This window comes from Cyclopterus lumpus, chromosome 16 (genome assembly GCF_009769545.1).
Source record: "Cyclopterus lumpus isolate fCycLum1 chromosome 16, fCycLum1.pri, whole genome shotgun sequence".
NCBI classification, from domain to species: domain Eukaryota; kingdom Metazoa; phylum Chordata; class Actinopteri; order Perciformes; family Cyclopteridae; genus Cyclopterus; species Cyclopterus lumpus.
The window spans coordinates 14,676,570-14,748,301 of record NC_046981.1 but is presented as its reverse complement, the minus strand read 5'-3'; the positions used below and the strand labels follow the sequence as shown (position 1 = coordinate 14,748,301).

The 71,732-nt window shown below is 41.6% G+C and overlaps 3 protein-coding genes across 6 annotated transcripts; 2 read left to right on the top strand and 1 right to left on the bottom strand.

Annotated features, from left to right (window-relative positions):
* The first annotated feature begins 21,230 nt into the window (after positions 1–21,230).
* On the top strand, positions 21,231–36,020 carry thrap3a (thyroid hormone receptor associated protein 3a). 3 transcript variants are annotated; one of them, XM_034553533.1, is made up of 11 exons: positions 21,231–21,546; positions 26,638–26,800; positions 29,253–30,206; positions 30,585–31,259; positions 31,533–31,705; positions 31,975–32,086; positions 32,416–32,500; positions 33,621–33,802; positions 33,926–34,106; positions 34,237–34,383; positions 34,495–36,020. In XM_034553533.1, exons 2-11 carry the CDS (start codon positions 26,661–26,663, stop codon positions 34,729–34,731), a joined length of 2,886 nt encoding a protein of 961 aa, XP_034409424.1. In that variant the 5' UTR covers positions 21,231–21,546; positions 26,638–26,660; the 3' UTR covers positions 34,732–36,020. The 3 variants fall into 3 exon arrangements, with proteins under 3 accessions (XP_034409424.1, XP_034409423.1, XP_034409425.1); XM_034553532.1 differs by lacking the exon at positions 21,231–21,546 and adding an exon at positions 26,330–26,541 and having other exon boundaries at positions 34,495–36,018; XM_034553534.1 differs by lacking the exons at positions 21,231–21,546; positions 26,638–26,800 and adding an exon at positions 28,170–28,292 and having other exon boundaries at positions 34,495–36,018.
* Positions 36,021–37,554: 1,534 nt separating this feature from the next.
* On the top strand, positions 37,555–48,144 carry sh3d21 (SH3 domain containing 21). Of its 2 annotated transcripts, none has more exons than XM_034553539.1 (17): positions 37,555–37,982; positions 38,508–38,665; positions 38,764–38,821; positions 39,383–39,492; positions 39,975–40,065; positions 40,144–40,205; positions 40,285–40,324; positions 40,625–40,719; positions 41,105–41,206; positions 41,551–41,602; positions 44,041–44,091; positions 44,168–44,285; positions 45,136–45,301; positions 45,962–46,042; positions 46,203–46,387; positions 47,067–47,130; positions 47,262–48,144. In XM_034553539.1, the coding sequence occupies exons 1-17, from the start codon at positions 37,979–37,981 to the stop codon at positions 47,289–47,291; spliced, it is 1,467 nt and encodes a 488-aa protein (XP_034409430.1). In that variant the 5' UTR covers positions 37,555–37,978; the 3' UTR covers positions 47,292–48,144. The 2 variants fall into 2 exon arrangements, with proteins under 2 accessions (XP_034409430.1, XP_034409429.1); XM_034553538.1 differs by having other exon boundaries at positions 37,556–37,982; positions 45,133–45,301.
* A 3,466-nt stretch (positions 48,145–51,610) lies between these two features.
* On the bottom strand, positions 51,611–65,577 carry eva1ba (eva-1 homolog Ba (C. elegans)). The gene is made up of 4 exons (XM_034554458.1): positions 65,284–65,577; positions 54,799–54,962; positions 52,991–53,085; positions 51,611–52,727 (listed from the first exon to the last, which is right to left on the bottom strand). The coding sequence occupies exons 3-4, from the start codon at positions 53,055–53,057 to the stop codon at positions 52,303–52,305; spliced, it is 492 nt and encodes a 163-aa protein (XP_034410349.1). The 5' UTR covers positions 53,058–53,085; positions 54,799–54,962; positions 65,284–65,577; the 3' UTR covers positions 51,611–52,302.
* Positions 65,578–71,732: the final 6,155 nt, after the last annotated feature.

The following is a 71,732-nucleotide window of genomic DNA, read 5'->3' as shown; positions in this document are numbered from 1 at the left end:
AACAAGAAATTTTAAATATAGTTTTGAAAAGAATGACTCAATTTAGTTAATGATGCTAAGGCACTTCTTGTTGTTGTTTATTATTTTATCTTGCCACAGGAAAAAGAAGCCGCATGGGCGCTCTTTGAATTTTTTTTATTGCAGTCATTTAGTCTCAAGGCGTTAAGGTGTCGTTTGCAAGTGTCTGGGTGTCTATCTGTGTGGTTGTGTGTGTGAGCGACAAACACACAGAGACAGAATGTCTGTGAATTTGTGTTTGCATTCCCACTGCTGTTCGCATGTGAGTTTACTGACTGTTTTTTTAAGTGTGTGTGTGTGTGTGCGTGCGTGTGTGTGTGTGTGTGCGTGCGTGCGAGCGAGAGAGGCAGAAGCAGCGAGTGTGTTTGCATGACACATGAGAGCAGCCGTCCGGGACCCTGGAGAGTAGAAGGAGCAGAGAGAGGGGGGCTGAAACTACCGTTCGCCCGGCGACAGTGGCCCTGAGTTGTCAACTCTGTCAGAGAGAAAGCATTTGGGTAGTGGAAGGAAAGTAAAAAAAAAAAAAAAAACAGTGACACATTTCTGTTTCTCACCACACTGGGTCAAAGAGCACGCCTCGCTTCAACAAAGTGAGAGGAGCGCTAGTGAAAAAGGAGAATGAGAATTAAAAGACATTTACATAAACTGCCATAAAACACCAGGTGAGGAAAAAGTAACACCCGCGTTTGACTTGAATGCTGTTGAACAAAGCTGTTTAACGAGCCTCTATGGCCAAATTCTTTCCATGCATTTTTCTTCGTCTGGTGTTAACATAGTGTGACATAGTTTGCTTTTCATCAGGCAATTTTCGTAGTTTGTTGTCACAAGGATAAAAATATAGATAATAAATACTGATGGCCTCCTGTAGGAAGTGTGAATATACATCTGAGTGGACTTGCACAGTCCTGCTGTATTCATTAGGAGTACTACTACTTAATCAAAAAATATGCATGTACCTATTAAAAAAAAAGTAGCTTTCAAGAAAACATTTATAAAAACACTTTTTTTCTCTGTTTTCCAGTGGAGAAACACAGCTGCTTCTCACTTTGTAGAGAGGAAAGTCCCCTTTTGCAAATCATTGTGACATCCATTTTTTTTCTCAGTTTTCTGCATTTTCAGTCTCACATATGAGAGGAAGCTAGCTGGCTGACGGTGCGTAACACTGTTGACATATACAGCACACCACTGTCACCTTTGCCTTGTAATTGTGTCTTTAAGTGCTCTTGTTGTACTTCTATACAATTCAGTTTTGTACATCTCTTTGAATACATTGTTTCTAAACGTTATCTGTAATTTCCCCTCTGGGGTTCAATAAGGCTTATCTTATCATACGGTTATATATTTCAGATATTATCCCATGTAATCAAGTAGGACTGTGGTTGAAATGTAATTTCAAACAGATGATATGGAGTCCCCTTACTCTTTGCAGCATGTTTTAGGGTTTAGAAATGGAAATAAAAGGAGGATATCCGGAAGAAATGCACTGTTTGAAGCCTGAACTAAGAAGCAACAGTAATATTAAAAAAAACCGGGCTGTGTGAACATACAGCACAGATGGACACAATAAACTAAGTTATCATAACCACATGATGCTAAACAGAGTGACATACCTAACCTGAAGTGTAGAAATGTAAAACAATAGTCCACTGTAAGGGCAGCAGCCCTGTGTGACATGCGAGTTAAGCCTGTTAGCTGATATTTGCTAATCAGCAATAACAAAAAGTACAGCTGATGCTGATGGAACTGCTGAATGTGCATCAAACCAAAATATTGGACAAACATCTGATGATGGACTCTGCATGAAACTCAGGGGGGTCACCATAAGTTATTTGAATTTATCCTTCTGGGGACATTTTCAACACATTTCATGGAAATCCACCCAATTGTGATTGAGACTTTTCACTATTATAATTGTGATATTGGGCTATATTGAATAAACTTGTCTTGACAATAACACCTCAAATATGAACCGCTTGATGGCCTAAGAGAAAAAGTCACGATATCACTAAATTCATCATCAACATGAATGTCTGTACAACATTTCATGGCAATCGATCTGAAAGTTGTAGAGATATTCAGTCTGGATGAAAGTGGTGGCCCGTTACCGTCCCTCGAGCCATGCCGATAGCAGGGCTAAAACACGAAGCAATGTTTTTCACCCATCCTCTCAGACCAGAACTAATTACAAATAAACCGCAGCTGTCTGCAAGAGTCTCGGGTCTTGCAAGTTCACTTTCTACCATCATGAAAGAAACAAAAAGCCTGCGTCCTAATTTTATATTTGAAAGTCAGCTAATAGAGAGCCGGAGATCCCCCCACAGGGTCCTGACCTGGAGTCATCTATTTGCTCGCGGCCTCTGTCAGCGCCCTGCCCCTCTGCCCTGTGTTCTCAGATTCTCATGTTGGTGTTTGTTCAGCAATATGCAGCCTACAGAAGGCCACTTCTGCTGCTCCACATTTTTGTCTCCGTTTTTGCATGGTATAGAAGTGTCAGATTGCATATGCCTAATCAGCTCCAGACTGCTTTTTTTAATTTCTTTTTTTAAAGAGTCCTGCAGAGGTTTTTGTCCCACCCCCACCCCTCCCGCTGTAATTTCCCAAACAAGTAAATAATTGCCGATGGTTGGCATCAATAAAGCCACCGGGTTGGCATGGAGAAGAGTAAGCTGGTTACTTCAAAAATGCTTTGGAGTTTATTTAATTTATAAACTTGCATAACTCCGACAATAAGTGCAGCCAAGACGGGCTGCAGTGTGCCAGAGAACTGTGCTTATATATATATATATATACATTCATTAATTAAAACAGAGGTATATGCTGCAAGGGAAGCTTGTGTTTTGCTTTTGTAAAAACTGAGGGGAGCAACATGCTGTGCAAAATGGTTGTCAACATTGTGTACGTGGATAATGCACATTGTGGTGGAACACAAGGAGGACAGTGTGTTCCCATGTGTATCTGATTGCCCCGTTGTGTTTCTTAGGGTGCACTCCAATGACTGTATTGATGGTTATTAATCACTCTTCAAAATGGAGATAAAGCAATTGCCTAGATTTTTTTGCACAGACATCTTTTTTTTCCATTACAAGAAAAACCATTGCAGGAAGAACATGAAAACCAAAAGTCTTCTACATGTGTTCTTCATCTGGTGTGGAAAAAGGCACTAAATCAAAATTCAGTAAAACAGACAATCTCAGTAGGCTGTGGGAGGTTGAAACATACTTAAACATAAACATACAGTTTAGTGGGTCCAGTGCCAGGGTACGTCCTTATTATGCAGAATAAGCCAAGCATCTTTGCACACAATGATCATAAACCATTTCCCAAAGACTGGCCATGCATAATGCTTGTATGGGTTCAGAGAGGAAGTCCAACTTGTGCAACATCTTGGGTTTCATTGGGACCGTGGGAAACAAGAACTGTGAGAAGACCAGAGTCATATTGATCTGCACATTTTACAAAACCAGATCTCTCAAGATACTTTCACATAGATATTATTAGTATTGCTACTAAAAGGTTGCACAGGACAGAGGACCATTGCATGACTTGGACCCTCTTGGACAAATGTGAATTCACACCGTAACATAAAATAATCAAATTCAGAGATGTCATGACTTTTGGTGTAGAACTATTGCACACGTGCTTTACTTAAAGTGGACTTAACAGTGGACTGTTCTTATGTGTTGCTTCGAGGTCCGAGAAAAAAGAAATAGTATTTAATCGGTGCAGGGGTGAGACCATTTAAGAAAGTCTGCGCCCTTCCCATGAACCTGATATAGTTTTATCATTTAGGTTGTTTATGAGCGGAACACTTTCGGAGTGCTTTCTGAGTTTGCAAAGGTGTAATCTAACGCCATTGCTGTTCCTGAATGCCAAAAGCTTCCTGATCCCTACAGCCTTGGATGTAATGCCGACACACAGCTTGCCCTCTCCTTCTGCCCCGAAACCGTCAGCAAGGAAACTGTGAATGCTTCTGTTGTGTAAAATGTGTCTGTGAGCTCAAAGATGTTGCGTGTCTCAACAACACGAGTGAGAGAGTGACGGAGCATGTGGGACAAACATGGCCGCTCTTTGCATTATGTGTAAAAGTGAGTGCACGTACAGACTGTGCATGTTTCTGCACCACAGATCGGACGGAGAAGGGGAAAAGGAGGAAATGCAGCTTAACTGAATCTTGGAGCAGAGCCAAAAGCCACAAAAGTCGGTCTGGACCCTGCATCCCTGTAGAGACGTCTAGCAGGACAGAACAGAGCAGAACAGAGGGTCTATTCAAACCAAACCATTTTCCCCTGGCACCAGTTGGAAGGGGTTTAAAATGAGATCACTCTTTTTTTTTTGCCGTCACATGAAAATTGTGAAAACACAAGTAATGAAAAACTAAAGAAGAGCATTTGTCCACCTTCCAAAAGAGCAGGTGATCCTTATGCATCTTGTAGTTGAAGGTGATCAGGTTTCGTCGTATTGCTATATTGAGGACGCAAGACGAGAAACTAAAATGTGTCTGAGTTGAAGCTTATATGGCCTCATTTTTTCCTGGTGGAGTTGTTTCTTTTCGGAAGTGGAGGGGACTGGAAATGTTTCCCTCGCCAGTGTAAGAGCGGAAGAATACATTCACAGTGTGATTCCACTTTGACACTCTTAAATCCACCTTGCTTCTGTAGCACCCGTCTCTGACTCTGACCCTTTTGTAGCTTGAACTCATACACACACTTCAGTGACAAAAAACCGCAAAGATGCCCAACAACCACAATTTCCTGTTTAAACTGACCCCATGAGAGAAAACTCATCACAAGCTCTACGTGCTCACTGGTCTCAGTCACAAACTGGATCGCCTTCCAGCAAATCTCAATGTGTTTAACATTGAGCTTAACACAATTAAATAAATACAACTAAATACCATCAGCATAACGAGAAATAGTAGTATATTGTTCCCTCTGTAGGAAGGGTTTGCCAATAGTCCCAATCCACAAGGACATGAGCAACTTTTAATCATAACCCTTTGACTGCGGTTACGACCCTTTCAATCATAACCGCAGCCAAACAGGATCGGCAAAACGGAAGCAGTAAAGCTGACGGAATGAACCCTTGCATTTGTTTAAAACTAAAATGCCTTTGTTCTTGTTGTTTTTTGACTTTATGTGTTCTATTTTTACATTGTTATGTTTTTGAGACTTGCAAGGCTGGGAGAAGCTTTTGATCTTTAGCCAACTAAAACCAAAACAATATGCAACAATGGCTCATGTGATCAAAACTGGTGGAATATCGAAACACCAATACCAAAATTAAATCAGATGTTCAAACATGCTCATAGAAGTTATTCATAGAAACGTTAATAAATTCACTTGTAGACCAGTGATGGCCAATGTTAGCAAGAGAAAAGCACATGGCATTGTTGAGTGAAAGCTATAGTCACAAATCAAAGTAATATTTGCTGCCTAATATCAAGTCAAATAGTTTGTCGGTGTGATCTTTTGCAATTCCTTTATACATGGTTTTACTATTCACTATGAACTTTGATGGATACAAAATTATATTTCATCTAAAACGTGTTCTCAACTACTTTGTTTATTTTTTAAGCCAAGTTCCAAGTTAAATTCTAATCTTTAGCAGTGTGTCTCTCTCTCTCTTAACTAACTTCTCCTCTACATCCTTCCTTCATACCTTTTCCATGAAGGTCAAATGTGACTAGTCAAAATAATGGTTGAATGAAGTCTGTTTGAGTGCTCCATAACTAAATAAAAACACCTTGAATTAGCATGATCTCAGTTAGCCAACTCGCGTGGAACACACTGACCTTTGTATCCACACAAACCTATTCAGGCCATTTCCCACAAGGTCTCTGTCAAAACTGACATGTGAAAAGAGAAATGGAAAAAAACAACTGCTGAATCTCTCCTTTCAGTTTGCAAAAAAACCCAAAAAACTGCATATACATTAGATGTTTTTTCCAATGTAGTTATTTTCCATGGCCTGAAAGTTGATACATTTTTGAACCCAAACAAACCACGAGGTGAGTTACATTCAAACATCCACATTTGCTTGAGATTCAGAAGGAAAGTGTGTTGCTTTAATGTTCTGTAATTACACTCCATCTGATGCAAACTAGGGCTTATTGTGCGTTTTATATTTACTTTCAGTGGAGGCTTTAGTTCTCTGGGAAACAATTATTTTCACTAAGTAACACCGCGTGAGAGGGAATCAAACCCAGATGGCATTCTGGCAAATCACAGTGGGAGCACCTCCAGGTTCTACTGTTCATCTCTCAGAATCTCTGCCTCCTCTCATTTAACAAGAGCTTCACCTATTGAGGTTATGAAGTTAAATGATCATAAGAAGTGTGAACATGTAAAGACTGGAACAAAAACGGAGTATATCTGTTCATCTACTCGGCTTCTAAATGTTTCCTTCTACTAATATTAAGCAGTCAGACATGTTTGTGATGTTTGGTTTTCCCATCTTGGCCAGAGAGACAACGTTAAAGGACACCGTAATCTTTTAAGAACACATTACTGAAAACATGCCATTTGATCCACTAGGATTTGTTAATATAATTAGATATGTCTGCATATTCAATTATCAAGGGAGCAATATAACTTTTAATTGTATGTGTTTCCTCGAGAAATTATGTGCTATCAGACCAGCCCAACAAAAGCATGGATCACTGTCGTACTTTATTACCAAGCCACAAAAACATTAATGTCCTGTATGTCTAGGGTCTAGGTGAAGGACTTTAGGTCCCGAAAGCTTAATAATAATAATAGGGACATGCCAGAAGAAGTGTCTGTGTGTGTGTGTGTATGTGTATGTGTGTGTGTGTGTGCGTGTGTCTGTGTATGTCTGTGTGTGTGTGTGTGTGTGTGTGTCTGTGTATGTCTCTGTGTGTGTGTCACGTTTGCAGATATGATGATTTCCCCACAGACCTCTCTCATTATGTTAGTCCTGAGCTCTGTAGTGCTTCTCCCCTGGGGTTAAACACACTGAAAAACAATTACAAGTCTGTTCATCCTATTTTGGTAACACGTTCAATACTTAGAAACTCCCCTCAGCTGATGTTTGTCAACAAGTCAACGTTTTCATCTCCACCAAAACTGTTTTGTCACATCACTGAAGCTCTCCATCCCATGAATATGAGCATGTGGGTCTGGGCTCCTCAGAATCTTAAATCATAGAACATCTCATACAGGATCAGTCGACAAATGCAGTCAGCTGGAACAAAGGGTTCCGTGGTTGCAGTTTTAGGTTGTGCTCTAGCATATCCTTGCAAATCACTCAGTAGCACATTAGGACCTCCGAGTTGTGGGCTGGTGACCAGCTGGTCACTGGTTTTAATCTTCAAAAACTGGCTCCAAACAAATGTTAATAAGTAAATTTTTTTATTGTGGTTGTGTATTAGCTGCTAAGTTCTACACTGCTGAAACAAACCTTACTTACATCTTCAGGTCACAGTCGTGCCTACATGCAACATTCACGTAGCCAAAGTACATGGAACAGCTACACCAACAAACTATTAATGGGAGTGGAAGAAGTCTAAATGACTTTGAACTCAAATGCACGAGGCAGTAAGAGAGACTTTCTAGAGAGCCTCTGAATTGTGATGTTAAAGTTAAATTAAAGGGTTGGTTCACCCACATTACAACAAAAAATGCATATTTTCAGTTACCACTAGTGGTTTCTAGCTATGCAGATATGTATCTGACCAGATTGTCAGATATCTGCTGCCCCGCCAATACAGTGGAGGTGAATGGACCATTTCAAATAAATATTTTTTTCATTCCTATTCATTCTGGATAATCCAAATAACATATTGTGTGACAAATGTCTCCATCAAAACTGCTTGAAAACAGTGTTTATATACATATTTATAGTTTAATTTAGTATGTATAAAAGCCGTTAATAAATGTGAAAAGAAATTTCTGTTGAAATTGTTGCAATTGCAATTTATTTTAATTATGTTTTGCACCACAAAAAGACAAAATGACTGCAAGAAAGATTGAACATGCATCTCGGGGATGTGAGTCCCACATTTAAAAGAGAGACTCTGATACCACTGATACAGATATCAGGAAGTAATTTGCCCTGTGGAGTTTTCTTATAAACAAACAATTTTACTCAGTGTTACTCACCAAAATGCAAATGACAAACACGCTGAATGCATTTCCTCATGAGTAACACATTTGCGAAGCCTTTTTAAAACTTGTTAGATGTTTGTTAACTTCCAAAATGGGCGCCCATTTGTTTTTGCTCAATTCGCTACTCTGGGTCAAAGACTCCAGGGTACTTTTACCTTGTACCATGAGAGCCAGCGTCAGAAGGCTACTTAGAACCAACAACAAAAGTCTTTTGAAATCATCAACGATTAATCGTGTTAGTAGTTTGTACGTGTGCATCTTCATGGCCTTCTAAGCATTGCAACGTGTCATCGTTATACGTTTTTAAATGACATGTGGATTATTTATCCTAAGCATTGTGCTCCAAAGCGGCTGCAACAAGGACGCTGACGCTAGCAGAAGTGTTACATTTCAAATACAAACACAATTCCAATCATTTCCATCGCATTGATGTGGCAGCAGAGGTCACGCTTTAGCACATAAATACCCTCTGTCTGCTATTTGCATGGCAACTGAAGATGACTCGATATATGTTGAGGCTTTCAGTCTGACCTTCTTTTTGCCATTTCATGTTGAGAGGGAAAGACTGGGCTCCTGTCAGCAACTGGAGGCTGAAAAGTTCACCACTCTCCAAGCCCCGGGGCCAGTGAGAGGCATCTTGAGTCCAGACAGTAGAGGCGAGACACACCATGACTTGTCAGGCAAAGCTTTCAAAAAGGCATTGTGTTGGCCACAAGTGTTATAACCATTTCTGCCACCAGCTAAATGGATCCACGCGGTTGGACGATAGAAGCTCAGGGCTACAGCGAGTGTGTGAGAGTCTCGATGGTGTCATCATGCCAAATATTCAGTGCTATCCAGCTGCACATGGTAAAATGTTTATTGTATGAAAAACATTTTGTTCAGCTTTTACCAGAGAGAGAGATATGGCATACCTTTCAGACAGTTTTCTGTCTCAACATAAGTGGTATGGCAGGGTGCTTTTCGTTTGACCAAAAGTGACTCACTGTGGTCTTCCAGAAGCATTCCTCTATTGCTCCATTTCCTGAATGCCTTTTTTGGAGTTAGCTAAATGCAGCAGATGTTTGTATGTTTTTGTATGTATCCAATTATGTAAAATTAATTGTTTTTATTCATAAGACTTTTAACATTCGCTGTGTTGTTTATGCTTGTGTTCCTTCCACTGGTTGTAGTGCAAGTTGATAGGAAACCCCGCAGTAAGCATCTGCCTTCACTTAATGAAGCAAACTCTCAATTTCACTCACCCCAAGAGAGAGTGTTATTCTTAGACAGAACAGAGGGGTACGGTCTTCAGCTTTTAATCACATTATCAGCTTAAGTATATGTAAGTGCAGAGGCACTAACAGGCATAGTATAGGTGTTACTTCATAAATTGAACAAAATCGCAAGGTACCAGAGACTGTAATAACTCTTGCTCCTATAAAGATGCCACTTTTACCCATAAATGCCATTAACGATCTGATCAAATGAAACGGTCTTTGATAATATAATAATTTTCATAAATAATTTTGTACAAGATTTGCAATCTCTTCAAGTAAGTACAGTATGTCTGTGGACATATAGAGGGCAGTAGTCTACGTAAGCTGTTATTCACATCTGTGAATTTGAACTGTGGTGTCCAACTCACTAGGTTACGCAGTTGCATAAGTGACCTGAAGGGTCTGGCACTACGCCCCGAGCCTCTACCTCTCGGACATGACATATGCCATCCGTTCATTGCTATGATTAAGTTACAGCTAAGGAGATGACCTTTGGAAAAAATGTAGCCCCAAAAATAACAGCAGGAAAAGATGAACAAATAAATATAATTTATATAATGTCAACTACGCCGTTTATATTTCACAGTTGTAAAAATAATATTCGGAGCGCTAAAAAAGGCAAGAAAGTCCAATTCGGAGTAAATATAGTTAGCCTAACATATGCAAGGCATTTTAACCTCATATTGCACAAGTTCCTCCTTATAAGTTAAAGGGAACAGGCTATGAAGTCTCTAAGGCGTCAGGATGCCATATCCATGTTTTATGTTGGAATCTGTAGCCTCTTTCTTTGCTGCCTCTCTCCTGATTATGTTCTCAGGTTACAAGTGATCCATTGGAATGCTAACTGTAAGCGAAACCGATGACAGCCTATTACACTGAGTGACAGCTCGGAAAGATGGTGCACCAAAGGTTGGATGGATTTGCACGGGCACTAATTTTATCCATGGAATACCACAGATAGAAGAAGCACACGAGTGCACCTGTGTTAGCATCTTTGTATTTGAAAAAATAAATCCCGTGCGCACGAGTATGAAAGCAGGTAAGCTCTTCGACCTCTCATGTCACGCAGCCCTGTTGACTGCAGCTGAGGAGATGTGAGCGTGTAATGTTTTTCATTGATGTAGCAGACCCACTGAGACTGAGCCGGGTCTCGGATGCCTCAAGGGAAGGTGGTAGCCTCAGCTGCTCTCCATAACAAAGCCCATCCTGTGGGCATCGAGCTGCCCTTGGGCTTTAAGAAAATGGAGCTGTGATGGAAGCTCACGTTTTTTTCCTTATGCACCATGAAGTCCCGTGTGCATTTCACACACACAAACAAATGTGTAGAACACACACACACACACGCACACGCACAAACGAACTATCACCTTGCCAGCTAAAGAACTCTGCTGTTGTAATTCGGGTTTATATTGACACATTGTTGCTGTGTGTCTTGTCAGAGATGCATGAAGGAAGCACCTGAACTGATTGATAATGCCGTTTACCACCTAGAAAAGGACACTTCCTCTTCTAATCGTATCCCTTGTATCTGTGCTTAATTAAGATGATTTGGTGACAACAGTGTGCAAAGTGTGATGCACTTCTGAAAGTCTTTTGTCAGCACAGAGTGGATGGAAATGTCAGCTGCTATGAGGGCTGAAACCCACCACAACATCTGTTTTATAGTATCTCTGTGGCAAAATGTTCTCAGACTTGCCAACGTGTTGCCATAGTCACCTAGTACACCTAGAGCATAATAAGCCCCTTGAGCCCAGACAGCCAGGCTCTCTGCAGTAACCCTCAGTAAGCTGATAGAAGATCTAACTTGAGAAGCTGTAAAGCAGCAGGGGGCAATTGAAAAAAAAAAAATTGGATCCAGTTCCTCAGTTTGCAAAGTATTTGGGGAGATGCCACAAGAGGTGTCATGTGGCCCTCGACCCCAAGTTCACTTTCTGGTCATTTATAAGCCATCATTGGCTATTCGTACAGCCTGACCACCTGCTGTCCCTTTCTCCCACGCCGCGTTACAAATGAACCAATCAGAAGTCTAATTGCATTGGAGAGAAATATTGAGCCACCAAGGTCCCCCCACTTGCTCCATCACTGCCTGGCAGTTTATACCAGTCATGTTAACTATTTGGCTCCCCCAGGTACTGATTCATCAAAACCTCATACATGGAAACCTTGATCCCCCCCGCCCCAACCAACAACCCCCCACTTGACGTAGAGTGTACTGTAACTCCAACTGACCCAGCTGCTGGCCTGTGTGTGTGAGCAACATGCACACTCTTTTATGAGGCTGCTGTGCTGCATCATACGTGTTAATCTATTTAGGTCTCGGCCACTGGCACGGACTAAGTTGGGGCTTAAGAACCAAATTTAGTGGAAAGAAGATCCCTGCTGGGGACACTGGGGATCACAAGAGAAAGGTGTGTGTATAGTCCATTCTCATCTTGGTGTGTTTTATTCTGTATTGAGACAGTGGGAGTCTGGGCAGGAGACAGAGGAGATCACATTATTGTAGGATCTGATCTGAGGCCAGAAGGAGTTTGGTTCCAGAAACCAAGGCAACTATCTCTTGGAACAAAGATAATACAAATTGAGCTCTGTGCGGTATTTTAAGTTACTGAAACAGAAATTTGGACATGCATGTAGGAGTTGTCTTAGAATGTGTTCTTTTGATACTGTGATGGGTAGCTGGGAAAAACCAATGAGTGACTCACAATAGGAGAGCTTTTTTCCAGCTAATTTCTGGTTGATATAAGCGCTAAATAAATCCCATTGAGAGTAGCTGGAGTTTTCTGACATATATATTTTAAATTATATATTTGATTGTTTATTTGAGATCTAGTAGCTTGATCATGATCCCATAATATAAAAAGGAGGCATTATTGCCAATTTGACATTACAACTTAACATTAATGTTAGTGTATTTTCACAGTATCAATGCACAGATCATGTTTTTCTTTCCTTCCATTTTAAACTGCACACTGTGAATAATTGTAATTTCTGTAAGGACCATCTATTGACATAATGTTACACTGTGGTAAATCAATGTCAGTGAGCGACGACATGGATAGCACCGATCCTATTTAGAGATAAATCAACCTAAAACATTTTTTTTACAAGTTAAAACAAGAATTTAGAACCCAAAGACATTAACCCAATGACTTACAGTATATACAATTTATGATTCTACACTTTAGAGCACTTTCTAAATATATATAAATGGCAATTATTATATCCTATTATATGGTGTGACTAATATTCAGCCCCTCAATTACAGCAGGAGACGACACAATGTTATTTCTCTTTACTCTGTTTGTGTCCACATCCTTTGCTAAAGTAAATAGTTTATTCTCATCGGTCATCCTCTTAATAGCATTAATGTGTTCTTAAGCTCAACAAGTTTGTGTACCTCTTCTCATTAGTGAACAAAGGAACAACTAACTATCTAAATGTTTTAGAGACACGGCATATCGGGGACAGAATGTCTTATTCTATTGTGCTATTTAGTTTAAAACATCTGCACACTTGTAAAGCTGGGTGACATTTTTATTACTTTGGGCTCCCATTATTTTCCAAATAATCACATCAGGCTGTTACTCAAAACAGTTACTATTTAACCTCCTGTGCAAGCAGCTCCAACTTGTGTCCCCGCCTTTCTCTCCTATTGCCGACACAGGTCCTGATGGGTAAGGGTGGGATTCAAGCCCTGCAGAAACATCTAGAAGGTGATAATAGGCTCTGAACAGGGCTCATGGAATCCCCAGAAGGCCCGGGCAGCTGTCTTACTTACGTATTTGTCTCATTAGACCCAGTTTGGTCGCTATGTTGACATCAAAGAGGACAAGAGAGACATCCATCTTGTGCTGGAGAGGTGTCAGATAACCTGACGTTTATACGGTAAAGGACAGTACAGATGGTGGTAGAGGCATAGCAAGTGTCTTTTCCCTTTCTGTCCAAATATGAACATTAATGGGGTGGAAAGCTGGATCAGAATGGGTGAATCAAAATGAACTAGGAATTAAAACCTCCATGTTTATGTGAGCATGAACATGGAGTATAGCAATACAAGTGTTAAAGGATTTCTAACTGTTTAACACATTATTATATTCAGCAAGTTGCTAATGGAACAAGTGTAGTTCATTGGCTGGAGGCAGTTCTAAGTGGGTTAGATGCACGGCTCGGCACCATCGAAGCTCAGACAGTTACGCTAGTTAGCTCGCCACCCCCCATAGCCGCTGACGGAGCCGCTAGCGTTAGCTTCTGTTAGCTGTTCCCCGGCAGCCCCCGAGCAGCCGGATGGCTGGGTGACTGTTCGAAGGGGTTTTAAGTCTAAACAGAAGCCCACTGAGCACCGCCAACCTCTTCACGTTTCGAACCAGTTTTCCCCACTCAGCGACGCACCCGCTGACAAACCCACTCTGGTTATAGGTAGCTCCATAGTCAGAAACGTGAAGATAGGGAAGCCAGGGACCAAAGTCATATGCATCCCGGGGGCCAGAGCGGGCGACATTGAATCTTGTTTAAAACTGCTGGCTAAAGATGAGCGTAGTTACAGTAAGATTATAATACACGCCGGCGGTAATGACTCCCAACTGCGGCGGTCGGAGGTCACTAAAATTAATGTGGAATCGGTGTGTACTTATGCCAAGACAATGTCGGACACCGTAGTTTTCTCTGGCCCTCTCCCCAATCTGATCAATGATGACATGTATAGCCACATGTCGTCATTCAACCGCTGGTTGTCCAGGTGGTACCCAGCAAACAATGTGGGCTACATAGATAACTGGCAGACTTTCTGGGGAAAGCCTGATCTGATGAGTCGAGACGGTATTCATCCCACTTGGGATGGAGCGCGTCTCATTTCTGCGAACATGGCCAAGTTGATTAACAGACTTAATCCATGACCCGGAGTTCAGATCAGGAAGCAGAAGCAGAGTTGTAGTCTTCCATCCTTCTCTGCACTTCCACTCGAGCAGTTACCCACCCATAACCTTAATTCTATAGAGACTGTTTCTGTCCCACGGCCACTTAAATTAATTAAATCAAAAGCAACCAGAAGAGGAGTCATACAAAATAACCTCATACAGGTTAACATCACTATTTCAAAAGTGCAACAAAACAAGATAATTAAATGTGGACTCCTAAATATTAGATCTCTGTCATCTAAAGCTGTGTTAGTAAATGATTTAATATCAGACAATCACATTGATTTATTGTGTCTTACTGAAACCTGGCTGAGCCATGAAGAATATGTCAGCCTAAATGAATCAACTCCTCCAAGTCATATTAATACTCACATTCCTCGAGGCACCGGCCGTGGAGGTGGAGTAGCAGCCATCTTTGACTCAAGCCTATTAATGAATCCTAAACCTAAACTAAACTACAACTCATTTGAAAGCCTTGTTCTTAGTCTTTCACATCCAACCTGGAAAACATTACAGCCAATCCTATTTGTTATACTATACCGGCCACCAGGTCCATATTCAGAATTTATCCTCCTCTCTACCTCCTTCTGTTTCATAGATTGGAGTTCCATTCATACATTGTCATATTCATGTAATGTGTTTATGTAACTTTGTAATGCTGTTCATTCTGTACACATGACATCTATTGCTTCTGTCCATCCGAGGAGAGGGATCCTCCTCTGTTGCTCTCCTGAAGGTTTCTTCCCTTTTTTTCCTGTCAAAGGTTATTTTTGGGGAGTTGTTCCTGATCCGATGTGAGGTCCTGGGACAGGGATGTCGTGTGTGTACAGATTGTAAAGCCCTCTGAGGCAAATTTGTAATGTCTGATATTGGGCTATACAAAATAAACTGAATTGAATTAAAAGCAGTGGTGCAGTTTAACTACTGTAGGATTACATTTACTAACATATTATACTTAAAGGTGCTTAATGCAAAATTATGAGCAGAATTACGACTGAGAGATTGCCTCCACATGGTTCTCAACATGGCAGAGGGTGGGTGCTTCCACAACGACGGTACTTTTACTTTACTCAATAGGCTATTTCCAATTTATTCTCTTTTTTACTTCTACTACATTTCAGAGGAAATAAAAATGTACATGTACATTTCAGATTTAGATTTTACACAAGAAATTTATAAAGGCGCATATAAATACAATTCATTGTTACAGATCCAACTGCGTAACTGTAACGGCTGATACAATAGTCATTATTAGCTCCACCTCAACCAGCTGCAACTTTAAAATAGAACTTTTGATGCATCTGTACTAACAAGCTGATAATGCCAATACATCACTCACAAAAGCAACTTATCTGTAGAAAGAGTATTTCAACCTTTTTGTTACTTTAATTAAATCTAGCTGACTTTTCAATACTTATAAGTATAAGTATGTTTACTTAAATAGGATTTTGAATGCAGAACATGTACTCATTATGTTGTGTCATAATGAAATATCTCTGTGCTTTCACAAGCAGTGACATTTTAACAGCATTGAATGGAAACTATCTGCTTATTTCAATATGTTTTTTGTAAAAAGACAAAAGAGTTTATTTGACAAATAATGGGAGCCAAAAGTAATACAAATGGTACCCAGCTTTACAAGTTTGCAGATGTTTTAAACTAAATAGAACAATAGAAATATATATTAAGTCCCTCATATGCAGTGTCCAAAGTGCCCTAAACATGAATAACACAATAATTCAGCGAACAACAGCATTACTAAGAAGAGTTTGTCTCTTTACGAGTGGTAACCACAACCAGATGGGACTATATTATGCAAAAGAAAGGCCTAACAACTAGTTGTTTGTTTCTGCCATTACGTCTGTGTTCCCCTAAAACTATATCTGAGATTCAAATGATTTACAAGAATACATCCTCATTCTATTGAATTACTTTAAAAAGAGCTCCAACATCCAGCTCAACACCTTAATTAACAAGCAGCTGGATTTCAGTGTTTTTAAGATTTTAAGTACACTCAGCTAAACATCCTGAGATGTCTTTGTGAAGGTAGCAGGAACATGTGGCTCCAGGTCCATCACCCCCTGAGGATTATGGGTGCAGTAATTCAAAGTGATGCTGAAGCTCTGTGTGTTCAGGCATGTCAGCAAGGAGACGGACAGCTCCAACAGGTGGAAATGATATAAAGTAGGGGGAGTATGAACTCTTTCATCCCGGCACAGAGTGAGAAAGTGGTGTCAGAGGGATTGCCCAAAATAATCTGCCTGGTGTCTGGACAGTGGCGATAAGATGCAGAGCTAACAGGCGAGAGAGATGAATTGGAGGGGGCCTCAGGGCAAACTGTAGGTGCTCAAGCAGAGGCCACCCCAGGACTGATTGTCAGCAAAGATAGTGTGAAGGTGGTTGACATACAATAGTTTCTGTATTCTGCTTGAGGCCATTATGTAATTGTAATGTAATTAGAAAGAATAGTTGAACTGGGAAGTGTTTGAGACTTTTTATATTAGAGGTTTGGGATTATTAGTCAAGAGAATTAAGAAAGACTTCCTCACTCAGAAATTGCCAGAAAAAGATGATGTTATGACATCATCCAAAATATTGGTTTTTGAAACATCTTGTAAGCCGAGTGGGGGGTCTCTCTCTCTCTCTCTCTCTCTCTCTCTCTCAAAAGTAATTATGCTAAAAAAAAAAAAAGTGTGTTTTTAAAATGCTGACGTTATATATGTTTGCCCTGTTCATATTAGTTTAGTGCATTAGCATGTTGACATTTGCTACTGTAAGATTCGTGTTCAAAGCTCCGGGTCCCGTGGCCGCAGGAAATTCAGGATTCAATGAGTTAAAGTTAACAATATTTAATGGCAAAGATAATACTCATGTAGCGTTCACGATCGTGACCGGGGCTGTCTCGAGTCTCCAGACCAGTAGAACCATGTCTCCAGACCAGTAGAACCATGTCTCCAGACCAGTAGAACCATGTCTCCAGTCCAGTAGAACCATGTCTCCCCAGAACAAATGCTTGGTCGTTAGTATGGTCATGCAAATGAATTCACACCTAAAGGTTAGTTCTATTGGTCAGTTCAAAGGATGCCGCCGTTCTGTTCGCTAAGCCAATTGATAAATTAGCGGGGTCAAAGCTCACTCTTCCGGTCAAGGACAGGAAGTTCCCCTTCACAATAAAACCCTATTATCCTGCCTTCAGAATAAAAGCAACACATTAGGTTTCAATCGGCATCCATTTTAACTATTGTCTAAACAATAAAACATTCATTCATTCTCATGCATCATACAGTTAATCATTACATTTGTCATTAAAACAGAATAATAAAACAGTGATCCTCTCTTATGTTTCATAATACATTCCTCCAGAATATTCCTCATAAATTAACTATCATATCTTTCTTTATGTATTAATTTAAAACATAAACTTCTCTTATCTACATGTGCAAATATATATAAAATCCACTACAACCCAACACTACTTAACACTAAACTCTTAAGTACAGCTGAGGCTGATTAGAATGTCATATTTACAGGTATTCGTTCATAAATTAATATTGGACAAAATTCAAATGTTGACCTGACAATAGAGCTAGATGAGGTCAAGGGATTGTTTTTAATAAATTACCCCCTAAGAATGTAATATGTTTTGTCACATTTGCTGGGGATTATGGGCTTTAGCCTCAAACTGAGCAGTTAGTCATTTCCTGGTGGTCACAATTTGAATTAAACAAATGAGCACTTCTGGATGTATCAGTGATATGTGCACACATAACCATTTATGGGTGAATGATTTTCCAATGCAAATATACAGAGCGTAGTTTGTCATGACACATTTTGTCTGGACAGACAGCGAGATTTGTGAAAAAGAGATATATTTCCTCAATGTCTACATGGAGCTAAATAGTAAAAATGCAATATTCAAAAACACAGTTTGTGGTCCTGGTGCAGTTGATCAATTGTATGTGTATGTGTACAGATTGTAAAGCCCTCTGAGGAAAATTTGTAATTTGTGATATTGGGCTATACAAAATAAACTGAATTGAATTGAATCAAGTAACTTATATGTATTATATTTGAGAAATATTAAAAAGCATAAATATGAATATACCATAGCAGCTGCAAGAGGAAAAAAGGGTTTCTTATTTGAAAAGTGCTCTCTGGCAACCAAAGAGATGCACCCCCCCCACGCAGACCAGCAGTTTCACAGATAATGGTAATGCCACATAAGTATCAAACTACACTTCTGTAAATCCATTATCACCCTGTAATTGTTGTCTGGTATACATTAAGAATATTTAGAGATCAGAGGTCCAAATCCAAGAGAATGTCTTCACTATAAGTCCCAAAATCCCAAAGTATGTTGTTTTCGTAGACAGTGAGTTGGCTATGTCTAGACATGACAGATGACAGCAGTAGGGTTGATGCATGCATATAAACATGGTATTATATTGTATTGGATGATTAAAAACTATTTTGTTCCCAGTCGGACTCAGAAAGAAGTCTTTGTAGTAAACACTTTGTGAGCAAATCAGCAGTGTACAATACTGTGTCACAGTCAAGGGGATAGAGTTCATGTGGCTGCTCTGTACACTGGATTGTCCTTCCCCTGGAATGTGCTTAATGTTGAACATATTGATATTGAAAACAAGCCAAAATACCAGAAGATATCCCAGAGTCATGCCCTCTGTGATTCCCAACAGACAACCTATTTCCGTCTCATTAGGCTTCTCCTGCTACACTGCTAACATGTAAGTACAATTAATGGAATATTATTAAATAGATACTTCATAGAATAGAACAGCTGATTAGATATAGAGTGAGTAAATCCTCACACAGTTCCAAACTGGAAAAAGTCCTCCTCATTAAATAAAGGTTAAATTAAATAAAACACCCTTGAAGTATTAGACGTAAAATTACCCATAAAAGTTGGGAGCCATTAAGATAACATTACATGTTATGTAACATGTATCACTAGAAGGTTTACATATCATTTTGGAGAAAAAAAACTAAACAAAAACATGCAACATTTCTCCCAAAGATTATATAAAAACTATTAGTAGGAAATTACACAAATTTGTTAGAGAAGAATCTCGTTGAGTCAACCCTCAGTGGTCAATAAAGTAAACTCTAACTTGAGTAATTTATCCAGCAACAATAATTTTGATTCCTCTTCTCAGCCAATAGAATGAGAAGATAGAAACAGAAGATGTAAAGGCGCTCAATACATAATTGAGAGCATATGTATTGCCTCCACACTGCTCTCAACATGGCGACGACTCGCAGCTAACGGTGCTACCAGTGATACCAGCGATAACAGTGATACCAGTGATACCAGCGATACCAGTGATACCAGCGATAACAGTGATACTAGTGATACCAGTGATAACAGTGATACCAGTGATACCAGTGATACCAGCGATAACAGTGATACCAGTGATACCAGTGATAACAGTGATACCAGTGATACCAGCGATAACAGTGATACCAGCGATAACAGTGCTACCAGTGCTACCAGCGATAACAGTGCTACCAGCGATAACAGTGATACCAGTGATACCAGCGATAACAGTGCTACCAGTGATACCAGTGATAACAGTGATACCAGTGATACCAGTGCAAACCCCCTCTGGTCAACAGCATCAGGGTTGACCTGAGGGGAACCGGAGGGTGGGTGCTACTCCTCTGCAGGATGTGGTCAATAGCTGCCTTGCAACAGGCCCAACAAGGCACAAAGAAACTTGAATTACAACACACAGAGAGAAGAGTGACTTTCTGCTCTGCTCACGTATGACTCTATTATATCTTTACAAAGAAAATAGTTGTTTGCGGCTATATTAGTGCTCTGAATATTGTATAGAGAACCTTTAGGGAAGAAATGTAGATATATCTGCCACAGCAATTTACATTCAAACCACACATGGTATGTCCATGAAGATTAGTAGAAAAAATAAAAATAAAAATAATCTAATTATAAGCACTCCTTTATTAAATATGATGCACAGGGAATGGATCAACTGTTTCCATCTGCTTAGTCGGAACAGAAATCTATTAGAACTTTGGTTTTCGGTCAGTTCTTTCATACGTTTTAATTAAAATGTGGTGTGCATATTCTATAAACTTATATTTCCTATTTATAATTTGATTATACCATGTCCGTTGCAACCGCTGTTATGACACTTGATTGAATGGATGAAAGGTTAACGTATTTTGTATAATATAAGTATAATATACAACAATGGAACTGGTCTAAAACTCGTTTAAAATGATTATTGGCCAATTATTCAAAAAGTATGACAGTTAACTGAATTTGCATTATAATTGTTCATATTTAATTAAATAAATGTAATCAAAGAAAAAACAAATAACTTTACACGTTTATTTCTTAATTTCTTCTAAATCCCAAAAGTTCACTGTTCAACAGTAACATACCTTTAAAATGTTTACTATTTGACATTTTTTACATGAACTGAAAGTATGAAATGAACACAGACGAGTCATTCAAGTCACCACGTGTTAAGTCACGAGTCTTTACAATCTATATCCCAGTGTTTGTCAAGTTGCAAGACATCAAAACAGTAACTCGAGTTGATCCAAGTGTCACAATGACTCCAAACCGGCCAGCTGTTTTACTGGATTGCATTAAATTGCACAGGTGTATGAAGTGGCAGATGAAACACGTGCAAACAAAAGCTGCCCTTTAATCCAATGACGAGGCTAGCTGGACTCGAACCAAAGAGGAACAAGGACAATGGCATTCTGTTCAAAACAAATGGGAATATAATCATTTCCCATTAGCACGATGGTAACCGTTGCTCAACACCAGTAGGCTGTGCATCAGACACAGTAGCCGTCCACGGGAGCTGTTCCCTGGGGATTAAAAGACGTCTTTGACGGCATGACGTCATTAAAGGACGCGGACACCGAGCCTCGGGTTGTGTTTCTAACGCGGCTCCCTGAACTCACTGGCGACGGGAAGCCGGAAGGAAACATGAACCTCGGAGCCGCGCGGAGGGGTCACACCCCCTTTCTCTTAACGCCGCAGACTCCGGCCGACACACACGCACACACGTACACGCACACGCACGCACGCACACGCACACACACTTGACATACGAGGCACAGCAGCGCAGACACACAGACGACAGGGGAGAAATTGCCTTTAACTTGTTTCTGCGATATTACACCGCGCTGCCTGAATGTGACGCGACAACACGGACCCACAACGCGTGACCGGTGAGTGGTTTATGGTGTTTCTCTATGTGTTATATTGCGTTATAGCATGGTTGAAAAGTGGAAATAAATGTCAAGAAAATCATGTGTTTTCAATGGCTGGATAAAAACGATCGTTGCGCCGCACAGGGATCATCCATGCCAAAAAAATAATAATCACTGTATGACAAATTCTGCCTCGAAATGACATTTCTGCGCACAAATAGTGACACGAAAATGATTGAGAGTAGGCTACATTGTCTGACCCTGAGAGGGAGACGTCGTTCTGAATGATCTCCTGATGTGACGTTGAGTGCATCTTCCTTCTCGATGCATTATTGTCACACTGGATTGATGCGTCATTATGCATTAGGATGCACATGAAGATACGCCGTCCATCCTGTCCGGGACATGACCCCTCTGGCTTCGATAGGCTTTGACATAAGGTGATGCCGTTTGACCAAGAGCAGTGAGCATATCTGGAGTAGCCTATAGGGGCTGACTCATTTGCTGGAAACTCAGCAGTCACAGTCTCAGTCAACGTTTATATTTTTAACTTTGTTTAAAAGGTTCAGAGATTTTTAATGTGCACCCGTTGGACCACCAGAGGACTGAAGGAGGAACTCAACTTACGAGTTGTGTGACTTTACCAGTTGTTTTTAGTGGTGAGCTTAATGACTGTTGTGATTGCAGGTTTCACCAAGTTGTCCCTCCACCTACTGTACACAGCTAAAACCCTGAACCAAAGCACACGTGTCATACAGAGCAAACAAAAGAGAAAGACTTGTCTCTTAGACTCGAGGTGAACTTTAGAGTTTCATCTAAATGCTTATCTGAATGGGGTATGTTGTCCAACATGAAACTATTTTTGGCATCCAGTCTAAAATCATTATCAGGCAATTTCCTGTTGAGCTGCTGGATCCTGGTTGAGGTTGACCCTCTAAAACAAACAGAAGCACAAAAGTACACAGACCATGAGAAGGTGTGCCAATATTGCACTTACAGAAGGAGCATTGAGGATCACTTTGTTTTCACGTCTGTGAAAGCCACCTTCTTTGTGAGGATATATGCGTACTGATCATTTAACCATTTTGCTGTATTTGTATCTGGATGTGTTGCATTGACACAGGGGGTGTCAAGAAGCAGAACATTTTAAAATCTGCAACACTGGACTCCCTACTGCAGAAAATGAAAGCATTCTGGGTATAAGACATGCCACCACAACTGTACGCATTTTGGAAATATAGGCCTGTGTCCTCCCATCATTGGCAAGGCTGTTTCCAACTGTCCAAAATAGAGAGGACCTTTAGCTAATGAGTTCCCTCTTGTATGCAGCAGAGTTCCACAAACATGGTGATGACAGACAGCTGAAGAGCATGACGGTGTGACGATGCCTCAGAGACACTTTGCCGTGTGACATTAAAGTAGCGTAGCCTAGAAATGTACACACTGTTGATTATGAACATTTTCAAATATAACTAAATGATGAAAAAGCAGTGATATTGAACCACTTTAATTAGCAGAAAGTTAGCTGCAACTTGGATCGTGTCATCATTAAACTTTCAATGCCAAGCTGTTCTCGCCTGTCATTTTAGGAGCATCCATTTGTCTCTCGAGCAGTTACAGTAGCTCCCTAAAGACAAACAAAGCTCAGCTCACAGACATTCAGACATAACGGAATGAATCAGGCTATTCAGAAGAAGGCTTTCTATTTGTATTTAATTAACCACAAAGGAAGCTGAAAGGTTTATCTTGTGCCGTACAGCTCGGCCAGCGGCCCTGCCATCCATTAACGGCCTCAGAATGTGAAGTGTCTTGAGGGAACACTAAGAGGGACTGCCACATTTCAATAACCAAAAGATTGTGCAAGTGACAGTTGCTGTGGCTTTTCTGAAATAGCAAGCGGGGTGTCTCCGGGGCACATATAGATAGCAAGTGTGATTCCAGCTGCCACTGCGGCATCCAAGTCTTAATGATGGAGCAGTTGATGAGTGGAGTGTTTCTTCTCATAGGCTTTGAGCTCCGTATCGAGTTGCAGGACCATTGTTGATCAGAGCTACTTTTGCCGTTACATGAAATAAACAGCTGATGAGGATTATACAGCTGTCGCTCCATACTCGGAGGGGGGGGGGCTCTTAATCGTGTGTATGTGTGTTCTTATATACTTATACTCTTCTATCTTTGCGAAGCATTATCAGTTTAATTCAGTTTTACTATTTAAAACTTGTCTATTCACCAAACTTTATGCGCTTTCAAACATGCAATGTTGAAGACCTACTTTTCTAGTTTGTTCCTGGTAAAATAAAGTGACCCAGATTGTCCATTAAGATACCAGTCAAATGACTTCAAGATAACACTTTTGTGAGGGAAGTTCATTTAAAGTATCTCTCCAAATCTTACATCTAATGGTACAAGCATTAGATAATAAATAACAGGGACACGCAGCGATAAAACTGAAAACCCCCAGGAAGACTGGCGTTAGACTTTAAACCAGGAACAATGTTGTTTTTCCTGCTGCTGCCGTTTGTGCCTACATCATCAACAGGAGTAATCGCACAGAGTTGACAGTGTGGTGACAAGGACCTGAATGAGGCTAGCAGGTTGATCAGGATGTGCTAAAGGTGACAAAGCAAACATTCAGGATCACTAAAAGTCCCCACTAGTATAGTAAGACACATGTGTTTCCAGTGTGTCCTTAACAGCGTTTGTGTATGCACATCTAGTTGTGAGTGATTAAAGACTAAGCTTACCACAGCCTCGAAAGAGGCTGACATCTCAGTGATTAGGCCGCCGCCCACACACTGTGCAGCCGGGACAGCTGCAGCTGGTTATCAATCAAGCGTTTAGAGAAAAGCTATCGAAACAGATCCCACTGCTCGGTTCTACCAACTGGTTTAAAAATGAACACAGCAGGCAAGAAAGCACTTTAGTTGCACTCTCAGAGCCATCTACTGTACATAAAGTCCTAATGAAATACTCCTTTGACTGGGGAACCATAGTGTTGTATTGACACCCATTCAAAAGATTTGTTGTTTTTAAACATTTCACAACAGCAATTAGAACACATGTAGAATAATCTGTTACCATTTAAGGAGCAGTGCATACGATTGAGTGGCATCTAGTGGTGCAGTTGCAAATTGCAACCAACTGAACACCCCTCCTTTTCCAATTATAAAAACGTTAAAGGCCGTCTTTAGAGCCAGTGTTTGGTTTGTCCCTTCTGGGCTACTGTAGACACCTGGCACTGCAACATGACGGAGTCTTTAAAAAGATGCAGATATAAATGGCGCAATCTAAAGTTACAAAAACGATTCTAAGTTGCAGGTGATTATACACTCGTGAAAATATAGTTATGAATACTATGTCCCACTTCTGACAATAAATCGTGCCTTTTTTCTTTTTTTTGATACTTGAGCTTACACACTGCTCCTTTACATTTTCAACCTTCAAGGCCAACTACTCCTGGTGTGTAAAGCTTTTAAATTAAGAACACTGTTACAATTCATTTATTGTACCGTTTAGCTACCATGTGCTGGAAAGGGGCACATCTGAATGCCATTCTGGAAATGTGCAGTGTAAGCTAAACCGACGGTCTGTTGAGGCTGGAACCTCAGGAAATTATTCTCTGAAAGCCAAAAACAACAAGCTGCCAGGAATGAGGAGAGTGGGAAGTTCATAGAGCATGAGGAGGAGGCGGGGGAAGATGGATACATTTCAGTGCTCTCTCCAAAATAGTAGCTATGGATGCACACCGGGACCCTCATGTGATAGCGTGCACTGGTTTTTAAATCCGTCATGTGCAGTTGGCAATTTCCTATGCCCAAAGTCCCTGAAGATGACTCTCATAATGGAAGAACATTTATTTGATCCCTGGCATGTCCTGTAGTCAGAGGATCATATGCCATAGATAATGCCATGTGGACCTTGGAAAGAACTGAGCGCCGTGTGCTATATAGTAGAGAAGTGAAAGAGTGCACATAATATGCAGTCCAAAGTGAGCATCCCTCTGGTAGCAGATTAACAACAGATCATTAACAATATGCAAATGATTATGGTGAACTGGCGACAGGGAAAATAAAGTGTTTTCCCCATTTAGTGAGGTGACCGTTTCAATTTAGACTAGTAAGATCAGCAGTTAACAGCGCTTTAAAAGTAACTGGATAAGACCAGCCTCCTTTCTTTGCATTTTTTATTTTATTTTATTTGTGGAGTGAAGGTAAATTTAGCAGCTTTGTATTCTATTTCAGAGGCATCGATCATAACATGGTCGGTTATTACTTCTTCAAAATGATCAGCTCAGTCGATTGTGCTGAATGACTCACACCTGTAACTTTCTCTTGTTGTCACATTCTTAGCGGCCGTTGGTGCAGTTCACCAGTTTTAAATAAATGGAAACTATAGTGTATTTAAGGTATTAAAAGTGTGCATAAGTGGAGAGGTTTGGAGTCGATTGAAGAGACGTGTCTTGTACGTATGGACTTGTATGATGGACGGAGACTGACTTTGAAGAAAAATAGTACTGAACTCGCTGACTTTGCTATCGTCACCTTATTTGAAAAGAATGTTTAGTCTTTTCTTGTGAACACGGTGACTACAATGAACATTTCTGTCACAGTTTTATTCGTAACATCACCCGATTTACGGTATAGATTCAGCAGTGGAGGTAAAGTGTAGCATATCTAAGTGATGGCTCTAACTTTGTATTTTATAGTGGGCTCAACAGTGAGGCGGTCAGATGACTGATGTACGACTGCCCTCTATGCAAATGATCAGCGACCAAATAAAAGTGGTTCTGTTTGGATGCCCTACACTACTGCCTTCTTCTTTCACAGCTGGTCCGTTTCTTCACTCAGCTTTACCTTTAAGTCTGCTTTTGAAGTGCATCTCAGATGACTCATCTCTATCGGATATTGAATTTCTTGACTTTGACTCTCGGTTCGCTTTAAATAGTTTTTTCTTTTTCTTTGTGATAATTGTTAAGGATTAATATCTATTCAATGCAGCCAGTGACTTGAAAAGGTGATTGAATAACATTTTTGTTTTTGTTCTGTTACATATATTGTTTGCTGTTTACAAAATCCTAACTCAGCTCTTCAACTCTTTCTTGTGCGACAGTTTGCGGTGGGCTGGCTGCAGTAATGTCCAGAGCCACTAAATCCACCTCGAGGTCTCGGAGCCGCTCCAGGTCTCGGAGCCGCTCCAGGTCCCGGTCAAGATCCCGCTCCACCTCTCGCTCCAGAAGTCGCACCAGATCCCGGTCCAGGAAGCGCCACCAACGGTAGCGTCCCGTTTTATGAGCAATCTATTGGCTGTGTTGCTTTTCTGTGGTCAAGATCAACTGCATTTCGCTTCCTTGCAGGAGATTCCTCTTTGTGGCCAGACCAGAAGTTTGACATCTGAAAAGATAGCATTTAGTACATATGAATGAGGAATGCCTTGACCCACCTTAATGCTTAAAGTATGAATGAGTGTGATGAAGAGAGGAAACACTAGCAGCCGGGGAAGTGCTGCCTTGTTATGCACTGACATCAGTAGTGATCCTCTATTTCCTGCTAAGCCCCTTTTCTATTAAATGTAAAGAGCTGACCATGCATCGTGCTGGTGATATTTGACATGTACAACATGTGTGTGCAGGTGGATGAGTTGTGACAGCGGGGATGTCAACGGGCAGCTTTTCCTTCTGTTAGAGTCAGAGTGTCCTGTTCGCTGCATATTTATTGACTTCCATCTGCGAGACCTTCTCGTCTTGTGCTGGACTTTATTACTTTATTTCTCATGAAATCTGGCGAGCTGTTTCAGCATGAAGCGTATTAATGGACTTGGGCTTTTTGTATGAAGAGGAAATTGATGCTTTAGAAAGAGTTCAGCTGCCGGTTTGTGAATTTTATTGCAGTTTGCATTTCCTGATCTTTCTCATATAAGTCGACCTCATCGGCATATGAACATATTGAATCAAGAGGGCAGTATTTGTTGTTGCTTGGTTTGCCTAAATAGTAATGTCCTGGTTGTGTGGCTATATGCTGGATATGATGTGCATTTTGAAGAAAAAGTGAGGCTTCACTCTGATGCCTTTGCCGTTTCTGGCAGAATGGCTGTGGTGCGGTATTAAAATGTCAGGGCGGCTCATTTCCTGGCAGTGTTGTAGCACATATTAAAATTAGCATGAAGAAGAGACGTGGAAAGAATCTAATAGTTTACTCTTCCTGTGCCCACCTTTCTGGTGGAAGCCTGCATGCACACATTATCATAATCTTTATACAAACAGTTTAAAATACAAACACAGCAACACATTCACACACACATTATTAGCTGAGATCCTTCAGTTAGAAAAGCACAGCTCCAACTTGTTTCTCTTGACTCCCCTTTTCTCAGCATATCTTCTAATTATCACCTCAATGGTTAAATGGGCCACAGATGCAAGCTGCAGCAAAACACTTACTTTCCTCAGTGACTGATTTCACGTTTTAAAAGAGACATCATAGTGTATTTTATATATTAAAGACCACATTAAGATGTAGATAGTATTTTGGTGGAACAGTCAGCATAGTAAAACCCTCTCACTGTGTGAACAGCCAGTATAGCTGGAAGCACAGAGTCGAAGGATTGGAGTAGAAGATTGTTTCCCCCCTCAAATGGTCCATGTGACTTTCCGCTCCACCATAGTTGGCCAGACGAGACAAAGTTTCTGTAGCTCGCAATGTGAGTGTGCAGCGCGGCTCAGTGTGCTGCTTTCGTTGCTCACGCTGTATTCCAATGCAAAGACACACTAGGTGAGTCATTTTTCAGCCTTTTCATAAGGATTAAGCATATCTTTGCATGTAGTGTGGCACTGCCCTGCCCTGTCCATTTAGATTATTGTTCTGCAATGTGTAGACTTTATAGTCTTTTTTTATAACAAAACGTTCACGTTTCAGCAGGTCTTTATATTATATCAAGATTATAATTGGGGAAACCAGCAGAGACGATTCTTTTCATGTATTTATGTATTGTCTAAAAGTTGCTTAAGATATACCGTTGCTGTAGAGAAAATACTAACGGAAAAATAACCAAACTAGTTTGATGTATTGCAGTCGATTTGCGACCTTCATAATCTCAAAGATGTTTGTGAGAAGTTGTGTATGTTGTGTTGATGTTGAAGAGAGCATGTTGAAGAGAACACGTTGAAGAGAACACGCTGAAGAGAACACGCTGTGTCATGGGTCCATAGACTGTTTAAGGTTCTGGCTCTAAAACAACACAAAGCTTCTTAAGAGAAGTGCAGCAGAGCCACCGTGTGGCCTAGTATGACCTTGCATCCTGGATCATTTTGGTGTTTGTTTGTTTGTCAATCTATAGCATTTGTCTTAAAGTGGTCATTGCTGTGTGTGCGTGTCCATTTAGCCATCACACAGTGCTTCAGTGTCCTTTTCCTTTATTGTGAGAATAGCCAACATCTATAACACATTTATAAACTGAGTGATACTCTGTTGTACTACATTGGTGAAACAGCAAAGCGCTATATGATCACATATACAGCAGGTCTCTCTGCTCAGTATATGTTACATTTAGTGAGATGTTTTACGTTTAGTGCAGAGCCTGTGAGTTACAGACTCAGAACGTCTTGTATTAGATTGCATTGCATTCCACAGAAACGTCAAAACTATGTTTTTCTTAATGTATATCTATTCATCTTAATGTGTGTCTTAAGAGATAACCATGTGCTTGCTTTTCCTCTCTGCTTTTGTTCACAGCTCTAGGTCTCGGTCTCGGTCGTGGTCAAGATCTCATTCTCCATCTCATAACCGGGAGAAGAAATATTCGAGGGGATACCAGAATGGTCGTGAGTTCCGGGGATACCACCGCGGCTTCCGGAGGCCGTACAACTTCAGGGGCCGAGGGCGGGGCTTCTTCCCACGTGGACGCTTCCAGCGTGGCGGCTACAACAACAACAACAACAACAACAACAACTTCCGCCCCAACTGGAAAAATTACAAGCAGTACCCTCAAAAACAACAGCAACAACAGCCGCAGCAGCAACAGCAACAGCAACAGCAACAGCCGCAGCAGCAGCAGCAGCAGCAGCAGCAGCAAAGCCAGTCACGAGGACGCTCTCACAGCCTCCAGCAACGCTCCGGAAGCCCCCCTCGTGGTCACTCCCACCACTCTGACCGATCGTCCTCGCCCTTATCCAGACACTCGCAGCATTCTTCCTCTTCCTCACACTCCTCCTCTCCCAAATGGAAGCCATGCTTGTTGCAGACTAACCAGAACTCCAAAGATGTGAAAGAGGAGCCTTCTGCCTCCAAGGAGGTCCAAAAGGTAGGAGGGGGAGATGAGGAGCCAGTGGAGCTCATCGGGGCGTCGGCAGAAGATGCCAAAGAAGGCACATGTCGTGGGAAAGCGGAGGGTAGTTGGCAGAGCCTGACCGACTGCAGAAGCAGTCCAAAGACAACGAGTCCTCTGGCAAGCTCTGCTGGTATTGTTGGTCAGAACAGCCAAACTACAAACCAGTCAAGCCCTTCCCCTAAAATTACAAATGACATTGGCAATGGCGCCCCCTCTTGGAAGACGGTGTCTAGTAGTTCATCCTCAACCAAAAAAAACCCACATGAAGGTCTAAATCCAATGCTTTCCAGCTTTGACTTCTTCTCCAATGAGGAATACCTGGATGGAGATCAAACAGCAATCTCTGTTGCCTTCAGACAGTAAGACTGATTTTACACTTCTTTTCTCAAATTGTTATATCAGCGTTGTAAATTTACAGATACAATGTGATGAATTATTGCTTAAATTATCCTGGTAGTCACATGTGGTTATCATAACAGACTAAAGTGAAATGTTATTTAGGGGTATTCAAAAATATTGTCGTTATTTAACAAGGCAAAAGGATGTAAATGTCAAATTAGAGCCTTTACAAATAAGATTCTCTAAAACGCCGGCGGAAAAATTGTGTCATAAGTATTATATATTTGAAAATGCTCTAATTTGATATCTCGTCAGATGTATTTCTTTTAATTTCTGCAGTCGTCTCACAAGTTGCATGCCCAGTTAGATGCAACTCTTTATCTCTTGTCATTGTTTAGGTTTTTGGAGGAGCAAAAAAAAAAAGCCAAAGCTTTTGAAAATGGCAAGAACGCAGACGCAAATGATGTGGATATGGAGCAAGGGAGAGCGAAGGGCAAAGCATCCGCCAATATCCCTGACTCAGTGCAAAGAAAGTACAGAGCGGACATTGATGGTGAAGTGTCTCTGAAAAGCTTTTTGAAAGCTTCTCCCTTTCTGTCTGCTGAGGAAGAGGAGGAGGCCATAATCAAGCCTCATTTGAAGTCCCTTCACAAGGACTGGTACAATGGGGACGAGTCCTCTAAGACAAAGATCAAGGTCACTCACTCAGCCCGGGAAATGTTTGATGAATGCTTTGGAAAATGTAAGAATGTGGCCTACTCACAAATAGCCAACAGTGACCTTGACTCCATGGCAGAGGACATACATCCCACTCGAAAGCAGGACATAGCAGCGGCCATTGCTGCTGCCCTCGCCAAGAGGGAGCTGGCGGGGAAATGTGAGGGACTGTCCCCAGGCGTGGGTGGTAAAGCCAGGAAGATGGCAAAATGTCCCTCCATCTCATCTCTGACACCACCACCAAGAAGGAGCTCTGACAAAGAGCTCAGGGGAGAGGACTCCCAGTTCATGTCCTCAAGAAAACAAGAAACCAAATTAAATATCAGAATGGATTTCCTTGGAGATAGCCTGATGAGGTGAGCATCCCATAACGGACACTGGGTGTTTCCTCAGTGAGCCAGACGTCATATCTTTACATCCTGATAAATACATGGCAACAGTAGCTAACACTAAACGTATGATGAATTGATTTCTAAATAGAATTATATATCTAAAAAAAGAAGGGACAAAATCTTTTCTGGTTTTCCTTGTTTTTATGTTGTTTGTGATTTGAAGGACATGTTTTGTGTTTTCGGACGATTTCTTTAACCAATAAGCAACAGACCTCATTATTTTTCTGTCTGTTGCAGGTCTTCTGATATTTTAGCTGAGGAGCGACAGTTGTCTCAAGATCTTGTGCAGTCCTCAAAAAAGGATCAGGAGTTTCGCTCCATCTTCCAACATGTTCAAGCGGCTCCGTTACAGAAGAGTCCCTCTGAGCTGTTTGCTCAGCACATCGTCACCATCGTTCACCACATTAAAGGTGAGCCCTCACCTCCTTTTTAAAAAAGGGACACACGTTTAGTTTAGTACGATGTAGCCATACTCTGCATCGTAACCTTCAAATGTGTGAAAAACTAAATCACAACAATTGCAGTTTCTGTGCAAACCAAAGCATTATGTTTTTTCGGCCTTATGCGCTTACTAATGTTTTACTGTGTCACATAGGAATATTACATTCAATGCAGCATCACAGTTGGAAGCACGTACTACTCTAACAGCTGTTTGTTTTTTTACCGTGTCCCTGCACAGCTCAGCACTTTCCATCCTCTGAAATGACCCTAAACGAGCGATTCACCATGTACCAGAGACGAGCTGCAGAGAAGGAAACGATGAAGCCAAGAAAAAGCCCAGAGATACACAGGTAGAGTCGCCTATTGCGTGACCCTCTCACCTTCAGTGTGCTGTGGCTTCACCTCCTCTTTTAACAGCTTTCAGGTATTTCTCTCACCTTTCCTACCTGAAAATCAACACACTATCTTTGGCTTATTTGTTCTCATGATCGGTGGAGGTCAGTTTTTTTTTTTCTCCCCCCACCAATTTTGTCTTTTCTTTTCTTTTGTCTATTGGGTGTCGTCTGTGCAGTTGAATGTAGCTCACAGTTTGTCGTTTGGGCACTTGCACCGTGGTTCCTTTGCTCAATGCTCCCTGTGCGTTCAATGATCTTGTCTTAACTGCGTTTCCTTCTTACAGGAGAATTGATGTTTCACCAAGAGCTTTTAAGAAACACTCTCAACTTTTTGAGGCGATGAAAAGCTCAGAGGATGGCACTTACAAGGTGACTGAACATTTTACAGAATGAAGTACGTTGGAAAAAAACAAACAACAGCAAACGAGTGAGCAAGCCAGATGCCTTTAGACTGCGCTCTCTGAAAGCCGGCGGCTTTCCTTGAAGAGACCTGCAGAGTCTAAGAAATGAAAATGAAAATAAGGCACTTTGACTTTGTTGTTTGTTATATATCGCCTTCACACATGGTGAATTGGTTAGACTGTGGGCACAAGCCTGACCGAGGCTAATGAATCGTATACGTTCAGAAACGGAAGCCACTGTGCCAAAGCTGCTCAAAAGGACTCTAAGCAATTGTTTTCGTAAGTATTCTTTAAAAAAATAAGGAACGGAATTAACAAACCGCAAGCACTTTATGCACATGTGCTTTTGATTACGTGCTTAATGTTCTGAGAAAACACTCTTTTTTTTCTTGGGCACACGCTCAAACATCAGGTGCAAATACTAAGTGAGGAAACTTAAATTAGCATGAACAGTCCTATCTTCTTTTTCTTCACTATTGTTAAAGAACCATGCTCGTCATACAGTTGCTCAATATCTATGCAGTGTGTATACTTTATAGTAGGTACCCGCAACTATTTCCCAAAGCATATACCTCAAAGTTTCTAGATTGATTTCCCACCTCACAGGCAGCTATTGGTTTCAGTTCATCTTAGAACAGTTTGATAATCAACTCTGTGACTTTAAACTGGTTTGAATACGTCACTGTGCACTTTCAGGGATGGCTTTAAAAACACTAAATATTGAAAACATTAAAATTTGACAGTGATGGCAGCCTAGCAAATAGTTAATTATTTTCAAGTTGATTTTCCTCCCATATTTAAATGGCTGCTTTGAAGGCAGAATAAAAACAATCTAAAAAACATATGCTTTGGAGAATGGTTGAGATTTAAAGGTAATTCTAAAACATGCAAAACATCTGGTTTTGCCCTTTTAAGTGCACTGGAAAATTCACTACACAACAAACTGTTTTTATTCATGCCAGCTGTCTGTTATCAGGGCTTTCCTCCTTTACCCATGGACCTCACTGTGTAGTTTAAAAACAGATTGATAGCATCTACATGTTAATCCAAAATCTGTCCACGACGTGTTCTGTTTTTGATCTGCTCAGGATGGCGGGGAAAAAATGACGGGTGACCCGATGGACCTTCGTTTGGATATCGAGCGCCGTAAAAAATATCCCATCCATGACAGAGATTATAATCAGGATCGGCGAGGAGATGGGGAAGATTCCCCAGATTCTAGTAGAGACAGATCTGAGGAAAGGTTATCCAAATCAAGTGAGAGATCAAAGTATGTGCAAGTGCCCTGCATTGTTTCCAATTATCTCCGAACGTGTTTAATACTGTGGTTCATCTACCCTGCATGATAAAGAGTTTACCATGAAGGATTTTGCATGTGCCATTTCTCCTGTAGGAAAAGTCAGAAGAAGCGCTCTCGCTCAAGTTCGTCCTCATCTTCCTCATCCTCCAAGTCCCAAAAAGAAGATTTGCCCCATGGCAAGTCTGATCCCAAAGATAAAGACTTTGACAGGGCCCCACTGGGTCAAACCGAGTCCTCAGGACCAGTTGAAAGAGGAAGGCCACGTGGAGGATTTGTAAGTTCAGCATATGATGTTGGATTGATGGAGGATAGTTTGGAGGAAGGGCTGTGTCAAGTCACACCGTGCATGCGAAGCAACGATCTTTGCTCCATTTCAATTCCTTGTCTTTTTTGTCCAACTGCAGCAAGTTCGTATTCGAGGAAGGAGCTGGAACCGAGGAAACGATCAGGGGAACTGTTCACAGAGTAACGTGATGGCAAACATGGCCGCACAGCCCAAAAATGAAGACTGGGACCCAGAGTTCACTCCCAAGAGCAGGAAATACTACTTGGTAGGGTTCATCTCTTCCCCAATCATGATGAGCCACACGGTGTGGATTTTTGCAATTGTTGTCTTGACACACCTCCATCCTTTTTTCTTTTTTTGTTCTTCTTTCTCCCAGCATGACGACAGAGAACGGGAGGCAGAGTGCAAGATGGTGGACAACCGAGGCCGAGGACGGGGAAGCTTCTCGCGTGGACGGGCGCGATTCATCGTCCGCAAAGCCACCGGGGGCCCCAGCACCAACAGCCCCAAATGGGCCAATGACAAGTTCCAGAACAACGGGGAGCAAGGTGACGTGCACGAGGAGACAGAGCAGGACCATAAAGAAGGAGAGGACAGAATACTTGAGCAGTAAAGCAGGGCGCTGACAATCTTAATGTTCTTTCTGTGTTGTTATGGCATCTGAATCAGTGATTTTATCCTCCATAAGGGATTCATGAATGCAGACTAGGACTCCGTTATGCCATAACTTAGCGTAGGATTCTCACTCTGACTTGACGGAACGATTTTCCACATCAGGACAGAACTCATAACTAGTAGAAGCACTGTTTTAGGGTGAATTGCTGTTTCTCATAAGTTGGATTTATGTCCAAATTATGTATTGCTTTATATGGTTCGGGGGAATTTTACTCATCTCGCAGGAATGATAAAAAAATAATAATATTTGTACTCAATTTGATATTTTTAAGTAGCAAGTGAAAACCACATAATAGATCAAATGAGCTTGTACCTTTATACTTATGCAAATGAAGAAATGTTTTGTGAGTGAGTTAAAAGAGTTTTAGAAAATCAGGCTTGTTGTTTTGAGCCATGTCTTGATTAGAATGACAGCAATAAGTACACTGTAGTTCATGTTCAATGCAGCACTAACGAGACCCTGATCTGACATGGGACCAAACTGCACGGGGTCAAAGGTTATGCTCTACTGTCTTTCATCGTACTACAGCCAACAGATCTAAAATACTACCTGACACCATGCGAGACGGGAAGAGGATAACTGTACATTTATGATGTTGCTCATTAAACATTTTGCAGTCAAGATATTTCTATACATCACAGTAGCTCTTTGTTTGATCTTGGACACCACAAATCAATGTATAATATTGATTGTGATTATATATTTCTCCAAAAGACATTCATAGTTTTTGTACCTGGCTAGACAGGATTTTGTCTGCAAAGGAATTGCCATAGATTTAGATGTTTTTCACTCGCTGTTTTCAAATCTTTCTCCAGCCAATATTGATTTAATCAGTTCTGTAAATTGTGTTTAACTGTGACATAACATTGTGATAGAGGCTCAACATTTGTATTTGTATACAATACAAGGCAGTTTATAGAGCAACGGTTACACTATGTCTAAACCTAAAATAAGAATGTTTTTCAGTGCATATCTCTAATAGTTTTAAGTCTAGGGTTAATTTAATTTCTGTTTGGCTAACATCCCATACAAATGAATTACATGCTCTTGTGCCTTGCTGCGGGTCCGCTGGTCTTCAGGCCTACAGATTGAGATTCACATGTTTAAAAGTTTAAAATGTTTAAAGGTTACCTGCTTGGGGAATGTTGCTTTTCTAAATAGGTGTTGTTACTGTTTGTTTTTGTTTTTTTTGAGAATGTAAATTAAAGAGACACTGATTTCTTTAATGTTTGCTTTGAGGTGTGTTTCTTTTTGCAATTTCTTTAAGGTATAAGTGCAATTCAGGGTTTATCATTAAGAAAGGCTCTTAATAGCAGTTATTGTAGCTTTCTCATGGGATGCATGGTGTTGATGCTCCTCAGCTAGACTCCCACCTGTTGTTACAGTGACTCCAGAGAGGAACTTAACATACTTTGTAACAGTATAGTTCATCTGTTGAATAAACATCTTCACCAAATACCAGTGCCAAACTGCTGGTTGTACATTTCAGGTAAAATAAATACATAACCCATTTAGCAATAAGAGGTGCAGCTCATTGCCGACTCTCTGTACCCGTCTGCACCCATAAACAGTGAGTCCTCCAGGGACGGCTCATTTACATAATGCACCAGCTGCACAGGAAACCAACTACATGCTGGAGTCTCCTGTTTTAGGACACATTATTCAGAGAAAAGCAGCAAATGCAACCACAAGAACCAGAATGTTTTTGTTGGGCTTTATCAGTATTTCAACCCGACCAGACTACTCACCATGGCCGTGTTTAAAAAATATTACAACTTTGATCAATTCACGTCCACACCTGACAACAATAAGAAGGGCTACATACTTGGCTTAGTCGAAGGTATTCCGCGTCAAGCCCACTGTGCGGCTCTTTTATCATGCTGGAGTTCTGAGCATCTTCCTGGTTGGGCCAAGATGACCTGCTTCACTCAGTCAATGGAGTCTCTCTCCACGTGGTCTTTGATTGAATAAGCATCAGACTGATCATGTCAGAGCCTGTGCATGTCCTGCAGCTTCTGCTCTCCTTGAAACGTCCATGAAAACACTTTCTAACTCTGTCCGCCATAGTAAACAGGAAGGCAATCCAGTTACTCCAAAATGTTAGACCAACGCCGAAGGGAATACTAAAAAGTGTTTATGATATGGCCTTTAATTTACACCCATGTATTTATGCTCTGACAAAGACCTACTGTGGTCAAAACATGCTGGCTCTTTTAATGATTTAGCCACTATAATAAAGTTGTTTTAAATATTTAGTTTCTAGTTGGTCTTTTTTATTATCATTATCTATGGTTGAGTACAAAGAGCAACCAGTTAGCGCTCTGGCCTGGCATTTTTATTGTATTGTAAAACATTATTATTTTAGTTTGTTTTATTGTGAATTGTTGTGCATTTAGAAATGGGGCAGTTTGTACTCTTGTCATTTTTTACAGCCCACTTTTTAAAAAAGGATTTAAAAAAAACATTACCCTTTCCTACACAATGTTGAAGACTAGACCAAGAGGACATTCAACAGAAAAGATGAGGAAGTACATTGTTACAACATTTCTTATCTCCCTAATGCCTTAACATTGTTCCTTTACATGTCAGATGTTATTTTGGTTTATGAAATTCTCTTTTCCCTATTTCTGCTTTCTATAATTGGCCCGGCTACTTTGCCTCAAGCGATGTACCAAAACAACATTACAGACGCACTCAAACAAGCCCCTCCCAACAAACATACGTGAGTTTTTTTTACATGTCACACCATAAAGTCTGAAAGGCGTATGAAAGAGCAAAGCAGACCTAAGTGCGATTGTGCTGACTTTTAGCATTAGTTCTGTGATGTCAGACGTCGTTCTCCATTAGCCTCACTCATGAGCTTTGTTCTTTGACTGTAAACCTGTCTTACCTGTTCTCCTCCCCATTCCCTCCCTCTGTCCTCTCTCTTGCCCCCCCCCCTCTCTCTCTTTCTCTGTACTGTATGACCCATCCTACTCCTTGCTGTTGACTTGTCATGACTAGCCTCAGGAAAAGTTGCTCAATGTTAATGTTTGACAAGTAGGAAGAAGGGCCCTGGCTGCCATATCTCTCAGCCTTAGACAACACAAAGATTCTTTCAGTTCACCTTCTACTCGAGGGTTTGTTTGCTGCTTTGGGAAGGAATTACATATTCAAATCTGAGGGAGAAAGACAGAACGAGGCCATGGGTGAGTCGGTGTTGTTGCTATTACCTTGAATACGGGTGGAGTTATGGGGTTTTAATCTGTTGGCTGGATTCAATGGGAAGAACAGAAACTATTTGCAAAGTAATAAAAAGACTCAGTGTTTTTGAATCCGCACAAATCGGCACGCAAATAAAACAAAAATCTATGGTACTTTGAATCAGCAGCCACATCATTATTATAATGCCATTGCCATTGCATAACTTTGCATAGACTGAGTGTGCGTGTTTGTGTTTGCTGGAAAATAAGGGTAGTCTAATGTATGTATGTACACAGAGATTCTTTTGTGTTGGAAATCCCACTAACGCTGGCTGACTTTCTCTAATTTGATATGTTCGCCCATTGAAAACATGTTTTCACTTGAAAGGAATGATCAGTGCTGTTTATCTGTAGCAATCTACATTCCCTCCAAGCCCTTGTCTCGTCTCCACTGGCTATAGGTTTGTCTTGGTTTTAAAATGTCAGGAGCAAAGAATCTCATTTTCTGCCCTATTTGCGGGGCCACTGCAGAGGTGCTTGTGCTGATGGACTTTGAGGGCACCGTGGGAGACGAGATCACAGTGAGGATGGGGGATGTGGTCAAAAATGTCACCAAGGCCAGCGAAGAGGGATGGCTGGAGGGGGAGCTGAAAGGAAAGAGAGGCATCTTCCCTGCTAACTTTGCCACGGTCGGTTAACTCCACACTGCATTGTCCTGTTACTGTACTGTGTGTTTATGTTTATCCACATGTCTTAAAATATGCCTCGTTTTGGTTTTTCATTGCAGGAGGTGCCCGTCTATTTGATTGGGGACAGCCAGAGGGAACCACGGAGCATTAGAAAAAGTACAATGCTAAGTCCAATACATTTCTTCATTGGCAATTCATTAAATGTGTTTAAACTTGTATGTGTACAACATCTGGAGTTCTGCCTTCTTCAATGGCAGGCACACTATGTCAGTAAATCAGAGATGATTTAATTCTATTTAAGAATGATCCTGAGAAGAAATCTGCATATGTTGCAATATGAACGCCTCATCTCAGCTTGCACTTTGAGTGGAGTCAAAATAAACGATAACAATATTTGACAGTGCTGTTCAAAGTCAGGTTGCTCTTTCGATTGTAACCCTGAGCGTTTAAATTCGTTGTTAGTGTGTTGCACACAATCGGCAAGACTGTGCAGCAAGTAAGCCGACTGTAAATATGTGTTATACCACATCCTCGGCCACACAAATCCTAATTGCGCTGTGTGAAAAGTGTGCAGATAGAAATGAACAGTCTTTAAAGGATTAGACATGCACCATCGTGTCCTCCGATCAAGTGAAACACACCATTACTGAACTGCAGCTTTCCATCAGCTTTCCATCCGCCTTTTGATGTGGCTGGTGATTCTTTGTCTTCCTTCAGTAAAGAAGATGAAACAGACCAGGAAATGCGAAGTAGCGTTTGCCTACAGCCCCTTCAATGAAGACGAGCTGCAGCTGGATGTTGGGGAGACGCTAGAGATCATCAGAGAGGTAGAGTGCCCTCTTACCGCTGCTCAAACACTCAAACAATGATGCTCTGCAAATGAGCCAAAGCAAAGCATTTCTCTGCTGGTGGCTGAAGCCGCTCAGAGGCCACAGCCTTAGTATTGTATGCTAATCTGAGTGTTGCTGAAAGGTTTGCTGAGCCAATTCGCCCTAGGCAAATAAAAGGTGTTTTTTTTTAAAAGTTATTGATTGTTTGGGTATTGCATTCTCTTTATATTTAGCCGCCAGACAATTAACATCGTCACGGAAATGCATGTGAGCTGATCTGACTAGTTCTGAGAATTTACATGGATATTAATGCCATCAAGTAATCAAAGATCTGAAACGGACCGATTGCTAAAACCCTTAACACACAGTATACGTTGCAGATATTGCAAAGGGTTGTCGCACCAATTCAATGCCAATAGTGTCTTCTCACACAGCTCCTTGTTGTATTCCTTCTCACCTTGATATAATCTACTCAACAGATTGAAGACGGATGGTGGATGGGGGTTAAAAATGGCAGATTTGGAGCATTTCCTTCCAATTTTGTCAAAGAAATTTTTGTGTCTCCTAAAGGTTGGTAAAGCCAAAAACTTTTGTTTTTGTAATGTAATCTAAAAAAACAACACTCATTATTGGTGATGCTCTTTACAGACAGCAAGCACAATGAGGGCAAGGCCAGACCCAAGCTCACTGACGCAGTGTTCAACAAGGAGGTATGTAAAGCAGAAATAAAGTTCCTGAAATACATGTCTGGTTTACCTTTGACTTAACGTACTTTTTGTCCTCATAAAGATATCTCAAAGGACAAGTGTGAGGAACAAAACCAAACAAGGTTAGTCATATTATATGTGTCATTTTACCTGAATGGTGAATGGGTTGTGGGTGTCAAGTGGCTGATGTGGCTGGATAAATCACTTTACAGTATACAATATATATACAATATACAATATCCTTCAGGGATCCAGTTTTACAACTTTTATCTCCAGTCTGTGACAACCTCTTTCGGGTTCTTCTTTGAGTTGGATGTGAAGGGCTGATAAGATTAGTCATCACTGTTAAAACCTCTCACACATTACTATAATGTTTAGATAGTTAAAGGTTGGTAACCATGTCATCTTCTATGTCTCCTCAGTGGTGGAGTGTTGCCAAGTCATGTTTGAATTCAAGGCCAAGGCGGATGACGAGTTGGATCTGAAACAAGGAGACGTTGTTGTTATACTGAGAAAGGTTCAAGGACATTTAATTCTTGTTTTCTGGCATTGTTTCAACCCTTTTTTCCCATTATGTCATGCCGGTAACAGATTCCTTCGGCTGCATTCCTTACCAATAGTTGCAGGAGTATGGTATTGTTTATCCAGCTAAACCAGTTGATTCCACTGTCGAGGGCGTTCCACGGTGACACACGTGTTTTAGTTCCACGCGCGCACGTGACAGTCGCTCAAACCGTATCAGAGAAAAGAAGTGATTTCTGAGATAGCTTCCATGATAAAACGATAACAGGGCAGCCATGTTTGGCTTGACCGGTTGGTGACATTGTGTGCAGCAATTTGGCGTCCCAAAGGACGCTGCCATGTTTGAGCTTCTGATGAAACCCTTTAATCTCCATCTGAAGGAAACAGAAGATGAAGGCTGGTGGGAAGGAGAGCTAAACGGACGCTGTGGCTTCTTTCCTGATAACTTCGTCATGTTGATACCACCAATGGACAGTCTGCAAGTGAGTGGACTAAAACACAATCTTAAGAACATCCTTTTTGGACTGGACCTTTCCCACATTCAAGACTTGACAACTGCATTGCGCTTCCATGAAACTATGGATATGCTTTAAAGCAATTCCTATCTGTTGAATTTTTTTTACATGATAGCAATTATTCTGCAGTTGTGCTGTTTTTGTAATACTTTAACAAGTCTGCAGTGAGTCAGGATCGTCTCTAACATCCTCCCTTTTGGAATTACTCACTTGAAAATCCCCTCAGTGGAAACAGTGTGTAAGATAGAGATGCCTTTAATTCACAAGGGGATGTACTTGCCAACCTGTTGAGTTTTCCGTTCCTCCTCTAGTCTGGGATCACAAGCCAACCGCCTGCACGCATCAACAACACGCAACTCCCAGGTAAGAGACGGACGACCGCTGCAACACAGGGACGCTGTCTGACATGAGGCTTCGTGGCTCTGTGGTCCTCTTCTGACTCATGACTGCAGGATGCAGTGGTGTTTAGCCTGGCAGTGTACCGCCGGCCTGGCCTGTGAAGGGCTGTTGTTTAAGCAGATGGAGACACTGACAGCTGTGATGTTTTTGGGTGATTTTCAACACGTGGCAGCCACAAAGCTCCCCTGATCAGTGTCATTATTTCAACGTGCTTCCAAAACAACTTGAACTCTGACATGTTGAGATCCTCGCACTTCACTGGAGTATTTCCATTTCATGATATTTCATACTTCATCACAATTTGTAACCACATACTTACATTCTATCACGTTTAATTAACAGCTTTAGTTAATGGTTACTTTGCGGATTCAAATCAGACTATTACATAAATTATGCTGAAATATTAGATGAATCCAACTAGGAGTCTATTAACAAATTACAATGTGCCTCACCTCTAGTAGCAGAACAATTAAAGTAAAGCTTACACAAAAATAAATAAGGGTGAATCAAGACTGCTCTTCCCGTCACTGATGACTGGCTCGCTGTACAATGTCCCACTTTTTACATGCCTAGTTACTGAATCATTTGTGACGAAATATTTCATTGATTTCTAAATGATCTTATTGCTTTCGCCAAGAAAAGTCCTCTTGCTGTTTATGGAGATCAGAACTGTATTTCTACACAGTGGTATTGCCATCTTTACTTAAGTAAAGTATTGAGTACTTCTCAATGACACACAATAGTCTGAAAAGAATAACTTCCACTGTAATATCAGAAGAGTTTGGCCTAATAAATTGAGTTTTTACACACTGTTCTATTCTCACTGTATTGTGAGGTTAGTATTATGACAAGAAGTATTCATCTAGTCACCTTGCAACGCCACTGAGGTTGGCAGACTGTTTTAATTAGTTTCGATAGACATTCTTGTCATTCCTGGGTGGTAACATTGTAAAAGTTGACTTTAAAGTTTCTAAATTAGGATTTTCATTGTTAATGTATTCTGCAGCCAATATTTTATTTTAGATTGGCGGTTATAAAAAGAGCAAATGAACACTGACAGCCTTTGAAACCAAAACGTAGAAGTCAAATCAGCAGACCAAACGCAGCCGGATGTGGCTTCCTGTGAAGTTTCAGCTGAGGAGTGCAGTCTGCGGTGCAAGTTGCACATTTTGCAAATTATTCTACCAACAAAACAAAAACGTATATTTTAGAAATTTAGACCCCCAACACTTTCCTTGATTGGAGATTCAATATGCATGTCAAAAGCATCTATGGGTAAACAGGCAGGGGAAACTAACACTAAATCAATGTCACCTGAAGTAACTGAATATCATTCCGCCACCGCATTACGCTCATTACAGCAGGTTTTCCACACAGTTTCACTCACAATAATTTCACAGGAAGTCTCAGACTAGAGCGAGATGGGGGATGGTTAGACTGGTCATGTGACACCGTTCAGGAGTCTTGGAGGAAACAAGAAGGTGGGGGGGAGGAGAGCTCTGTCACAGAGATTTTCACAACCAGCACAAGACGCAGCCTTTGAGCTACTATTGCTGTGTGGATGGTTTACTTGAGAGGGAATGTTGCACAATGCTTTGAACACTCAAGGTAGGCTTCCTGTGTTCTCATTCACTCTGTTATTCATCTCTGATTCGAAGCACTGTGCAAAGTATAATACTATTTTGTTTTTTTTGTTTTTTAGGGCTATGCATTAGAGCAGTTTTACTTCATAGATGTGTGCTTATATGTATGTAGCAGAGCGGTAACCAGGCTCTTCAACACATTCTGCTTGAAATGAGCACTTGACTTGCATGGGAATCAGGAATCTCTCACATCACCTTCATGATTAAAGTTCTCTCAGAGACTCTATTTCTATGAGCTGAGGCAGAGTGACAGTTTCTGATGAACTTTTTGAGACTCTTGGGAGCTGATTGCTTCGGAGCAATTGGATACAGCTGTGACCTTGTGTGCACCGACTTTGCCTTCCCATGCAACTGATCAAAAACTAGATTGCCATTTAATAGAAAGATCAGTGGCATTTTGTTCTCCACCACATTGAAACATAATGCTTTCTGGGGTAAACAAATGTAAATTCTGTGGCGACTAAAACTTACTAGTGGTTATGGTTCTCCTACGTTCACCACCACTGAAAACAAATATACATTAACATTGCGATGTCAAAGTGTGTTGTAGTACTTATACATATATTACAGGAGAAGCCTCACCTGCATGTGAAAGTTAACTTTGATTTATCAATAGCAGACTTTCTGAGCATGCATGCTCTTTTTTAGTAACAACCTGCTCTGTATTCATATGGTTACCCACAATGACACCTGCAAATACACTATTTACATACCAAAGGCAACTTTGTGATAACGGTTCATTCACTTCTACTTTCTCAGCAAAGACAGAGGCCTCAGTGATGGAGAAAGTTGGTCCAGCAAAGACAAAAGGTATAAATGCCAGTGGCTTTTATTATAATTATAATATACTAATGCCGAGGAGTAATGTGAATCATTTGCTTTACAGATGACAAACCAGAGGTTAAGGACCTGAGAAGTAATCCTCCAACCAAAGTCAAGCTGCCATCCTTCAACAAGCCCAGTCCGCCTCCAGTCAAAGGCAAACCCAACAAGGTGTTACCCAAGTAAGTGATGCCAATGCCAGATGCACAATGCTGATGTTGTGTCTCACGACTAATCTCCACGCCAAACCACTAAAGAGTTACTCAGGAATATGGCTTCCAAATCAGAGTCACGATTAGTGATTCATTTGCAACCCTTCCAAAGCAAAGGGCCTTAAGGAAATGTCAGGAACACTTTCTCCCCTTTGGTCTGGCACCGGGAGCGGAGCCTCTTGATATTAAAGGTTCTGGTTGCCGCCACCAGTTGCCATGGTGTCCTTAAAGAAGAATGCCAGGATGCCCAACCTTTAGAAGCTCAGTGGAAACTCTGGGATGAGTCAGAGCGGGCCTAAACAGACGAGAGCAGCCCATTTCCTGTTTCCTGAGCAAAGCACACACAAAATAACAGTGAAAACATAAACAGCGCTGTTTTTAAGAGACTGCTAATGGAGAACAAGCTTTTTCTGAAAATAGTTTCCAAGGCACACCTTTCAAGCTTCATTAAGAATCATTCTTAATTTTGACAAATCTTTCTTTAAGTCTGAATATTGATAAATAAAACCTTATATCAGATGTCACCAATGCATAAAAGGTGATTGGAGTTGAGTTGTGACTCGGGGGATCTGCCAACATGGAAAACAGAGCTGTGAAAGTGAAACAAAATAAGACAGAGACTCTTTTCTCTGCACCTGCACACATCAGAGTTTAGACAACTGGAAAATACTTTGAAATGTTGTTGTTTTTCCTTCTTTTGAAAATGTTAACTATACAGCTGTTGTGTGCACCTGCGGGTTTCATTCCATTAGAGCTGGTCATCTTTTTCATCTCATTTCCTGCAATGAAAAGGTTGACGTGATCTCTTTATTTTCAGCAGAACCAACGGTGATGCGACTCCTGTTTCGCCGAAACCACTGGAAGAGAGAGAGAGAGACCAATTTGATGGAGTGGATGTACAGACTGATAAACTCTGCCATCCCACAGCAAACAGAGCAAAACCCCCGCAGAGGAGACCCCCATCAGGCCTGGTTACGGCAGCACAAGTATGTCCACATCATGGAAGAGTTACATAAGGAACACGTAGCCGAGGCAGGAACCACAGACAACCTGCTCAACCACATAGGTGGTGCTTACCCTCACTTCTGTACACGACCTTTGCAACTTGAGATTATCGCTGCGACAAATGGGCAACTCCCTACTTTATCTCGTGCATTGTGAGGTAAAGGTCCTCGCTTTCTTAATAAGGAACCGAACACATTAATGCTAAGTGTTAGGACCATTTTGTTCTTTGGTGGTATGACAAGTTATTTCCAGCACAATCCATTATATAATTTCTTTCACAAACTATGCCATGAGTGGTTAATGTTAGGGGAACTCATCTCCTAGACTCACCCATGTTCTCTTACAATGATTCCATGCACTTGTACTTGCAATAGTGCAGATGTGTTTGAGCAACACAAAGTCCCTAGTGATAGAAACATCACACATTTTACATCACCACTTAACACTGACAGCAACACGTTTGGGCCTGATCTCAGGGGTTCATTACAAGTCATTAAATGAAGGAATTCATTCCCTAAAGGATCATTTTATGGTTCTTACTTGGCTGCTCAGAAGACACATACAGGAGAGTGAGAGTTCTTAGGGCAGGGTGTGAGGCCTGATTATGAGCAATGATTGCCACAACTTATGCTCCTTTGCAGGCTCAAGGGGCCACTGACCAGACAGAACCCGAATCATCCCCAAATAAGTTCCAGACAGAGAAATCTCCTGGCTTGCTAAAGGTTTGTGACATTGATTTCCTTCCTTGTGATGAAACCTCACACAATATATATGATCTTTGTTGTATATCATTTTACATTTCATTTGGCTGCATGGATATTCTAGCATAAAGCACATTAAGCTAAGTGGCCTGAGACTCTAAGCCACCTAAATTCACTGCAGGGTCCAGAAAATCTCCTGCTATCGATTGCAAAGTCGGATCCTCGGCCTCCAGTTCGACCAGCACCTCCACGAGTAGTCGTGGATGCCAAAGCTGTGACCCGTAAAGAAGAAGCAACTGTGGAAAGCCTGCAGGCTGACATCAAAGAGCTGAGGATGGCTCTGGAGCTGCTAGAGACGCGACACGAGTGAGTACTACCTATTTTTAATAATCCGGGTATGTTTAAAACCTAAGCAACTGATTCAGAGAGGTGTTTAATAATAATAATAATTAAAACGGTTCAGTCATCCTGACTCAAAAAGAAGGAATTCTTCGTATCATTCATCCGCCTTAACTGTTTCCATGGATTTGAGTGACGTCTGTGGACACTAGCACACACAGGAAGTAAGAACGAAAGACACTAAACGCCTCTTACACTGTGCCCCCATGACATACATTTTTTAAACTTGCAATAACTGATTTGTTTTTTGTTGATCTCAACAACGTTGACACATCACCACATTTTAAGTTGATTTGGCAGTTGCTTATTTACACACCCATCAGTTATAGAGCAACATTGGTATTTATGTGGAGACGGGATTATGACTACCTGATGAATTGAAGTTCAACATTAACCCTCTCACCAGACAGAAAGGCAGACATGAGTCATTATTATTATTATGAAAAATATTTAATTAAAAGGCATATTTAAAACGATTTTGTACTACTTGTGCTTCATTAGATGGATAAGAAGATTTCTGTTTTATTGTGATACGTCCCCACTATAAATTTATAATATTCTTACTTCACTGGTAGTGTACATCTTGACCTATTTAGACAAACCCATGTCTGCAAACTCACCATTTGTTTCCATCTCTTTTGATCAGCCGAGACATGCAGGAAGTGAGAGAACAACTGAGGGCGGAGGGAAGCAAACGAGTGGCACTGCAGGTCAGTGAGGCGTGCCCTGAATTTTGCATGCATCATACTTTATGCCTTCGGCATTCTGCCATAAGATAAGCATACAGAAGCTGTGGTTCTTAAGATTGTGACTGTGGTATAATGTATTGTTTTCCTTGCAGGAGGAAGTACACAGTTTGAGGAAGAAATAATCCCAACACAGATGTGACTGAGCGGCCGGTCTGACACTGTGACCATGTGGGCTTGTGCACTGCACATTTAAAACAGGATAAACATTGTTCTGACATTGAATGGGGATGGACAAGACAAGCTAGCTCTCCCACTGCAGAAACACGAGCAAGGGCTAAATTACAAAGTGTAGTTGGACATAGGCTCAAACTAATCCTGCACTGGACTGGAGAAGCTTATGAATTTAAATGATGTACTGTTAAGTTTTTTACATATTTGAATGCTGGAAATGACAAATGTTGGTTCTTAGGCCGTCACCTTGTTGCAAATTAATCTTTTACATTGTTCTATTTCTATTGTCACCTCTATTAACTTAACTATTGGTTTTACTGTAAAATATCGCTGCCGTATGTTGCGGGTGAGGGGGAGGCCTGGGTCAGCCTGCTGCCACCGAGACCCAACCCCGGACTAAGCGGCTGGAAATGGATGGATGGATGGATGGTTTTACTGTACTTAACATTAACACGTGCTGTGGCAAAAATATGTAATATTTGCAGCTGTACTTAAGAGGAAATATTACAATTCTGCAAAGACCAAAAATATAATTGTAAGTCCTCCAGAGGGGTATTGTTACTTGAATGTTAATACCTTAACTACAACTGTCTATCTAACACATGGTTTGACATCGAGGTGATTTTCTACAGCAGAATGTAATGCTGCATCAATCCACTGGGGGGCACTGTGTGACTATTCTACATACAGGGCAGGGTTAAACTTTTCAGTGAATTCAGGATTGGTGGAATCATACAAGAGTGACTTTACATTAAAAAACATAGAACGTATTTCCTTTAAAGTAATAAATATGTTGAGATGTAAGCAAATGACTGATGTTAATGCATAATCCCTTTATGATACAACATCTTTAAAGAGTGTTGTTGAAACTCTTCAGGCCTTAAAACAGAGTTTGTGGCCAGCTGTTAAGTGGAAAAGGCATCCCACTCTGAGAAAAACTGACTCACTCTGAAAACTTAGTGATTCATCATAATGAATGTAGAGAAGGTGGGAAGAGAATTAAAGAGAAATAATGTTCACCCACCAGAGGGAGAGCCATTTAACTTGACCACCATTCAGGAGTGTAGATGGAGGTGGTGGTGGTCTGTTCCTGTCTAAGCCTACTAGTGTTGCCCACCATAGACCACATCTGGACAACATCTGGAGCCCATCAGGGACCGGGTGCTTCTGAAACATCCATAGGAACATAGTATTTTAAAAAACTGTTGAATTAATGGCCATTAAGTGCACATTCCCTCTTTGATAAAGGGTGAAATAAATTAAACTAAACAAAGAATTAATTGATATTGCTGAATTGCAAAAACAAGATTTGACTTTATTTAATGAGGGACCTCTAAAATATTCAATAATGACAGTGATGACGGATGCTGCTCAGACAACAGGTTCTATATTATAATGCACCGTTTGCGCGTACGTGCATTGTGATATATGAGGAATGTAAGACAAGCAAGATGGAACTGTTGGGAGAACTGAAAACTGAGTGTTGATAACTGGAACATTGTGGAGCTCAGAGGTCAAATACCAAAAAAACGCTCAGAGTTAAAATTAGAACTAGAGAAAGAGGAGCTGAGAACAGTTCGCCTCTGTCAAAGAAAGGAGCTGTACGAATCATATGCATGACCTCATGGGGAAATGGCAATAAATCAGCATATTAAAAAATCCTTTTTAAAAGGGGATTCATAAATTACAATGGCATTTTAGAGGACTTTTTTATTTTTATTTGGCCATTATAATAAAATGCGATCAATTAAAGCAGTGGAAAAGTATCATAAATGTAGCGTAGTCAGGTTTCTGGAATTAGAACCACCAAAAACATCTGTACTATATGTTCGTCTTTACAGGGATCTTTTTTCACACTGTGTTGTGGTTCAGATTTATGGCTTTCCCCAACTGGAGTTCCCCTCATGCTGACACTCACTTAATTTAATTGATGTATTGTTTCATAGACGTATAATTACCATAAGCTGAAGACACGTTGCTTCTTGCGCATCGTGATTACATCCTGTAAAAATGAAAAAGATATTCCCAAAATATTGAGTCGTGGGTTTTAGTGAAACATATTTCGAATCCGATGTTTTTTTGTGTACAGACGCCATTCACAAGAGGTTTATACAAATATAATTACACAGCTACTTCAAAGAGTCCACACCATCAACGCCACTGATTTAGGCCTTTGACCACAGGAGAGGCTTTTCAAGACCTCAACAGAGATGACTTCGGTGTGGGCTCAATCCAAAAACAGAGCCATGCCTGAGTGAAGCCTATTGCTCCTCCAGGAGAGTTTGTACTTTGAGGATGACTCCAGTGGAAGCTCTTGGCCGGCCTCCATCTCAAACCAAGACCTTCCTCCGAGCCACGCCACACCAGCTCCACAGCACAAAGACGCAAGACTAAAGTTTCTGCTTCCAGGTTGGCCAGCAGAAAGACTGTGTGCACACGTGATGAGTATTTTGTGTATATTTCCTTTTCTGTGGCTTTATTGACAAGCCAATAATGCATACATTCACTACTTTGTACAAACCACCAAGCGATTGACTTGTGATGCGGTCCAGTACAAACACTCCCCCAGTGTGGGCAAGTCATCGATGTTCTAGAAGTCTTTATTTACCGGCAGTGAACTCACATGAAGCAGATTTAATACACAAATGCAGAGTTGATATTGGCCACATACGATAAGCTCAGACCTCGCCACCATTTTGGGAGTGGAGATAATACAGGGTCAAGAACATGTCAAAGGACATGCCGTGTTTGCTCATGAAGCCAATATTAAAACATTACAGTGAAATAACTATGTAAACATGCTGTGTGCCAGAAGTCAGAAGCACCCTTGCAAAACAATTGCAACAGCATAGAAGGAAGCATGCCATAAAGCAATAAAACCTGCATAAAAAGCAGCAACGCATAATTATGCACATCCCAAACAGCCAGGAGCAGAAATGAACTCTGACAAGAAATAAATTCAGTTATTTGCATTAGTACCAATGCCAACACTGCACATATTAAAACGGCGTATGAGCGAACATTAGCAGCCAGCATTTTAAAAGTATTAGTGCATAAATTAACAACCAGCACGTTTCAGCAGCTTAAAGGAGACACAAGTAGCCACAGAATTAACCGCATAGAGCAGATCATGAGGCTAGCAGAGAACTTAACGAAGCTTAAAGTCTATAGCCACGACAGCTATCCTGTACTATTTGGAGCTAAATGCTAAGTGAATAGTCTCACAATATCAATACTAATGTTTTGAAATATTTACAAAATTCATTTCTCACATTTACTGCTAAATGATGGGAATGTCATTAGAGGTATTTGTTTATAAATCGACAGACTTGGATGAAAAGTCGGGGGAACACTAATTTATGCTGTGGGGAACATGATTGTTCAGGATATTCCTCTCATAACTTTCCAGACATTTCCCTTTGAGCCAAAAATGAGAAGAAGTCCGGGGATCATCTGGATCCATCCTCTGGGAACTATGAATGTCTGTGCTCAGTCTTGCCAGTAGACATTGGGATGAGTCACTTCATAAGTGAAGAATTAAAAGATTAAAAGGGAGTCAAGAAAGTCAAGAAAGAACCAAATTAACCCTTTAACACGTCTGTAAAACGTGTGATGGCTGATCCATCAAAGAGTTCCCTCTGGTCCACAATGGGTTGGCCCACAGGCCCGTATAGGCCTCGCCTCCAGCGGGGCTTAAAAACAGGCAGCATTGCTGAGCTCTGTTGCCGGCAACTTATCACAAGACATCCTTCACAACATGGTAGAAACTTTAGCTGCACTTAGCTTGATGAAGCGCCTGAGGTCCCGAGTTGTCGACAGCAGCTGACGGAAAACTCAGGTGTGAAGTGCATCACGTGGACAGAAGACCGGGGGCCGAGCGACGGCTTTAGGGATTTTAAATCCATAAAACCGTTCTTAAGTGACATGGTTGTACTTTTTAAAAACAACATTTGTCGAAGAAATATGACAAGAGCAGTGGAAGCAGCACATTGGTGAGCAGGTTAAATGGCCCACGGGTGACGCTGCTGGTACCGACTCATCCCGTCCTGTTATCATCTTCCTTTTCGGAGTTCCCAGAATATTTATTAGAAAACTGAATGAATTACCTTATTAATTAAGGTGCCAGAGACATTAAGCAGAAATAACAAATCATGAAGAATGACCTGTCCAATTAATCATATGAGCAGATTCTCTCTCTCTCTCTCTCTCTCTCTCTTCATAAAAGTATAAATCCATGGCCCAAAGCAATATGAAGAGAAACAACAGCAAATGATTTCAGCGTAATACTTTAATTCTGTCATTTCCTTTGGTGGAATTATCCCTGAAAACACAGACATGGATTTAATGTACCTATAAATCAAAGACTCCAATTGTACATAAATTAAAGACTCCAATTGTAATTGGCTTTACATCATATTGCGTAATCTGATTTATTGATAAGTAATTTTCTTCCTTTTCTTCTCGACTGTACGCTTTCTTTCCCCCACAAACTAACCAATCTAGAGGAGAATTATCCTCACTGCATATTAAAAAAAAATCATCATTGCAACATACAGTACATACCTTGTCCTAATACATGCTTTACTTTTCGACTTCTAACATACATAAGCCTAGCTGTGTGCATTTTTTGTCATTAAGCGCCATACATTTTAACAGACTGAATACTTCAAGTGTCTGTCAGCTCCCACATTCACACTGCATCTTTTCCATAAGGATCAGTCAGTCTTTAAGACACTTCTTGGTTTATATTGCATGTAGTCAGTTGAAAATAGCATTGCTACATGGGAAGTGCAATATCACAGAGTATTGGCATATTAAAGTGTCTCATCACTGTTGTCCTGCTTCCATGATGTCGCATTGTAACACAAGTCTGACAGGCTTCAGGGACATCGGGCCCACCCAAAGGTCTATAGGTCTGTCCTCCTCAGAGCTCACAGAGTTCCCCTTGAAGCCTTGTGGATCTTAGTAGTAATGCACTCTTCCGATAGTACCTGTTCCAGACCCCAGGATATCAGGCTGGCCATTCCTCCAGATCTCGCGTATGATTCGTTCCCTCTCCTCCAGTCGCTGTGCCCGTTCCAGCTCCTCAGCCGAAGTAAATACGTTCACACTCAGCGTCCCATTTGATTGGCCGGTATGATTGCCAACGGGGATTTCTGTGCTGGGCAAAGGGATAGGTGCCTCTACATCGTCCCCGTCTTCATCTTCGTCGTCTTCGCTCTCCTCGTCCTCCTCGCTGATGTCCTTTAAGTGCTTTTTCTCAGGCGTGGCGGGGGCGACGTTGGTCCGCGGCTTGCAGGAGATGCGGATGACCAGGAGGCAGAGCGTCAGCACCAGGCCGAAACACACTCCGAGCACAAAGTACAGGCCGAAGCTCTCTGGGTTTGCTGAGGAAAGAACAACATGAACAACGTATTTATACATACATACTTGTTAAATGTGTTCTACTCTGTTGTCTTTAATGTCTTTTTTATATTTCTCTTGTTTATTTGTATATTATTGTATATATGTACGACGAGAGCTACATGTAACCGGAGTCAAACCCATGTATGTGTACAAAGCTGATTCTGATTCTGATTCTGAGTGAAATGTTGCTACTCGATCTTTTGGACAGAGACCACTATGACTGGTCTATTGTGCTGGGACTTACCTTTGATGTGTGCATACGCAGCTAAGCTGTTGCTCAGGAGGTCCATTTCTTTTTTCTTCACATCCATGGTGACCTTGACTTTGATTTCTTCCCACCTGAAAAACAACAAGCATATGACACCCTATTATGACTCCATATTAAATTAGACTTCAGTGTGAAATTGGACTAAACGTAGACATCATATTCATGCTTTTTCAGGTGCTGAAAGTCTTTGAAGTCTTCCCCGAGCACCGTTCCTCCAGAGTCACATTCCGTGCAGTGCCTGGATGTCAAACCCACCGACCACAGTACTTCTTCATAGGCCATGGAGTTTGGGTGGGATGAGGCCCGAACAAAAGCTCCTTTGTGTCCTTCTAAAGTTCTGGCTTAATCTGGGATCATCATAACGCATTTGGCCCATGGCACTCTGCCTCTGCCATTCTCTCTGAACCATGACGGGCCTCTATAAAAGAGGTCAGGAGTCAACTTTCCAAGTGCCCACAAAGGACTCCTCCCTGCCTGATGGGACTCCCAGATCAATTTGTGAATCTTATTGGAAAAGAGCACTGTATTGTTGACTTGTGTGTGTTGTTTGGGCTTTTGTGTCCCTGACATTTAAGCTGTCTGTCCTCATGGCATCCTGTCAGTCCGCGGAGCTCGATTGTGTTTTAAACTGATGACTCCTTGCACTCCCAAGGAAGTCCTTCTCAAAGGAAAACCTGCGGAGCCGTGCACCAGATGTGATACAAGAACAGTTTGAATCCATTCACATTTACAATTCAATTCAATTCAGTTTATTTTGTCTAGCCCAATATCACAAATTACAAATTATCCTCAGAGGGCTTTACAATGTGTACACATACGACATCCCTGACCTTTGACCTCACATCGGATCAGGAAAAACTCCCCAAAAATAACCTTTGACAGGGAAAAAAGGGAAGAACCCTTCAGGAGAGCAACAGAGGAGGATCCCTCTCCCCGGATGGACAGAAGAATAGATGTCATGTGGACAGAAACAGTCAGTTATTTGTTTACAACAGTTATTATACATCCTCCGTGTTAACTCCACGCCACTTCCTCACTCAGTAGCTTTTGTCTCCAGGAGAAACAAGTCTGTTTCTCATCTGAAATGTTTTTTGTTGTTACCCGCATTGAATACCGAACCAGGTCTGGTTGTGCTGTTGGGTCAACCCTCCTTAGCTCCCCTATTCCTCCACCCTGCAGCCCTTTCCTGATGACTTTTTTTCCCTCCACTTTGCCATTTTGTGAACATTTTCCATCTCTTTGGCTTAATGACATCACGGTGTTGCACCATGAAACACATCCGAGTGCAGATGGCAACATATACACAGGAGAGACCAGTTCAAAATGAAAGGAAGTTCCTTTAATCGCTGCAGCGAATTGTTCACGCCATCCCTCTTTAACATGTGCTTTGTGTTGTGGATGACTGTGGGAGAAGAGAAAAAAAAGACCCCGTTCATGTGAAATGATGATGAACTCTAAAGCCGTCCCACATTTACGTGCGCACACTTTTCTCTAAGTCGAACCTCATGTCACAATACCGACAGAACACATGGATGTCCTCAAATTGCACAATCCACATGTTTGTGTTTGCATTTACTTCCAAATTGCACCCGCTGATAACCCCAGTGCCTGATTTGTGTCATGATGTGAATACCTCAATGATTTACGCAGCATATTGCTTATTTTTAATTACATTCAAGCATACAAACACACGAGTGAACCGTATGTAATGTGGCTCTCTCATGAACTTTAAAACACGGCAAACATTCTCCAGTAAAAGCAGACGTAAAAAATATAAAACTTACCACGAAATTAAACGATGTAGCACGTCCTCAGATCCAGCTCATGGTGTAAAAGAAGTTGGATAATGGGTGCAAAAATGATCACGCTTCTCTGCGTCTCTCTCCCTCGCTGTTGGATCAGGGCCGGTGATCTTTGGTCGTCAGGCTAAACCGTTCATTTGGCCGACCTGAGACGAGAGCAAACACACACACACACAGACAGACGTCAAGCCACATTAGATCCAACCTCGGTGAGGCGTCTGCAATGCAAACAACGACAGGCCTATTGCAGGATACACGGTCCAGCAAGAGACGAGAGGCAGGCTTTTCATATTTCACTGGTTCAACTGTGTTGCCTTGAGCCTGTACAGGGTACACAAACAAACACAGGAATGTATACACACGCCACTTTTTGAGTACAAAAATACATTTTAAAGAAATCCAATACAACAAATCTAGCACAAATTCTACATTTTGGAAGATTATGATGATCAGTGTCTGTTGACACTACAGCTATGTGTTTATCATTAAGGGTGTAGTTAATGGCGTTGTTGGACCTGCAGTATGCCACAGGCCGTAGTGCACCACAGAAGTCGATCAGACATGTCCTTTTTTGAAACGTGGAAAAATACAGTTAAAGCTGCAGTGTAATTGCAGCTTATGTGTTCTCTCGAAAAGTGAGGAGAATTGATTTCAGTGAGACTTTTAAACAATCTTTTGCTTAAAACATCCTAAAGTTTCCCTTTCGGCAAAGTTCCCTCACAACGTTCCCTCACAACGTTCCCTCACAAAGTTCCCTCACAACGTTCCCTCACAACGTTCCCTCACAAAGTTCCCTCACAAAGTTCCCTCACAACGTTCCCTCACAACGTTCCCTCACAACGTTCCCTCACAAAGTTCCCTCACAACGTTCCCTCACAACGTTCCCTCACAAAGTTCCCTCACAACGTTCCCTCACAAAGTTCCCTCACAACGTTCCCTCACAACGTTCCCTCACAAAGTTCCCTCACAAAGTTCCCTCACAACGTTCCCTCACAACATTCCCTCACAACGTTCCCTCACAAAGTTCCCTCACAACGTTCCCTCACAACGTTCCCTCACAAAGTTCCCTCACAACGTTCCCTCACAAAGTTCCCTCACAACGTTCCCTCACAAAGTTCCCTCACAAAGTTCCCTCACAACGTTCCCTCACAACGTTCCCTCACAACGTTCCCTCACAAAGTTCCCTCACAACGTTCCCTCACAAAGTTCCCTCACAAAGTTCCCTCACAACGTTCCCTCACAACGTTCCCTCACAACGTTCCCTCACAAAGTTCCCTCACAAAGTTCCCTCACAACGTTCCCTCACATCCCGAGCAGCTCAATCTGCCAGAAATCCTCCAAAACGGGCCCCAGAATCACTTTCCTATACTCAATAAAAGGCCTATAATGGGGGGGGGGGGTCGTGCTTTACATGCCAGGTGGGCGATCGAGGGCTGTGAAAAATGCTGCGCTGTGAACTTTTCTAACTTGTAGCCCTGTTCAGAGGAAAGCTGTAGTTGGTTTAACAGAGCCTCTGTGCTTTCCAGGGTAGATTTTGATCTTGCTGACTCTTGGCAGATTCTATGTACACTGCAGAGTGCCTGACCAAGACAGAGCTCGGGGCTAAGTGACAGAGCGGTCACTATGGTAACATGCTTCCCAGGCCACCCCCTCTGTCCCCACGGGAGCGAGACGACGGGCCTTTTGTTTTCGCAGAGCATCGTAGGGATGGACCCGTGCGCTGCCTTCCTGTCGAGCTTCCTTCCTTTCTTTGCAATTAAGAACAAGTTCATGTCCTCGCTCCCGCAGAGCCTAATCCTTCCTTACTAATGGAATCTATTCATGATTATCAAAGCAGAGCTGGAGAGCAAAGGCTTTCAATGAGATATTTAGTTTTTTGTCTCGAGGGAAATAAAGTGAATGACTGCAGCAGCTCCTCAAGCCAAGGTCAAAGCTAATGACTGGAGACCTACAGTAACGGGCCTCTTCTCACACTGGAATGCAGCAAACCTGAGCCTCATCAACACTCAGGCATCTGTTACTGGTGGTTAATGACAACTGGAGAACGGTTTAAAGCCAATCCAAACACTAATTATCTTGCCCTGTTGTTTTGTTGTGTTTTTGTTTTACCTCAAGATGGAAATTATTAACAGACCTTCTCCTCCCCAGGTATGTATTATCACAAGATTCAACTTTCAGACGTTTTCTCCGAGGGACTCAATTTGCTTACGAGTGAGAATATTGCATGGATCAAGACACCATATGGTGTTTTTGTGTGGCAAAGCTGCAAACAATATCAGTTTACAAAAATAGATTCAAAGCAATTCTGCTGGAACTCATTTATGGGGTTTAAAACAAGCTTTCCACTGCTTTTCAGTATTATGTTCCAAATAATAATCACGTCGAGAGACAAACAAAACATAACAAAATATTTTCCAATCATTTGGCTGCACAAGTGGCCACACGTGTCTTTGTGCCACGTCTGAGCTTCTGTGACGTGAATGTTTAGTCCTATTTTCTGTTGCTGCAAGCTTATCGTTTGTCGTTCCCCGGAATAATATCCTGAGGTCATCCCCTTCCCGAGTCCTTTGCACGCTGCCGACTATTAAATAATCTCTTAACCCATCCTGACGTGCCTTAAATTGTGTGGGAAACATATGTCTCCATCTCTTCATCTCATATTAAATCAAAACAAAATGTAATCCCAGCAACACATGATTGGTTTGCTCAGCTCATGTCAGCGATGTGTTATTTATGTTTATGTAAGGTCAGAGGAGAAAATGTGACTGCAGGCGGCATAAACACATCATGGTGTGTTGTGGAGGTCCTGAGAAGAGGTCAAACGCTATTTCTGACTGAGCATTGTTTCTTTTGGTTTGCTTTTAGGAGCTGAAGAAAAGCTCCACACTATCATGTTTTGTGATATTTCCGTTGTCGTCCACTTTGAGATAACCACAATGGCGCTTCCTTCCCACAGGGTTTGTCTAGACAACATCCAGGTCAAAGCCCTCAATGAGGAACATCGCCATTGTCTAAGATAAGTATGTAAAGACAGAAGGAATAAGCTGTCTTCTGCACACGGATGTCAACTGTGCTGATTCCTCAGCTGCCTCCTCACAGGGCCAGACCTCCAAAGCAAATGTCTGTCACAGAATAGAAGTCCCTTTTCCCTCGACACTTCCCCCAGTACTACTTGTTTCATAAACCAGCCACAAAACTCCCGTTGCACAATGAAGAAATCAAAGTCGGAAAGCCCTTCACTGGAATGTACGCAGGGAGTCAAGCCACATTTGATTTATACGCCGAAGATGAAAAGGTCAGATTACACAAGGGCGCGAGTCGGTGTCATTTCTTCATTGTAATGACACGCGGCGAGAAATATTTTCAATACTTTGAATTTCAGTGCAGCCGCAACAATTCTTGGCACAACGGGCGGTCGTTCTGTGGTTCGCCTGCGACAAAGCGCCACAGAATGACAATTTGAATGTGATCACATTTCATTTTCAACTTAAGTCCCCTCACAGACTCTGAGGGAGATCACAGAAGCAGTTATTAGTATTCATGGCGTTTTAAAAATAGTGTCTTTGCTCTTGATTATGTTCATTAAAATGTTCCTTTGATTATGTGGCTGCCACTGTCTGGACTTTATCAAACAAGCCAATCCAGGTAATTTATAAACTATTTTCAGCTTGCGGAGCACATTCTGAATCAACGCATGTTCCCCTTGAATAAATATACTGAATTAAAGCTCGGTCTTGGCATAGTTATTCTCCCCCTGATGAAGAACTCAGCTGAGGAAAGTCTGACGCTGTAGAACAAAAGTATCTGCTGGATGTCTCCACAAGACATTCATCACACACCTGTGATCAAGCCAGGAAACGGACTCCAAGTACTGAAACAAAATGGAACTTTGAGCTCTCCCCTGAAGAGCAGAGGTGCAGGCGATTACTTTCCACTCGGTAAACGGAGACATTGTCCAAAGCGAGATCTCCGTCCACGGCGTCTGTGGAAGCATTCATGAACGTCGACAGGATGAAAGGTCATTTATTGTGGAAGGTCTTCACATCCAACAAAGGTTGCAACGGACATTTCTGTAGAAAGTAAGAGCGCATTTCTTCCCAGTTCCTCTTGACAAAAAGATCTTGGATTTCAAGCTGTGCAAACCGTTAGTGGTGCTTCCTCCTTGTCGAAGGCCAGCCAGAGGATCTGACTGTTGCATTTGGAAACAGGACAGGCATATGGTTGCCATCAGGACAGAGACGTGGAGCCCCGGGTGAGGTTGACCTCGGACGGACCCTGGTAAGAGAGTATTTGCAAATACCTTTACGGCTTGTTTTATTCTGTCAAACGAGCCAAGTTGGAGGGGCTACACTCAAAAACAGAAGCAGATTTCTGCCAATTGTTGTCCATATCTCTCCCCTCTCTTCAACCTAAGGTTAAACAAACGGAGTGATGCACACCCTGCCTGTTCAAAAGCCTGAGGAAGTCAAGGACAGTTTATCCTCGACTTATAAACAGCAGCAACAAAAATATCTCAAACGAAGGTCCCCTCCATTGCTTGTTGTGGAGCTTTCCACCACGTCACACATCTTTGACAGCAGATGTAGTTTTGCTTTATTTGTTTGTATTTGTTGCTTTAATTTTCATCCGCACACACCTCCAGATGCATGTATGATATTTGACCCCTGCACCCATCCTAAGCATTAGGAGCACTGGGCAGTGTCTCACTCATGCAGACAGGAGATCAACCATGATGCATAAAATCTGCTGATGACGACTGTGTGTTACTATTGAAAGCACTTCAGAGAGTATTGGACTTTAGTCCAAGAGACTATGACACTACATGTTGCCCACCCATCCAACTCTCTGTAGGTAAAAACAATGAATCAAACACATTTTAAATCATATTTGAGCCTAGTCTGAACTCCAGTGTGCTGCCAGCTGCAAAGACAAACAGCTCCAGTGAATGCAAAGTTAGAACTTGCCACAACTTTTATTAGGTTTCCTCTTGAGTGGGTCTTAACTGGAAATACATTGAGATATAAACCTGTGTTGTTTGTGCAGCATTCAAACTTTGACAGTTTTGTTAGATTAGACGAGTCGATCTTATCCAAACTTCTTGAATGTGGTTTAGTGTTTGATATAGTTTCTGAAAAAAAGCTTTGTTTAGTCATGTGTTGATGTATATGGCTTTGGGCTTGCACTTTATTTGACACGGACTAAATGAACAACAGCTTCAGCTTCAAGTACAAAAACCTTTCCAGGAATAAACGCAGACTCAAACCAGTCAGGCATTGTCGGACAGTTATTAATTTGACTTTACACACTGCATTTTTGAGCAAGAGTAGGGTTGTAAATTGAAAATGACTCAGTATGTGACGCCAGCTCGGCTAAGAGTAACTGCAACCCTTGTCTCAATAAATCCCTGTGTATCTTTAGGTCATAAAAAGAGAACCACAGTGCACTGCTTGTCCTGTGAAGAGCATATTTTGTGGACGATGGCAGGTAATGGGAGATATGGGACTAAGCTGTGGGTTAGGGCAAGTGGTTAATAGCCACTTGATGTGTTCCTGATGTGAGGCAGAGTCTGAATACTTTAGTATGTAAATCAAAGATGTCTTGTGTACCATCTTCATACAGTTGTTACCACGGTACCAATCAAACGGCGCTCATGGCATCCAGAAGCCACATTGAAACTTCGGCTGTGTGTGTGTTTGCTGACATGGTTTAGTTGTGTGTGTCTGTGTGCTGCTAGTCACTGATTGTCTGTGTATGTTGAAATGGATTCATATGAACATTCCTCCATAATTCTCCAAAGCAGTGGGCTTTGGCGAAATTTTGAAATCGTCCGTCGTCGTCAGAGCTCTAAAAGTAGAGCCATGATTTCACCCTTTCCATCGATCTGGGCCACCATCCAGCAGCATGCCAACGCCACACACTGTATCAATTACATGGACCCTGCAGATTACTCCGTGACACAAAACATGTGTTTGCCCTCAGTGTGATTGGGTCTGTAGCGTTTACTTCATAGAGCTAATGAACATGGTGCGGCTCCACAAGATTTAGGGGGTTCAGAAAAGTTTGTGTCGTAAAAGTGAAGGATGGTGCACATTTTCTGCTATTTAAAAGGCCTCTATGACTTCTAATGGCCTATAATAGCGACCAGTAGTAGTTAACAGTATTGCCATCCGTCATGGTTTCTTTAGAATTATAGTAGCATCTTATGTTTCTATAGATAGAGATGAGTAAATGCGCCTTTTAAAACAAATCAAACAGAAAAACATTCTGTTGGGTCTTTTCAGTAACTTCCTCATCACATGGGAAGATAATTAACACTTTGTCATTTGCTTTTGGGGGTAAGGAATAAAATGTTATGTGACAGTTATTAGCTTGTGGGGCTGGGGGAGAAAATACACTCAAGAAAAAAAGAGATCTCAGAGCTGTTTTGTCATTGGTTCTTAACTTCTAGGACATTGAATCGTGGTTTTGTGTCTGATTCTCTATTTGATGACTGCATCCAGACTATGACGAACTCAATCTTGGGTCAACACCCTTTTGCTAATATCATTTTACACATGTACCAAATATATTATAGTTATAGTATTGTAAGTGTTGCATCCTGTTTGACCAAATATTCATGTATAGTTTCAACCAAACAAAAGGTTCACTTCTGAGCACGCTCAAAGGCATTTCTGTGTGCATTTCAGTTTCATATGTGTGTGTCTAGCTATATGCTTGTATGTGCGTGTTTGTATCCGAAATAGGAGTGTAAGCTCAGGCCAATGGAATTAGCGTGTCAAACATCTGCCCGAGCTTAAACAGGCAAGTGTCTGGACGAGTGAAGCTCCTACTAGAAAGCAATAAGCCGTGAGTCCTGTAAGACATCAGGGGTTGATGGGAGCTTTGCTCAACACAGCTTGTGAGACAAGTCATTCATCAAACTCCCTTTCCTCTATTACTCTAAAATATCCTCCTGGTTACTCAATGCCAGTGAGATTAGAGCTGCAGTGGTGAGCAGCACATAAGTTCTTGCCAATTATATCTTCATATTGAACTATTCATAAAGTGAATGGTGACGTTAACAGGATTATCTCACAGGTAAAGTGCACTGAGTACCTTTTGTTTATGAAAGGAATTCATCTTACCCAACTGCTGCATGAAATACCTTAAACTTGCTATCTTTCTAATAGCCAGTGTGACACTTTGGTTGCAGGTGTCTTAATATAGTCGATGAGAAAATTGCTAGTTTCAAGTTTTCTTCAATACAGCATGGTGTTCATTTGGTAAAAGATCATCCCATTTAGGGTAAAGTAGGGTACGGTTTCCAGATTGGGAGTTTTAGACGTATTAGGACTTCACATTGTGTTTCAGATCAAGAAAGTGTAAAATGTTGTCATCGAAAAATGTTTTATTCAGCATTCGGTTGTACTTAGCTTTACCTTCTCATGTCACTTCTGATTGTAAAAAGCCTGATGGCCATGGCCAAAAAACAAAAAAGCAAAGGCTAAAATGTCAGATTCCAGGTTTCAAAACAGTAGTCCACAAACCAAGACGTCACGGTGACTACGTCCACTTCTTATATCCAGTGAATGGCTAGATTATCGTGTTTTAAGACACTTTGTACAGGATTATAGAATGGTTGGAAGGTTAACAAGTATTTAATGAATCCCCTTAAATTCTAAAACATAAGGATGTCTTTTCAGTTTGCAGTGAATTGCAGGCATTGACTAACAAATAACAGATAGCAGCGGGAATAGTAGACAGTGAGCAGCACCAGTGATCTGGTTAAATGGCTGCATGTCATTGTCAAAATATGCGTCATAAAATCTATTCTCATGGTATCTCCACATTTCATTCATTAATTACTCATCTCTCCTGTTAAGATATGACTATCCTTGGTCTCCAGTAGAGGTCAATCCGAGTCTTAGGTCAGTACAGGTGTGATTTGGTTAAAAGTGGAAATATGTTCTGCCAAAGCACAAACTGGGATGTGTAAGGGACCCACTGGTGGGGTACAGTCTTGCAAATGGTCAGGCTGAACTGTATTTTGAATTTGAATTGTCTGCGTGTCCATAAAGACACATTATAAACATGAAGACTTTTACTTATTACTCATTACCTAAGTACTACTAGTTAGAATAGGAAATGAAAGAAGCTGCTTTATACTCTAAATGGGAGAACACCCCCTTGGACTATTTAGTTAGACTAAATGTGGTTCCTAGAGTCTTCAAAATTAGGATGGGAGCCAGAGCCTTCAGTTATCAAGCTCCTCTTTTATGGAACCAGCTTCCACTTTCAGTCCAGGAGGCAGACACAGTCACCTCATTCAAGAATAGACTTAAGACTTTCCTCTTTAATAGTGCTTATAGTTAGGGCTGAATCAGGTTTGCCCTGGTCCAGCCCCTTGATATGCTGCTATAGGCTTATAGGCTGCTGGGGGATGTTTTAGGATACACTGAGCACCTCTCTCCTCTTCTCTCTCTCCTTATGGATGAATTTACATCTCTCCATTGCACCTTATTAACTCTGCTTCCTCCCCGGAGTCGTTGTGACTTCACGTCTCATAGGGTCCATTGGACCTGGAGGTGTCTGATGCCTGGTGAGCCGGCCTCCCACCTTGGCCCTGCTGATGCCCCGCCCCCTCCTCTCTACCTCCTTCTGTTTCATGGATTGGAGTTCCATTCATACATTGTCATATTCATGTAATGTGTTTATGTAACTTTGTAATGCTGTTCATTCTGTACACATGACATCTATTGCTTCTGTCCATCCGGGGAGAGGGATCCTCCTCTGTTGCTCTCCTGAAGGGTTCTTCCCTTTTTTCCCTGTCAAAGGTTATTTTTGGGGAGTTTTTCCTGATCCGATGTGAGGTCCTGGCACAGGGATGTCGTATGTATACAGATTGTAAAGCCCTCTGAGGATAATTTGTAATTTGTGATATTGGGATATACAAAATAAACTGAATTAAATTGAATTAAATCAGACAAATTCATTGTTTATGGAGATGCTCCAGGCTTTTTACAATATGACTTCATTACATGCATGGTTTCTGTCCTTTTAGGAGATAACACTAACAAATAACAACACATTTGACCCCTTATCTTGGAAGAGGTTGTGTTTGTTTCTTGTCACTGGGAAAATGCTGTGGGGTTCTTTTTGCCTAAACAATCTATGCTTTGTTTAGATTGAAATTTACGGTATCTCCCCCTGCAAACAGATTGGTACTCTTGGAGTTTAGACATGCAGTTCAAATTAGAGTCTCTGACCTCTGGGTAAATGGAGTAAGTTAACAACCATCCTTGGGACGGATAAGACAGGACGACTGATAACTAACAGTGGGGTTTTGGGAAAAGGAAAGCCGGCTGGCATAAATAGCATAGAGAGGTCACACAGGAGTCAACTCTTCCCAGTCGGCCTTGAAAGGGTTACTTAACCAAGCATTCACACTCATCCTATGGAAGGTTATCTGATCGACTGGAGGAGGCAAAGCTAAAGTGCTGCCGGCCCTCTCGGATTGTGTGAATTAAAGGAGAGCCCTGAGAGCACCCCAGCCCTTTGCAGCCTGCACCCATCACCTCCCTCTACCCTCATCTTGCCTTCTCCCTGATAAGAGGTGCTAACCGCAAACGTCCAGTTAGAGAGAGAGAGAGATATGGGAGCAGAAGCATATGGTCAAATGCTGTCCTTCATGAATGTGTCAATAAGTTCACATAAAAAAATACAGCTGAAAAAGAAACAGAGCCACATGCACCATGTGCACACTTTTCATGGCTTATTTTGAGATCCTGTGACGTCGCCCACCTCAGTTGTTTTTGATTAGAGGACATCAGCTTCTTCTCCCGAGAAACACAAAAAGCAACAGGATGTTTTATTTGATTGTAACATGGTGACAGCTAATTTATCACCACAAGGTTAGCCAATGGCAGCTGCACAGGACAGCCAACTCCTGTGCGGTCCTGTCTCAACGATAAATGCAGCATCAGCTCCTCTTTGGCAGCGGTAAATCAAACACATGCAGAAAACACACACATTTACCAGGACAACACTGAAAAACTGACACTGCTTGGACGGATGTGAAAATTTAGCCTCATCTTGAATTGATATTTACAAAACAGAGCACTCCACCGTAATAAGATATGGTTATTACTGTAAACAAAAGTCAACAGAACTGTTTCACTTCTGTCATATTTAACCACATTTTATAATGAAAATATAAACAAGCACTCAAGAAATTTACAATTCATTTCATTCGAGCTGCTGTAATGGAAACCAGATATCAAAGTTTAAGGCACAAGGAAGTTTTCCCAAACATAAGCACCTCTAAACGAGCCTGCCAAACTAACGTTTTAGTTCACATGAGATGCAGAGCCGGAAAACTGCAGACACTATACAGAGAAAGTTCCCCCATTGTACAATGACAGTGAGAAAAGCTATGGTTCACTGGGGGTTCTATGGTACTATACACACACTAAAAAGTGTCAAACTCACCGGTCTGTGATGAAAAGAAACGTCCCTCTGAAACGGTTCAGTCCACACAGGAAAGCTTCGGGCAAAGCCTTCTTTCCCTCAAAATGTAGAACCAAACACAGTATCACAAGCAGTCCTGACTGTTTCACTTGAGTCCCTGTTGTTGCTGTGGTCAAGTCCTGAAGAGCGTGTGTGTGCGTGTGTGTGTGTGTGTGTGTGTCCGCCTGAGAGAGTGTGTGTACAGAGTCTGGGGAAGAGGTGGTAACTTCCTCTCGAAGTTGGAGACGTGGTGAGTAAGAGAGTTTTCTCTCTTGCGGCTCCAATCCACGAGAAGCAGGAAAAGCTGTCATGCTATCCCCCTTTTCAGATGGAAAAAAAAGGAACAGCCTAAAAAGGGCAAGCTCGGGGACGAGGGGAGGGAGGAAAGCAGTGTGTGTGTGTGTGTGTGTGTGTGTGTGGGTTGGGGGGGGGGGGGGGGGTTCTTTTCCTCTGTTGTTAAGGAAACCGGCAGAGAGCAACTCCAGGCAAAATAGCTCAGGTTTTCCATGCACAGTTCAGTGTGACAGGAAAACAACAACATATATAGCCGATGTGTAGCTACTGTAAAAGCATACTTTTACAACAAGTAGGTTGTTGCTTTGTAGGTCTACGAGGAACAGTTTGCCATTTTTGGAAATACTCCTCTCTTTCTTGTTAAAAGTTTGGTACCACTCGCTCCTTCCTGTAAGCTACATGCGAGGTGCCAGCAGCCGGTTAGCTTCCAGTCTTTATACTAAACTGGACTAACTAGCTGCAGCCCTACATTTACTGGTGGGGTATGAGAGGTATTGTTCTCTGACTCTTGACAAGAAAGCAAATAAGCATATTTCCTTATATAATATTAAGAAATGCATTAGTTCTAGTTTTGTTGGATGAAAATGAAAAGAAACACATTTATCCTCCAGGTGAAGTTATCTATGAGATTATACTCTCTAGATATTCATCATCAAGTCTCTAAGTGTGCATGCAACATAAACTACAATGTGCTGGCAGCAAGTGTCACAAGAGCCTCCCCAGAACGCTGACCATACGATGGACAATGCCCTGCGTTTTGAACTAACTTGAATTCAGAAATGTTGCTGCAGTGTGCAGCAATAAAGTGAAGGCTATTTGATTTTGTTGAAGTGGCACCACACAAAACATGGCAAGCGTGTAATCTCAATAATATGTCAACTCCCATGCTGAAGGAGGTTGCATACTAATTGATAACAGCTGCGAGCTGAAAAAACTCTTTTGGCAGATTGCGTCAATGATTGACAACACAACCGAGGCAACGCTGACCACAATGATCTTTTTCTAGTTCCAGGACGTTGTCAACATTTGAATTCACAGCACACACTCTGGAACTCATGCACGTCATATTTTGCAAACAGCATCACAACCAACGTTTCTTCAACTTTTAAGAGCCTTTCACTCTCCCTGTGGGCTTAGCCGTAAATCTGGTAGCCACCAAGCTCTACCTTGACCACATTATATAAAAGCCATGCGCCCGAGAGGCCATAGTGACACTTGTGATTAACGTTGCCCCGACTCTTCATGGGAAAAAAAGGAAGAAAAGCTCAGAGCGGTGAAATCAAGCGTTCATTTTATTCTTCCAGCAGGTCAGCGTTAGAGCAGAGTTATTGTGCTACACCCTGCTGGGGTTTGAAAGAACATCCTGGTCTCCATCCCACACATGCTCTCCTAAACCCGCTCGCTAACTTGAGCAGCCTGTCAATGAGTGGCCCACAAAATCTTGTGATAGACTCACTTCAGTTAAAATTGCATTAAATACTGGACCCACAGGGCTTTTCATCACTCCAAATCAAACATCCTCCCACTGCCTCTTTCTCAAATTTCAGCTTTCCCCTATCCCCTCATTAAAAAAAAAGAATCCTCAATGCAAACGAAACAAAAAGGTTCCCCCTCCCCGGTCATCTCAATCAATGAAGAGGTGTGTAGGGGGCTGGAGCAAGGGTTTCGTGAAAAGCTTGATTTAAATGTTTCTGAGCTGCATCCGTGATCACATTCCTGCCTGGATCTCTTCATGTCTGGCAGATGTCCACCTGTCCCGGGGGCTGATTCATACCCCACTGGTTTGGTCCGATGAGGGTGGATAAGGTACGGGTAGTGGAACGGAGAGAGACAGAGGAAGGAAGAAGAGAAGAGGAAGGAAGACAATTCAAGCAAGAGAAATGTGAGAGGAGGTGAAAATTAGGCTTAAAGAGAAATGAGAGCAGTCTAATTACAGGGCACATGTGGCTCCCAAGGCGGACTTTTTCTGGATCATGTCAGACAAACCTGAACGTGCCAGAGTGGAGTTCAATGCAAATACACGGTATATCATGACAAGCTGTTGCGGAGGTGATAACAGGGAGGGATATGGGGCTGATGACCGGGGAGAGTCTGTCTGCAGGTGGGAAGGGATGAAACAAGCAGTGAAGGTGCATGTGTGTGTGTATGTGTGGACGGAGGGGGATGGTGGGGAAATTTAAACAAGATAGCACTCGTTCACAAAGCTCACAGCTGGTGTGAAGGCGATACGCTCAAAACAGGTTTCCGAGGAACAAAAGCTAACTATCGTCTTTAACCTAGATTAATATTTGCAGTGCTTTTAATGAGAGAGTCGCCTCACCCACTCATTTTCCAAAGGTTGCCACACAGGGCCTTTGTTGGCTATCTGCACTGTAGGGATGCCGTGTGAATGAATGGCGCATGGCGACCTTTGATGTGAGGCTGTGTTTGTCTGTTACAGATTAGAAAGCACAGAAAACCAAGAAAAGAAACACTTAAGCTCAAGAAAAGAGGCTGAAGAGCAAACACAACACAATCCACTTGGAGGAAAGCAGTGATTTTTTTCCTCCTGAAGAATAGTAATAATCTGATATGGAAGACAGAGGAAAAAAACACCACCCATAGGTGAGTCATCTGCACACTGAAATGAATATCCTAGGAGCTCGCCCAGAGAAAATTGCCATTGTTCTTTCATAAATCAAAACATGCTGAGATATCAAACTGTAAACACATGTTGCCAAGAGGTTTAGCTATGGCAATTCTGATTAGGAAACAACAGGAGAATAGGCAGACAAGGAGAGAGAAAGAAATCATTGTCACTTTTTAATGTAGGTTATTAACAAGCTTGTCAAAGTACAAACACTTTGGCAATCACAAACTGCTTATTATAACCTCCTTGGTAAACCTGAAGATGGGTCCTGTCTAGGTCTTCACTTTCAGGTACTCTCCACACCCTGTTCCCAGAGCACGGAAACACATGTCTCTTTGGCCCCTGGTGCCCCCACATACAGAAATTCACTGAGGGCGTACCTGCCTGCAATAGCTTCTTTATGGGACAGATGGGATCCCAGAACAGGGAGCTCCTGTGCACAGGGCTTGTTTTGTGATCATAAGTCTGATCTCCATCCTGCTGTGACGTTCCACTCCCTCGGCATGCATACATAATAAATTATATGTAGGCACATAGAGACACACTAGCATGCATGTATGGAGACGCATTAGCACATACTGTACGTACTGACCGACTCAGTGATCTTTGCATGTATTCAATTTCAATTCAGTTTATTTTGTATAGCCCAATATCACAAATTCCAAATTTTCCTCAGAGGGCTTTACAATCTGTACACATACGACATCCCTGACCTTTGACCTCACATCGAATCAGGAAAAACTCCCCCAAAAATAACCTTTCACAGGAAAAAAAGGGAAGAAACCTTCAGGAGAGCAACAAAGGAGGATCCCTCTCCCCGGATGGACAGAAGCAATAGATGGCTCACCAGGCATCAGACACCTCCAGGTCCAATGGACCCTATGAGACGTGAAGTCACAAAGACTCCGGGGAGGAAGCAGAGTTAATAAGGTGCAATGGAGAGATGTAAATTCATCCATAAGTAGAGAGAGAAGAGGAGAGAGGTGCTCAGTGTATCCTAAAACATCCCCCAGCAGCCTATAAGCCTATAGCAGCATATCAAGGGGCTGGACCAGGGCAAACCTGATTCAGCCCTAACTATAAGCACTATTAAAGAGGAAAGTCTTAAGTCTATTCTTGAATGAGGTGACTGTGTCTGCCTCCCAGACTGAAAGTGGAAGCTGGTTCCATAGAAGAGGAGCTTGATAGTAGTAGTTGATGTAGTATTTGATACTCCGTCATCCTCCTTAATAACAAGCTTAAAGGGTCAGTTCACCCACGCAGACAGTTTTGGTTTATTAGCGTAGGTTCTGAGAATTTGGTCTATTTAACTATAGAGGTTAACCAAATAGTCACTATATCTCCCCAAACTTGTATCTATTCTTTTCTAAGGGCCATTGTTGTCATTCTGTTCTTGAGACTGTACAGTATATACATGTATTTCTGAAGCTAAAAAGCTTGCTCACTGTTTAAGTTTGTTAGCTCTGTTGCCGACAGGACCAGAAGGCAGTTCATTCCAATGTATCTGTGCCACCGACTCCTGCACCTGTCAAACTGCTGACAATGGCTTCCTTCCTTTTACACATGCTGTTGGTCAAAGTTCACCAAAGTTGAACTTCACTTGAAACCTTTGTCTGGATTTACTTTAGCTGTTGTTTATTTTGTCCTCACTATGATCCACTAATAGTGTGACGCTACAGTATATCATATTGTCCATTATGTATGATTTTGGAAACACGTCACCCATCCAATATGCTGAACAGAAAGGAGATTGAGGGAGCGGTCTGTTTGGTATTAGGCGGGAAGCCTGAGACAGGAAATGGCCGAGAGGCGGCCCATCCACAGAGCCAGGCAGTGGTCACACAACCGTGAGGGCCAAGATAAGGCCCTAGTGTTCACACTCGCCCCCACCCAACTCTCTGTCATTTTTCACAGTGGGGTTGACAGAGATTAATCGAGTGGAGGGATTGAAAAAATGAAGGAGAAGTTAAGGGGTGAGATTAAACAAACACTTTGGCAACTCATCGTGGCTCTCCCTGCCTCCTCGGTCACGTAGTTTCCCTTCCTCCCTAACTCCTCTTTGGCCTCAATGCGTGACAGTGAGTTGCCAAAAGCACAATCTCACATTCCTCCTGCGCAGTTTATCATGATGATGATCCTGGTGTCAAGTTTTATTAAATTAAATCAAAATACTCAGGTTTCATTTATTTATTTATTTTTATAGTGAGCATTCCTTGCAAAATAGGAGACTGTGTCAGGGTTTCATTGTCATGAGAGAATGTTCTGAATGTAAAATATGAATGTACCTTAAAGTGATTTCACAGGGCATATGTTATTTAAAAGAGGACTGGTGTTCCACTTAAAACAAAATTCTATTGCTGAAGCTGTGCACATCACAAAGACTGTGCAGGAGGCCACGACTGAAACGTCTCTTTTATGAACCCGTCTTATTTAGCATATTTAAGAATAGCTCTTTGTTTACATGTACTACTTTGAAACTATGTGACTGACCAGCTTCCTCCAGCAGCCTTGAAGTGCTGGATATAGAGGATATAGTGTTAAAGCCCTGCAGTGGATTCCTCTATAAGCTTGGATTATGTCCTGAATAACAGCTTTATTAACAGCCAGTCACATTAATTCACTGCCGAGAGCACAGAGAGAGTCACATCCATCTGAGAGAAACACGGTCAGCTGCAGTCTGAGATAATGAATCATTATTTCCAGCTCTGGACACTTCTGCCAGCAGCACCACTCCTAGCAACACCAAAAGTCCCCGTCTGTTGACACACGAGGCATAATGATGGGCTTTCTTCTACAGGGAACTGTAAATGATGCTAAGTATATGCCCCAAAAAAAGCATTCAATTCAATTCAATTCAATTCAGTTTATTTTGTATAGCCCAATATCACAAATTACAAATTTGCCTCAGAGGGCTTTACAATCTGTACACATACGACATCCCTGACCTTTGACCTCACATCGAATCAGGAAAAACTCCCCAAAAATAACCTTTGACAGGGAAAAAAGGGAAGAAACCTTCAGGAGAGCAACAGAGGAGGATCCCTCTCCCCGGATGGACAGAAGCAATAGATGTCATGTGGACAGAATGAACAGCATTTACAAAGTTACATAAACACATTACATGAATATGACAATGTATGAATGGAACTCCAATCCATGAAACAGAAGGAGGTAGAGAGGAGGGGGCGGGGCATCAGCAGGGCCAAGGTGGGAGGCCGGCTCACCAGCATCAGACACCTCCAGGTCCAATGGACCCTATGAGACGTGAAGTCACGACTCCGGGGAGGAAGCAGAGTTAATAAGGTGCAATGGAGAGATGTAAATCCATCCATAAGGAGAGAGAGAAGAGGAGATAGGTGCTCAGTGTATCCTAAAACATCCCCCAGCAGCCTATAAGCCCATAGCAGCATATCAAGGGGCTGGACCAGGGCAAACCTGATTCAGCCCTAACTATAAGCACTATCAAACAGGAAAGTCTTAAGTCTATTCTTGAATGAGGTGACTGTGT

Bases quoted from the DNA above. Each gene is read 5' to 3' on its own strand.
- thrap3a (XM_034553533.1), top strand. From the start codon at position 26,661: ATGTCCAGAGCCACTAAATCCACCTCGAGGTCTCGGAGCCGCTCCAGG. The intron at 26,801-29,252 runs GTAGCGTCCCGT...TTTTGTTCACAG, and splicing joins TCCAGGAAGCGCCACCAACG to CTCTAGGTCTCGGTCTCGGT. The intron at 31,706-31,974 runs GTGAGCCCTCAC...GTCCCTGCACAG, and splicing joins CATCGTTCACCACATTAAAG to CTCAGCACTTTCCATCCTCT.
- sh3d21 (XM_034553538.1), top strand. The intron at 38,822-39,382 runs GTACAATGCTAA...GTCTTCCTTCAG, and splicing joins ACCACGGAGCATTAGAAAAA to TAAAGAAGATGAAACAGACC. The intron at 40,720-41,104 runs GTTCAAGGACAT...CTCCATCTGAAG, and splicing joins TTGTTGTTATACTGAGAAAG to GAAACAGAAGATGAAGGCTG.
- eva1ba (XM_034554458.1), bottom strand. From the start codon at position 53,057: ATGGATGTGAAGAAAAAAGAAATGGACCTCCTGAGCAACAGCTTAGCT. The intron at 52,728-52,990 runs GTAAGTCCCAGC...TTCTTTCCTCAG, and splicing joins TGCGTATGCACACATCAAAG to CAAACCCAGAGAGCTTCGGC.